The sequence below is a fragment of the Amblyomma americanum genome, chromosome 5 (assembly GCF_052857255.1).
Source record: "Amblyomma americanum isolate KBUSLIRL-KWMA chromosome 5, ASM5285725v1, whole genome shotgun sequence".
NCBI lineage: Eukaryota > Metazoa > Arthropoda > Arachnida > Ixodida > Ixodidae > Amblyomma > Amblyomma americanum.
The window spans coordinates 66,413,944-66,486,032 of NC_135501.1; the positions used below are offsets into that span (position 1 = coordinate 66,413,944).

Below are 72,089 nucleotides of genomic sequence, written 5' to 3' on the forward strand. Positions count from 1 at the left end.
ACACTGCAATAGTGACGTTCACCGGGTCGCACGCATTTCCCCTTGCTTTGTAGGCACATAGATTTCCTTCTGCAAATCTTCTGCTTCACACAGACCGACAAGACATAAAAATGAATATGTAAAGCAACAGATTGAGGAACTGGGGCCGCATTCTGTACCGTGCTCAACGCTCACCTTGCCGCCATATTGCCTCGCTCCAATTGGTCGGCCTCGGGCGATGGTTTTTGCGTCACTGGCGGCTGCTATTTACGTTTATATTTACGTAGAGAAGCCAGCTGTAGTGATGACGACGTTGCGCAACTATTTATGTGGGCTTAAAATTGAGAGCGAAATAGGTAGCACTTAAGCCGCTCACAACCTTCATGAGAGAAAATCGCCGCTGTTTACAGCGCTCAATGCCACCTGAAGAACATGCCTGAACCGTCTCCTCCATTTCAATGGGCCCCGAGATCGCCACCGTGTTGCGCAGACTGGCCGCTAAGCGGCGCGAAAAGATGTATAATGGCGATTTCCACTGGTCGTGCTGGAGCAGCTTTTCTTGCTCCGCGACGACGAATTCGAGTTCCACTGGTCGACCTGGACCGACCGCCCGAATTTCGCTGGTCGTTTGGAGCAACTCCGTTCCATACGGAGCGCACTAGGTTGATCCGCCGACCAGCGGCGGATCTCACCGGAACTTGTAGTTGGTGATGTCGTCACTTTCGAAACACGTGATTTTTGGTTATTTTTAGCGTGTGCAGGAATGTCAGCGGGGAACATTGAGCGCTGTATCGCGCGCGCGAGTTTTGCGCGCGTATGTCGTCTTCGTCACCCGCATCATAGCGGTTACAACTCTCAATTATGGCATCATATGGAACAGCAATAGCCCTTGCGTTGTCTGACGAGAGCTCGTCGGAATCTGGGTCCGCGCACTCGGACAGCAGCAGCGACAAGAAAAGTACCTGTTCGAAGCATTTTTCGAGGAACATTTCGCAGAAGCCCATGCGAAGGCTAATTTCCTCGTTGGAAATTGCCACGTAAGCACTCTGCAGACATGCGATATATATTCATTTATGAACTTACCTAGAGCATAACTGTGCTCCTCAATGCCTACGAGGTTCACCAAAATGCGGTGCACTTCAGGCGTAACATGAACAAAGCGACTGGTAGGTTCTATCGCGAAAGAAGTGCCTGCCTCTTGACGTCTGCTTACGCGTATTTTGGCGCCAGAATGACCAGACCTCAACTTCCAGAACCAGTACTTCCGCTGCGCGCTCTGCATATGTTCCGCTGGTCGACAACGGTCGCTGTGCTCCGAGGCGGTTTGGGGCGCTCTTTTGCGATTCGAGCGCCTTGCTTCGGACCCACCAGTGGAATTCGCCATAAGACTAGGGTGCCTCGATGTCCGCTCGCCTCGATTCCCGCTCGCCTCCGCTTTCAGGGTGAGGACACTGCCCGCGACGGCAACATGTTGGGCCACACTCTCCCTTTGGGCTGCATAGAGCGCAATGCGGCGGCGAGCAGTTCGGAAGACAAAACTGCCACGTGAGAATCCGCAAACATGGTGTTCTAACGAGAAAAGGTGGTACCAGAGATGTTTCAAACAGTGAATCAGAGTTAGTTAAGCTAAAATATGTCATGTTTCGCAGCTCATCTGCTGAGAAATTCGGCGCCTTGCGAACATTTGTTACATTTTCACAGCAGTTGTAACGTTTCCAGCGCTATCTGTACGCCCGGATACTCTACATCGCGATTACTTTTCCAACCGTCAGAATTCCTTATTTAGAGCTGGAGTTTCATAATCGCCAAACACTGCCACTCGGGCAGTTCTAATGAGAATATCAAGCTTTCCTGTCAACGACAGTTTCGAGGATGTTTGGGCATTAACTTGCTCCTCTGTTGCTACTGCGACAAAGCAGTGGCAGTATATAAGAGATAAATATATGAAAGCATAACAACTGTCAGAAGATTTTGACATACACTGCTCACGTCGTGTTTGGGGTGTTGTTGAAACAGACCTCACCGTTTAATATGGTAGCACAAAATTGACTCAAATTATTTTATAATTTGTCTTGCTTTCAAGAAATGTGTGAAATGGTCACCTTTGCTGAATCTCCTCCTGCGTGGTTTTCTTTCGTAGTCTACAATTAACTTGTGTGTGTGTATGATTCACTTTGCACAAGAGCGTGACAGCCATAACCACTGCTTAGTCGCCGTGAAATTTTGACTTCAGTTTTGGGAAGGTTCAAGGCAATGCCAGCTCGTAATGACCAGCCTGTCCACTTAAACAAAACCAAACCAAAAGATATATTTTGTGTTTCGCTAATCCAAGCCTCCGCACTTTTCGCTATCTGAATACGGCGGACATCAAATGCACTGACCATAGGACTCGGTGTTCTGAGTGAAACACAGCACGTAAATATCAGAACAGCAAAGAATAATCAATTTATTTACAGTATACATGATATTGAATGTATACATTCCGCTCTGCGTTCTAAAACAAAAGGCAGCTTGTATTCATTGAAGGCCTGCGCCTGCTACTGTTTTGCTCCCATAGGATCGATCAGGAAGTTCAGGTCTGTTCAGCCATCGTGCGAAAATACGAAGCCCAGGGGACACAAAACGGTCAACAAGTTTCTGAAAAAATTTGAGTGCTGTGTGCACGAAACTTGTGGGAGGGCCGCACTACTTATAATCATTTGCCTTACTGTCTTCATTGGCTTTTTGACATGACTAATATCCCTTGTTTCACAAAAAGAATTAAACGTCCTTTCGCACTGCTCAACAATTTTCAGAACTTCTTGACTTGCGTAAGTTAAATTATTCCCACCTTGTACAAACTCTTTCAGCTGAACGAGTTTGTGCTGTTCTCCGGGCTCTTCCGCGGTCAGCACGCGCATGCTGACCAAGCAATGTTCCACAGTAGACAAAATTGGCCTAACTAAGAATCCTGCTAAATGAGAAAGTATGTCGCCCTCGATAGGAGACACTGTGTGCAGATCGCCATCAATGATCGTAGCTGTCGGGCATGTCTGCTGGCTCGCCCCGGGCGCGAGTGAAACAAGCCGTGGTTTCTGTGGAGGTTCGCGCGGCCCGGGCGACGACGGATGGGAGACACCCAAGAACGGCGTGAAAGGGAGCCGGAAGCCGGCGCCTGACGGACCGCGAAGGCCCGAAGATGAGCGGCAGCCGCAAGGACGCCGCGGTTATGTGCGTGTACGCGCGGCCGATCCGGCGCGCCCAAGAAACGGCCGCGTGCACTGGCCGAAGGTGCGGCAGTTGGCGCCGGGTACGCGGCTGACGGCCGGGGCGAGATGCTGGCCCCTGCGAAATACGCCAGAGAAGGGCGTCGCCCGATAAGATCAAGGTCCGCGCCTGGGAGAGGCGGCGCCTCCGTAATGGCCGTCGGATTACGGGAACCAGTGAAGATTTCTTCTCAAGGAGCCGACCGAGGGGAGCAGCGGGGAAGCAAGGACGAGAGAGAGCAAGCTGGAAAGGCGGACCGGGAAGAGAGGAGAGACGACCGAGAAGATCGGGACAGACGGGTAGTGGATGCCGAGACGAGAGGCCGCATCCTGACGGTAGCAAAGTTGGCTCAAATGTGTAAATAATGTAAATAAATTCTCCTGAATTTTTCATTCCGTGGTGGTCCGGCTTCGTCGGAAGGAGCGTGGAAGAGTTAGCAAGAACCTGTCTGACTGTAGCCACCAACGGCAAGCCTGTCGAGTTCAACAAGGGGGACACAGCCGGTCAGCGTCGACCCTTACTGCAGCTGCGGCATCTCGGCTCTAGCCACTCCAAGGATAAATGGCACTCAATAACTGCAGAACGGAATGGATGCGCGTGCTCACAACTATCAGCCTTATCCGCCACTAGCACCGCCTCGCGGACTCAATACACAACATATACATGTATACCATTTACTGCCAACAACAGAGTCAGAAACAACACCCCTTCCCCCTTATAGTGCCTTAGTCCGGACTCGGCAGTCGGCCGGAGCGAGCGCAGTCTCGCAGGTGGGTTGGGGCTCTCCGAGCTAGTTGCCAACGGCGTAGAGTCGGCGGTTTGGCAGGCGATTTAGTTCGTCTTCTGACACCGGCTGAGGTGTGACGGTTGGCGCTGGTTGTGGCGTGGCTCTATCATCTGAGGATGGTTTAGCTGTTTAGTTCTGCAACGAGCTGACCTCGGACGGCTGGTTGCCCACTTGTCCTGGTGGTGGCCCTTGCTTGGGATAGACTTTCTTGTGGCTGGGGTTCTGCGGGCGCTGGTCCCTCGATTCTGAACGGCGTAATGGCCCGACGACGGAGCGGATCAGCGTGCCGGCACAACACTCGGACATCTGGGAGATTTGGCCTGTTGCTCGGGCTGTTACAGCAGAGAGCCGTGGAGGGTTGACCCTGGCAATAGTTTTTTTTTTATTCGAGAAGTGTGCCATGAGGCATAAGTTGAAAAGGAAAGGGGGAAGGAATGCACGGGATTGAAAGTTAAAAGAAGGAGTGAAGAGCCGTTGCGCTGAGGTAGTCGCAGAGGTTGTTAATGAAACGGTTGTCCATTGTCCACTTCACGAAGTCACTTTCGCGGTTCCACCGCAGGCCCACCTCCCTGAGGAGCCGTTTTCTGATAGCAGCCGTCGCTGGGCACGTCCACAACAAGTGCCGCACATCACATATGTCCGGTGCAGCGCCACAGTGAGGGCACCTGTCAGGTAGTGGCAGATCTTTGGCACGCCACCGATGACGGACAGATGGTGTCAGAGCCGCCCCTGCCCGAATCCGGAGCACGGATACCTCCTCCTGCCGAGTAAGACTACGGGGGAGAGGGTGCGAACACGGAGGAATTAGAGCGCGTGTTCGCTGGCGCAGAACTTCGGAATCGGAAACGTGGGACAGGAACGGATCTGGGGGAAGAGGGGAAGGTGGCGGATCATCTAATGTATGAAGATGAGTCATAGCATCCGCTTGAATGTTATGTGGATCCTGGGCATGGCCGCGAATCCAGTGTATGCGCACAGGACATGGATACTTTGCGCAGAGCACATGAATAGATTGTGAAATCTGGAACGTTCGTCGAACAGCCTTCAGCTGTTTAAGGGCGGCGCGGGAGTCGGTGTAAATGTGAACTGTATTAAATGTTGGAACGAGCGAAAGGGAAGCAATTGCATTGTAAATGGCTTGAAGTTCCAATGCCAGGGGAGTGCACGTATCCGCAGTATACGTTGCGCGAGAGTTGAGATGCGGATGAGATGGTCTATACACAGCAGTAACTCCCCTCTCTGCAGAATGAGATGCATCCGTGTATAATATGCACCCTTCAGGCAGATACGCTGCTGATACCGACGGGGAAACAGTGGGGCGATTGTCAGTGAGCTGGCAATAGGACCACGGTGGAAGTGTCTTTAAACGATGAAGTTTGAGAGACTGTTTTCGAGCTCTATTTGCCACCCGTTGGTCGATGATTTCACTGAGTGTATTAAGTTGGGCGAACTCCTGTAGCACAGGTATGGGTGTTAAACGAGGCAGATATGTTATGACGCGCATAGCCTCACGATTGATAGCTTCAAGGGAGTCCCACTGTCTGCGGGTGAGACGTTGAAATTGAGCCTGATATACTATCCGTGGCTGAAGGATAGAGCGCACAAGCTGGCGAGCCGTATGAGCACGTGCGCCACCAGAGCGAATAGCTATGCGACGAATCAGACCTAGAGTAGCGTGAGCCGATTTACGGGTGGCTGTCAGCCACGGGGTGCCAGTCCCAGATGTATGGAGGAGAAGACCAAGAATACTAACAGTTTCTACCTGAGGAATCAGAGAATTATGTACCGTAAAATTTAAAGGGGGAGCTTTCCGTAAGGCGGCTTTATTTCCAATTCGAATGAAACATGATTTAGTAGGAGAGAGTGTTAGACCCAAAGGTGGGAAGCGAGATGTCAATACATCCAGCGCGTGTTGAAGGACCGACTGATGAATAGACGCATCTGGATGACAGCACCACAAGGTGATATCATCGGCATATGCAAGCACGCGGATAGAAGGGATGGTCTCTAGGGCTCGAACAAGAGGAATTAAAGCCACATAAAATAATGTGGGGGCGAGAACGGAGCCCTGCGGCACTCCTCTATTGGAAGTGAAATTACCAAAGGGCTTTCTTTGACACGCACGCTGAAGGTTCGATTTGCTAAAAAGGCGTGAATGGAGAGGAGGAACCGGTGAGGGAGACCAAGAGTTTGAAGGGAGGCAAGAATGGCATAGTGAAGGATGTTATCATATGCCTTTGTTATGTCTGTAGCGATTACGGTTCGTGCAAGGTGACTTTGTGGAGAGTGGTCAAGCACGTCAGCAGCCAAAGTAGCAAGGCCGTCCTCCGTTCCAATTTGTGGGCGGAAACCAATTTGGGAATCTGGGTAACAATCATGGGATTCCAGCCACCATGATAAGCGTGCGGCTAGAATGTTTTCATAAAGCTTGCAGATGGTAGGGGTAAGGGAAATTGGACGAAGGGCCGAGAGAGATACTGGAGGCTGACCTGACTTGGGGATTGGAACCACAATAGAATGCTTCCAGTCTCCCGGCATGACGCCAGAAAGCCACACTTCGTTAAAAGTATCAAGTAGGGTTTCCAAAGCCCTCCCTTCCAAGTTACGGAATAAGGAGTTAGGTATGCCGTCGTGCCCGGGAGTAGTAGTAGTTTTTAAACGGTCAATGGAGGCCAGCAGCTCTGCCATGGTGAGGTCAGAAGTAATCCCATCGGGGGGCTCTGTTACCGATAAGTCAGGTGGAGACGTAGCGGTGCAGTCATGGTTTGGAAAAATAGACGGGCCGCTTGTTGTGCAAATGTGTCCTCATCCACATTTAGCGCGAGGCGAATGCTCTCTGTGTAATCTGCAAAATGAGAAGGGCGCTCCATGGCATGAAACACTCTCCAAAGATGTCGATTGCCCTGCGTAGAGGACAGGCGGGCACACCATGCAGCCCAGCGTTGCCTGCCTAGCCGCTTTGCATAGCGCCGCGACCGTGCGGTAGCGCGGTGAAGAGTAGGAAGAGCCGAAGGGTCATCGGGGTGACGAGTAGCGTAAAGATCCGCCTGGCGACGAAGAGCCCACAGATTCAACAGATGTATGTCCGGGTTTGGGTCGTCTTCATTTACAGTAGTGGTAATAGTGTGAGTAGCGAGAACAGCAGATAGAGTAGACAATGCTGAAGAGGGGTTGAATGTAGATAAATGATTGTCTGCGCGTACAGAATCCCATGATGTTATTCGTACAGTGCGGCGTATTTTCCGTAGACGCGTAGGCGTGAGGGAGATAAAAATAGGGCTGTGATCGCTACCCCAAGTATCAGAATCAACAGCCCAACGAGGGTTACCGGGGCCTAACCACCAAGTCAAATCAGGTGAATACGGGCCACCTCGTGGGCGGGTAGAAGTATTCGGGTGGTTTAAAAGTTGAAAGGAATGATCTGAAAAGCTCCCTTGGATGTGTGAACCCCTTGAGGAATCCGATGGGTAACCCCACGCAGTGTGTGCGCCGTTGAAGTCACCACCAACTAGAATAGGGATACCCGAGTTGGTAGAACGTAGAAAACGAACCCATCCCAGATTGGGAGATGCGGAGCCAGGACGACTATAAAAAGAAACTAGAATAAGGGGTGTGCGTGCAGGTTTCACGAGAAGGGCGACAACCTCTTGACGTGTGTTGCACCACCGTGAAAGGTCGAGCGGTGTGTGCGGAACTGAACTGTGAATATAAATTGCAGATTTACCTGGGCTGAGGGAGGAGGCGGTGCAACGGCGATCAGGGATAGATGGTGAATGGTATGCGCAGAAACCTGAAAGGCGTGGGAGTGCATTATGCTCTTGCAGTAGGAACGCCCATGCCCTCAGCTTTCCGTCGCGAAGGCGGATGTTCACTTCAGAGGCCTTATTAGCGAAACCTCGACAGTTCCACTGCACCACCACCGATGATGATGCGCTATCCATGACGAGGCCGAAGAGCTTCCACGATGAGGGATGTCACCTGCTTCATCAGCGCTAATATCTTGTCCACCTGATTGTGGGCCAGTGCTTACCGTAGGTGATTCCTCTGATGATTGCTCCCGAGTTATGAGAATTCTTCGAGAGGATTGAGAACGACGCTGTTCCCGGCGCTGGGTGAGTTCGTCTAGTCGGCGGCGAGCCTCCGCGATTGCATTGTCTAAAGCTGTGTCTTCATCTGTGGTAGCCACATGTGATGGATGCACTGGACGTTTGGGCGTACCATTTGATCCGGGAAGGTGAGCCGCTTGTGCATATGTACGCTGGCGAGGAGACGTATGGTGAGCAGCAGGCTCAGATAAAGGAAGTTCAGGGAAGTCGTTGTCGTCACATGCGAGAGCTGCAAAGCGATTACTTGTAGGAACATCCATTTTTGCAGGCGACTTGTGAAATTTCTTCGCTTGCTTCTTCTTTGGACAAGCGGGGGAGCGAATGTCATGGTCCGGCGATTTGCACAGGGCACAATGAGCTGTTGGTTCATTCATGTCGGCCACAGCTGCTGGATTAGGGCAGGTATTTTGCATATGTCCTTCTCTGTGGCAGTGATAGCAAAAAATACGACGAGGTCGGAAGGGCTGTGGTTTGACGATCGCACCGTAGTAGGTAAGGTACTTCGGGAAAGTCAACGGGCCTTGCAGGATGAGCAGGTATGAGCCCCGGCGACCCATAGGCCGTGCTTGCAGTACAACATGAGTTGAGCAGCGAATATTTGCGCGCACCTCCTCGGGAGGGCTCGTGCTGTCGACATGATAAACCATGCAGCGGAGTGTGTCAGGACCAGATGCAAAATATATTTGCACCGGGACATGCTTGCTGTCATCCAGGGGGATCCGCGTAACTGCGCAGAGTTTCTGGGCGTCCATCAAGGATGACAAGTTTACCGTGATGGTGTTCGATGGGCGATGGACGACAAACCCGCAGTAGTTCGAGCCAAGGGCATGGTCAATTGTGGCTTGAACATTCCGGGCAGGGATGGCAGTCATATCAAAGCGCAATGTAGGCTTGATGGTAACGCGGAACGAGTTCGCAGCAGGCGGAAGAGAGCCTTGACTCACGGGAGGCATCTGTGGACGAGGCTCAGACGCTGGTGACGGCCCTTGGTGGGAATACTGAACTGGCGCGACGGGCACAGTTTCTTGAGGGAGTGCCACGGGCACGGAGGCGGTAGAGCAGTCCATGTCACAGGCCAAAGTCGTAGCATCGGAAGACGGCGCAGGCTGGAGGCCCAGAGGCGCTGACGATTGCGTGGACGTGGATGCTGCGTCAGGTGGCAACACAGCGGGCATCCGCGTAGCCGTCGTCGACAACGCAGAATCCATGCAGACGCGTTGCGCGGCCTCGCTCGGCAGCGCCGAGCTAAGCCTAGCTTGCCCCTGAGGGTTCCGGTTGGGTTTTCTCACTTGAGAATGCGCCCGCCGTGCCGGGAATTTCTCCGCAGGGGCGTCGTCAGCATTCGGTCTCACGGAGGGCACTGTCCGACCCACGCCACACACGAGAAGACAGCGAAAACCGAAAACACAGACCTAGAAGCAGACACGTATCCACCCACTAGGTCTTCGTCTTCTTCAAAGACGCTAATCCCCTGGCAATAGTTGCTTGCAAGCACAGGGTCTTCAGGCTTGAGTGACCGCGGCACCGGCAGTGGTCCTGCTTGATAAGACTTGCCCGGGGCCCTGTCTGCATGCTGTCTAGCATGGTTGACAGACGGCGGTCGATCAAGAGTTCAGCTATAGTGATCGTCCCGTGCCTGTGTGCGGAGTTCTCTACTGCTATAACATGAAATCTGCTAGTCTCTATGCCCATTTCTCTGAATGATGCGAGACAGTGCCTCCTTGGGGATTTGCACCGTCCTTCCAGCTTGGCCGTTTGTGGACGGATCAAATGGTGCGGATGTCACCTGGCGATTGTCAGTGAGAAAAACCCTGAACTCGGCAGACGTTGTCTGGGATGTCATGTGTTGCAAACAGCTTCCTTAAGGCGTTGATCACAGTGAATGATGTTATTGACGACACCTGGATGATATAAATCAGTTTGAGTTACGATCAAGAATGTCTGCCCTTGGAATGGCCCAGCGAAATCAATGTGTATCAGAGACCATGGTGTCCGGGTTGTTTTCCATGGATGGGCATGCTCTGGGCATCTCTTGCCGCGTTTCCTGGCAGAGAGAGAGCATTGTGCCCATTCCTCAACAGCCGCATCAATTCCATGTCACCATGCATACATAGCTGAGGGCTGCCTTCATCCGAAAAATGCCTGGATGTTCAGCGTACAAGGCTTCAAGCATCCGGGACCTAGCTTCCGGGGAATTTCCACGCGGTCACCCGGTCACCCCATGGTAAACAGCATATATGGGCGGACAGTTCATGTTGCCTTGACACCAATGGTGTCAACTCAGCACTCAGTGCTGTGCCTGGGTGGCCACCGATTCCACGCTCAGTTACGTATACGGTACATGGTACGGTGCTTGGAAGATTATGTGGCGGTGTCAGCCGCGTGGAGTGGGGGTTCTCGAAATATGTCTAGAAGCATAATGATCGCTTCTGGGGACGGGTAAGCTTTGTGCTGGTGCGTTGGAGGAATTCCACTGAGGCCGTCTGCGTGGCCCAGCTATTTCTCTGGCTGGTGTAGGAGCAAGTACTAGTACCCATTTAGAAAAATGAACCAGCGCTGCATCGGAGGTGATAACATCTATGGCACCTGGCGGTCTGCGGTGAACAACCCAAGAAGCGGCTTGTGGTGCGTATAGATCTGGAAAGAGCGCGCAAATACAAGCGGTGTGGTGGTGGTGTAACACATTTATTAAAACAGCCTTTATGTTAGCCGTTTAACAGGTCCTGGACCAAGGTGACGACGGTGCGTTGCAGGCGAGCCAGATGGGCCAAGGTGGGGCTGGAGGGAAGGATAAGCTGGGGACTGGAAGGCCGAGTGGCACAGTGTAAGCAAGTGTTCTATATCTGCAAATATGTGTAGACAGTTTGAGAGCGGAGGTGCGGAATTGTACAGATACAAATAAAGTTTGGCTAGTGTATGAAGAAAGTCAAATTCGGCGAAGAATGCGAGCTTCACGGATCGATAAGGTTGGGTGTGGCGGTAGTAAATCAGGTAAGTCAATTTTTGCGGCGTATAGTATTCGTGGACAGTTAATATGTAAGCCCTGACTGCATGCACCGTTGGTGGGCTCGTCCATGGGATCCCCGGCGCCCGGTGTGTAGTATTGCAGGCAAGCTGCTGCATTGACGAGAATGCCCATGTGACGGCAGCGATCCACCGAAGTGTCATCGGTCGTGGGCTCAATGCTGTGAGTGCGGTTTCTAAGGCCGACCGGGTAGGGAAGGGGAGAGCTCTTTCGTGAAAAGCACGCAGAGCTACCTGCGAGTTTGCAGACTACGTATGCGGGTTCGGGGGGGGGGAGGGTGAGGGGGGTAAGGATAAGTGTGTGATGGCGTCGGCGATCCCGTGTACTTCCAGGGCGATAGTGGAGGGTGGGGAGGTGTATGTTGCAGTTGTGTGAGTGCTGGTTGTAGAGAGGGAAGGGTGGAGGAAGAAGATGGCGGGTGGGGAGCCCGCGGTTTCCATGAGGCAGGCGTCTGTGTAGGCCACCGCCGCGGCTTCCAAGGGTGGCTTGTGGTTGTATGCGCAGGCTTGGCGGCGGTCTGCATGTGTGTGTTTGTGTGTGGATATGTTGCGTGGAATGGGTGCGAGGCGTATCTAGGTGGTAGATCAGAGACTGCGGTGGGTCTGGGTATGGGTGCGTAAGTGTCGGATTATTCTTTACAGAGTGTCTATAGAAGCCAGAGGAGGAGTCCTAGTGTTGCTTTGTGTAGTGTATTGAGGGCCCGGATTAGTTTGGCTAGTTGTGTGCCCGTGAGGAGGCAGTAAGGGATGTAGTGTAGGAATTTGTTCAGGGCCAGCGTTTGAGGTAGGCGGCTGGTGCGCGTCTCGGTGAGATCGGCATGTTTTAAGACTACGCGGCGAAGTAAGTGTGTGGTTGAGTGGTATGCACGTATGACCTGATTGATGGCAGAGTCGAAAGAGTTGGAGGTCAGTGGCATTCCCAGGGCGCGACAATAGTCGAGGCGGGGGATGCGCTGTCTGCGTGAGGGAGATTGAGGGGTTCATCGTCCCTTGATATTTACTGCGTGTTATGAGTAGAAATTCAGATTTCTCCGGAGCGGGTTGCAGGCCCGCTTGTGAAAGGTGTGTGTAAATGGCGTTAAGTGCCTGTTGTGTGGTTTGGACCTCTTCTGGTGAGCCAGCGGTGACCTACAACGTGAGATCGTCTGCAAAGAAGTAGGAAAGAAGGTCGGTAATGTTGGCTAGGGCTCGGGCGATCGGGACAATGCCTATGTTAAGGTACGACACCACTCTTTAAGGAAAAGTGTTTATTTAAGGGAATAAAATTTATTTTACTGTTTAGAATTGTAAGGCCGGCATACCACGTTAATATCATCAGCTGGTATAAATCATTGAAATATCTTATAATTTTTTAATCGTATTTTTGGAAAATGCTAAATTTGCCTTTCACGCCAACAGTGACAACTTGCAAAGAATCTAATGCAAACCGTTAGGCTTTGGGATTTATGCCAGTCTACCTATTAGCTATGGAGTGAACTAGAGCAAAAAATAGTCTTTGATGAGTTCGCCGGGAATTATCGCAAAATAATTGAAAACGCACTAATGTTGCCTTTCCAAAACATGGATGTTTAGATAATAGGCCACAGCTGAAAAAGTTCTGAATGGACCTCAAAATCCTAGTTCATTTCATTCCTTGGTATGTAATAAATTAGTTTAGTTTATGGGGGTTTAACGTCCCAAAGCGACTCAAGACTATGAGAGAAGCCGTAGTGAAGGGCTCCGGAAATTTGGACCGCCTGGGGTTCTTTAACGTGCACTGTCATCGCACAGTACACGAGCCTCTAGAATGTCGCCTCCATCGACATTCCGCTGCCGGGATCGAACACGCGTCTTCCGGGCCAGAAGCCAAGCGCCATAACCACTCAGCTACCGCGGCGGCGGTATGTAATAAATGAGTGTGCCAAGTTTCAAAAGACAAATGCCCTCAGTCCGGGGCTCCAAAGGCAAAAGTCGCCGCCACAGCCTGATTTTTCAGTCAGCTATAGTTGGTTGGGTGCCTGTACTACATACTGTAGCAAAGTTTTGTAACGTTATAGTGCCTAGACTATACTGGCTAGTGAGCCGACCGGGGCCTCCCTGGCGGCACCGCGGGCGATGAATCCCGACAGCCGCCGCATGGAGCGCTGCAAGTCTGGAGGGTGTAGGGTGCCTCGATGCGCGCGCCGCCGCTTTGGGTGAATTCACCCTTTGAAACACTCCACGCCGCCTAAACCTGTTTTGAACGAAAACATCTTCGACGGAAGTCCGCCTGGTTGGGTTCTTAGATAGTTGACAGAAAACTGACGCCAACCAATATTTTGAACTTTACGCAACGTTTCAGGACCAACTCGGTCCCTTCTTCAGGCGTGACAAAAGTGTGCCAGTAGCAGCGGGTTGCTTCCTTCGCTCTTCCTTTGTTAGCACGTGGCGTAGTCTACTGGAGCGTTCCTGGAGTCCTATTCATCGCCGCCTTTGTGAGCCGGATGTGCCATGACTCCAACTATGACTCCAACAGTGGCCAGTATATTTTAGGCACTTTAGTAATGTTTATTTGTTCATGCTCAATGCCGCCGGCACGCGGCTTTATCGCTTTGTTTGTGACACATGACTGCAGCCAGGCGGAACCTTTCTGTGCTGTTTTGTTGTGGTAACTTTGCGATCGCCGAGCACGCTTGTTGCTATCGCCGCCACCGAATCATTCTGTTCTTTGTGGCCGTAAGTCAGTCCAATAAAGAGTTTTTTTAAAGCCTTTTCGCTGTATAAATAACTGCCGGACTGCCGTCACCTCTGCGTGACATCCACTGGGGGGTGCTGCATCGTCAACATGCCGTGCTTGCGAAAATGGAGTCTGCCTTGCAGTCTTCGTCGCGCGTGTGTTGAAGTCAGGCAGTTCTCGGGCTGTGCCTGCTTATCTCTGCCAGTCTTTGTGGTGGATTTATCATCGGTGCTCGACATTTGCATTCATACAACCAGCACTGAAAGATCCTGGCATGTTTTCCGCGGCGGGTGCGGCTCCTGAATGTTGTCGTGGCGTTCCGTCAGGCTTAACTAAGTAGGCGGTGCCTGCTGTGCAAGCCATACCTGCTACCTCAAATCTGGTGCTCTCCTGCTTCGGCTGCATCAGGACTGGCATCTTCAGATCATCCTCTTGGACAACGCAGCCCTGCTGCTTCCATCTCAAACCTTAATCTGGCACTGCCTTCAGGTCAGGACGAGTTCTCTGACTCTTCAGATTCTTCTACCACCTACGTGGAGACTACTGCGACGTCCGCTGAAGGGTCTGAGCGATTTGTTCATGTGCCTTCAAAGCGTTGTCGAAGCTCAAAGTGGTCACTTTTGAGTGTAGACGCACCGAATGTGGCTGGAACACCTAAACACAACCTTACGGTTGTCATCAAAGCAATTTATTCCGCGCACTGCATTAACCGCTTCAATCTTCTGACAATGAGCCAAGGATTAGAATCTGTGGCTCCAGATAGCGTTCTGCAAGTTCGTCTTAACGAGCGCATAAACCTGGCAGTTGACATCTGTGCAGCGCATACTGAGTGCCTCTTGCAAACAACAACCATAGCTGGAGTTGAAGCTAAAGTCCACGAGCCCCGCCCCAGGAGCTGCGGCGTGGAAGTCATTACCAGTGTCCTCCTGGACCTACCTCAATCGGATATCTATTCTGCACTGCTGCAGAGAGCCCCAATAAAATCTGCGCCATCTCGGAAACTCGGAAAACATCCACATTGAATTTGCGACAGAATCTGCGCCGCAATACGTTATTCTCGGCTATACACGGCACCATGTGTAAGAGTACATTGAAACACCACGGCTTTGCACCAGATGTCAGCGCTTCGGCCATGCGGCTAGCGCTTGCCGACTTGCCTTGCGCTGCTCTCGTTTTGGTAGCAGCCATGACCGAACTGCATGTCCAAGTGACGCCCCCTTTGTCCTAACTGCGGTAAGCACCATGAGGTGACGTTTTCCCGCTGCATTGACCAAAGCGAAAAATCGTCTACAAGTACAACGACTCCAAAAATAGACTATGATGAGTCAGCAAAAAAAATCCTCGGAAGTCGCCGCAGGAAATATTCATCGCCGGGGAAGAAAGCGCCTAAACCACCGGACAAAGAAATCCATACACCCGCGCATTGCCGACGTGCTTGGGTTCCATCCTCTCCCTACGCGCCAAGATGTCCAGCCACCTCCCGTAGCGAACACACTTGAGAACACTGCACGGCAGCCGCAGGCGAAGTATACATCCTGGAACCACTCACGCGAAAGATCTATTCGCCAAAACTCGGAAAGTTCCAGTTCTCTACTGTGCTCGCTTACTGAGGCCGTCCGCGCTTTTCTTACACCACACTCCTGGCCGGTGGCGAAGCCCATCCTTACAATCTTTGATTTCATTTCACTTCTGCGCGCACAATGGCGGTAGCAGTCAATCGGCCAGCTACTCTCCCTAGCGTGCAAAGCATCCGTATTAAGGCCACCATCTTTCAAAGGAATGCCTGCAGTCTCCGCCCACGACATTTGGATTTTCGACATTTTGTTTCAAACCACCGTTTTCCGGTCATTGCCATCTCAGAACCTCGTCTGTGTACTGCGATCCGTATTTCAGGCTATACCACTCAGCAATCGATGACTGGCGCTGACATCAGCAAAGTTCTCTTGCCTGTCCGGAAAGACGTCTCCTCCATTCCACATCCCATACCGGCAGACTCGCGGAATGAATATGCTGCAGCCACTGTCAAGGTCATGAACCTGTCCTTCAGTGATCGCCGCGTACATATACGCGTGCCAGTTTTGATGTTGACTACCTTCCGGATTCCTTTCGCCGTATCCCGCGCCGCACATCGTAACGGGAGATTTCAACGCGCATCATCCTGCTTGGCGATGCATCAGATCAGGAGCCAGAAGACGGCAGCTATTTGACTTCGCACAGTACAACAGTTTAACATTTCTGAACGGCGGGCAGGCAACGCTTTATCAAGGTGCAAGGTCCAGTGCCCCTGACATCTCTATGATTTCTGCGCATCTGTCGTCCTCAACAACCTGTTCTGTCGACATAGAATCTCATGCAGTGGCATAGCCAGAAATATGTTATACGCCGCTGGTAAAAAAAGTAAAAAGAAAGAGAGCCTGCGTCCAAACAATATCTTGCCTGATCTGAAGGCTTTGCTAACCTTGTTGGAGACGCTTGTGCGACCTCTGTTGGGGTCGCCGGTGCAGCACAGGAACCATTTTTTTTAACTGACACTTTTCTTATTCTCGTTTTCACATTTTAATATATCGATGAGGTGTGTAAACAGCATGGGCGAAAAAAAAGGCCGAAAGCGGGGGGGGGGGGCGGAGTATGCATCGCTCAGAGAATTTCGTGGGGGGGGGGGGTTGTTCTGACACCGAAACAACCACCTTGCTACGCCCCTGATCTCATGGCAGCGATCACCTCCTTATGAACATTGAGGTTGATGGTGATTTCGTGAGTTCCCAGAGCAGCGTCAAGTACGCTGCACGAATTGGGATGTTTTCGTTGACACTGTAGAGAAGCTGGAGCTCTCAAACCAAAACTATGAAAACTTCACTGAAGCTGTCGCACGTGCTGAAACGTCGAGCACTAAGCTTACGACTCTTCCTAAAGTGTACTGAGCTGTTGAAGCTATGAGCGACCTCGAGCGATCGCCGCAGAGCAGAGACGTGCACGCAAGACTCATTCTAGAGAAGACATCAGCGTTGGTAGGCGCGAACTGAAACACGTTCAGTGTCATTTGGACAAGCTGGAAAGACGGGGATGGCGATCCTTTTGCGCGAAGCTAGATCTTAGAAGGCCTCTTTCTAAAGTATGGAGCACTGTACGCAGCCTCAGCGGTCAGCCCGTGCATTTACATCCTTTCGAGTGCGTAGCACGCAGATGACATCTGTGTATGGTGCTCCGGACGCAACAGGCGCACTGCACATGCTCGACTACAGAGAGCAATAGACTGCATCGAATTAAATTGTAATTAAGCGTGGTCTCGTCATGTCTCGAGATAAATGCTCCGCAATGGCATTTTCAAGACGTAATCATTCGCGCTATGTGCTAAAAGTTTCTGGTACCCCAATACCTTACGTCACAAGCCATAAATTTTTAGGTGTGACCTTGACTAGTCACTCTCGTGGTCTCATGCAAAGCAGCTGAAAATGAAACTCTGTTCATACGCCTCTATCGTGTGCTCTCGAATACCAGAAGAGGCTGCTCTATATCCTTTCATTAACACGGCTGTATGGAGCGCTCCGTGAAGGCCTTCTGCGCTACAGTCTCCCAGCTTCAGGGTATCTCGCATTGCAAACAGATATCACTCCTCGAAGCCATGCAAACTAAATCTATTTCGGCCTTCCCAACAACACCCCCACAGTGGGCACTCTAGCAGAGAGCAGACGTCTATCTCAGTGCTGAGGAGCTGCTTCGTGCCCAGGTGCGGTTTGTATCTCGTGAACCTAGCCATCCACTCGCAGCGTACTGCATAAATGAAGTTTCCGGACTTCTCCCGTTACGGTAGCAGCGCACTGTCACGACCGTCTCACCACCCTGGAAGTTTGCTGCATGGCAGATCAAGGCAATACCTGGCATTACGAGAAAAACCAACACTTCAATACTTTGCCCCGAGAACATTTATGGATGCTACAGTGCGCACTGCCACATCAACACTGATGGCTCTGTCACGCCCGTTTCATCAGCAGTTGGCGTCTGGATTCCATCAACGCGCCCCACAATTTCGGCAACACTCAGTCACCGCACTTCGACTACTGCTACCGAGCTGGCTGCTCTGCAAGCAGCTTTTACTTATATTCTGCAACAACCCCCAAAAGTGTGGTTTATGTTCACTGACTGTCGCTCTGCACTACGGTTAATGAATTCAATTATTTGGGAGTGACCATAACAAGTTACCTCAGCTGGAATACACATATTAATAATATCTCCTCTTCAGCCTTCCGAAAACTCTGTTTAGTACGCCATGAGCTTAAAGACGCGACTCCTCAAGTTAAATACCTAGCATATACTTCTCTGATACATCCTAAATTATAATATGCTTGTATCATCCGGGACCCCTTCGCTAAAAACAATACTGACATATTAGAAAGAATATACTAGCTGTCATATTAGAAAGAAGGCGCCGAGGCCGTTCGCTTCTTATATTCTCTATACGGTCGTACAGTTTTCGTATCTGCTGTAATGGCATCCAACCATGTTCATACGTTCTATTCGAGACGCAAGTTCTTACGGCTAAAATTTCTGTAACAAATTATTAACGCGCAAACTAGCTCTCGACCCCAACCTTTATTTAACGCCTCTTACTACAAGGCAGACATGACATACTTGTTCGCTTCCTTTGACGCCATACTTCGCATGGACAGACGCGTTCCAATATTCCCTTTTTCCTCGATCTGTAATTGATTGGAACAACTTACTCGGTAACCGTCTTCTATATTTGAGCATAACTGAGCCACATATACTAAACTTATTTTTATTTATATTAAACTTATTTAAATTATTTTTGTGCACGTATTTCACACCTGTAATTGCCTGTGCTTAATTGCCGAACTTCTTTTGCTGTTTTGCACAATTTCATGCCTGTAAATCTGTACTTCGCACTTTTTCTTCAATGTTACATTGTACCCCAGTACCTTTTCTACTGCATAAATTCTATTCGTACGGTATTTCACTTCCTGTGCAACGATATTTGTGCTTTTATATATGCTTGCTGCAAAACTTCTCTTCTTACTTTTCATGTATGCCCCTCCTGCTTGGGCTTCGGCCTGCAGTATTTCGTAAATAAATAAATCGTTGAAGTCATCGAGCATACAGAAGCAGCTCTTTGTCGACTTAGAGGGGCTCCGAAACACCTTCCGAGGAAAGCACATCAACTCTCTCAATCACTGCATCGTGTTGTCATGAGCAACTGAGCCAAATACTATTCTCACAATCAGGCGCCAAAGTTGGCGAGCCCTTTCCGGCGACCTTTTCATGCTTGCACCTTTCTCCGTTGCTTGCACGTGCGTATACAAGTTGAGAGATTCTTTCAGACCACAGGCAGCCACCGTCTCCGCGGTCTTTAAGCCGCGTAGCTCCGGCGGGTCAGGAAGCTTCGCCACCGGAGATGGGGCCGGCAGGGGAGCGCCGTCCTTCCAGCCGCTGCCAGCGTGCTAAATGTGACGAGAGGAGAGGGAAAGACGCGAAGACGCTGAGATTAAAATTTTGACTGCAGAGAGGTCAGCTTCTACAAAGCGCATTAAAAAAAATTCTTACTAGACAATATTCGTGAATCGGCGAGCTTTAACATCCCAGGCGTACCGCAACTTTATTAGAGCCACTTTCAGAGCCCCTTTAACACGTTACACTACGAGGCCTGCCAGCTACGTCGCCGTGTTGTGCTGCAGTGGTTACCCGCTCACTGCGGCCTCAAAGGCAACGATCACGCTGATAGGCGCATGGCGACACCTCCTTTTCCCGTACTGATGGCGCCAGGCTGTGGCTATTGAATCCTGGCGGGCGCAACGCTCACAGTGGTGTGATACGTAGCGTCAATACAGACCCCTCCTTCGTATTGACCCCACTTGTGATTTTCGCATGGCTCGCAATTTAGTTAGGCGGGGCCGTAATTGCTTGCACCTAATTCGCTTGAACTTTGGTTTCGCTAAATTCGTTCCTCATAAAATGGTGCATTAGGCAGCCCTCTGTGCCCGAGATGTGGTGTGTGCGAAGGTCTTAAGCACTTGGTCTGCCACTGCCAAATTTTCAATAATCATCGCAAGGAATTGTAAAGTGCTTTAGTACTCTGTCAGGACGGCCTTTTGTGCCTGGAGCATGTCCTTGTACCCTGGAGTGATGCGGGTTCGGCTGCGTGTGGAACAAAACCATTACTAGTTTTCCTCAGGGACACGGGTCTCCATGATAAACACCATTTCATGGCACTGCGTGTTTACGAGTGCGTGAGTGTTGTGCACACCTGATTTCACCTTTTGTTTTCTTCCCTTTTCCCCTCGCCTAGCCCCCGCAGGGGAAACTCAAGACAACAACCTTTGGAGGTGAGGCTGCTCACCAGCGGAACGACGAAAACCCTCCGCCGACAACGCCGCATGAAGACGCCGCATACGAACATGAGTTCGACCACGACGCGATCCGACTTCGGAATGCGCCGCCACCTAGAAAAGCCCCGACGGCACGCTCCGGCGACGAAGCCGTGACCGGATACCAAGGACGGCATGCAATGCAAGAGCTGGGACATCCGACTTGGAAGTGGCTTTTGACGGTTGTAAAGTTACCGCTCTAGTCGACACAGGAGCCGATTATTCGGTGAATGTAACGTTAACCAGGCCTGGGGTGCGGTCTGATCTCGGTGACCAGAATCGACAACGCACTCTCTCACCAGACCAGGACTTGACCACCCTGGTGTAGTACTTGGCCACAACCTTCTATGAACAAACCAATTAACCCTCGGCCCTCAGTCCCCAGCGGCTGCGGAGCAACTGACCACGGCGGCGGCCAGACATGTGACGCAGAGGAGGGTGCTAAGAAGTTCTGGCTCCGGACAGGCCGCCATTGGAATTTGAACCTGGAAACGTTAACGCTAGAACTTTATCTAGTGAGGCTAGCCTAGCATTGCTGTTCGAGGAACTAGCGGGAATTAAAGGGGATGTGATAGGGCTTAGCGAAGTTAGGAGGACAGGTGAGGCGTATACAGTACTAAAGGACGGACACATACTGTGCTATCGTGGATTAGCGGATAGACGAGAACTAGGTGTGAGATTCCTTACTAATCAGGGTATAGCTGCAACGTAGAGGAGTTCTATAGTATTAACGAGAGGGTAGCAGCTATAATAATTAGGCTGAATAGGAGGTACAAGCAGAAAGTGGTGCAGGCCTACGCACCCACACCCAGCCATGATGACCAGACCGTTGAAAGTTTTATGAGGACGTAGAATCGGCAATGAATAAAGTAAAATCACAGTACGCTTTACTGATGGGCGACTTCAATGCGAAGGTGGGCAAGAAGCAGACAGACGACCACGCGGTAGGTGACATGGGATAGGTTTTAGTAATAGCAGGGGAGAGTTATTAGTCGAATTTGCAGATAGAAATAATTTACGGATCATGAATACCTTCCTCCGCAAACGAGAAAACAGGAAGTGGACCTGGAAGAGCCCCAATGGTGAGACTAAAAATGAAATTGACTTCATACTATGCGCTAAACCTGGCATCGTTCAGGATGTGGCCGTCCTCGGAAAGGTGCGTTGTAGCGACCACAGAATGGTAAGGTCTCGAATTAGCTTAGACTTGAAGAGGGAACGGAAGAGGCTAGTGAAGAGGAAGTCCATTAACGAGTTAGCCGTAAGGGGGAAAGTACAGGAGTTTAGGATAGAGCTGCAAAACAGATATTCGGCTTTAACTGAGGAAGACTTAAGTTAGAAGCCCACGGCTCCGAAAGGTCGTCCCCCGCCCCTCCCCACCGCACCTGTTCCTGGGAGCGGTCATCCCCTTGGGAAATAGAGGAATTTACTGAGAGGTGTGACGCCCACGTGTAGGGTGCCTCGATGCCGGCTACCGGCACTAATCCTTTCGGCTCTGGCGCCGAGTCATCCCGTGCTGACCGACAGGGGGCCGGCGACCTTGTCCCGCTGAAAACATTCCTTTGCTGTCAGCAGACGGCAAATCCGATGCGTAGCAATCGATGGAATGCACATGCAGCGAGCTGGGTACGCGGAGTCACGCGCCCCGCACGTTTCAGGAGGAGCGGGGTCCACTGGGCTCGGACCGGTGAGCCCAGTGCTCCGCCCACTTGTACACACGATGCCATTGCTTTGCTATTGGTTCAAATTGGGCGAGAGCTGGTTTACTAAAGCTCCGCCCCATTATCGAAGGGGTTAAAACCAACACCCCGTGGACAGGTTTTTCAGGCCTGCGCCCAAAATTCTGACGTCACGGCCCGCCGGCCGACGTTCCCGGCCTCCCTTCTTCCCGTCAGGAATGTGGTTGAAATTGAGCCGTCACGGAAGTGGTGACAGTGGCCAGAGTGACCCTCAACCTCGTCTTGATTGCCGTGCTTTCTCTGTGCTATACTGCAGTCAGCGTTTCAACGCTTGCTACATGCTGGCTTCCTATGCCTGTTAAAGGAGGTTGAAGGTGGGATGCCCAATGAGTGCTGGGTGCCGGGTTTTTCTGGCAATTACCTGAAGGGAAAAAAGGTGCAGGTGTTTGCACTTCCAAAAGACGAGAACACGATGAGAAAATGGATACGTGCCATTCCTCGCAAGGATTTAGCGCCGACTTCGTACACTAAGGTGAGCTTATTCTTGCATATCTGTAGCTTTTCTAGTGCCACTTCATCTGCGTTAATCCTGCTTTATTGAAAGCGTTAATTGCTGATGCAATGATGTGGCAGGATAACCGGTAGTGGCAATGTTAGTGAGACTGAGTGTGTACTCCGTATTTGCGCAGATGTGCGCCGATCATTTTGATCCTTCGTGCTTCGAGCGAAAAACAACGTACACCGATCCGAGGACAGCGAGAGTGCTGGAGGTGGACTTGCCAGTGCCTCGTGTACGCCTCGGATCTGTGCCGAATTTGTTCCCTGGATGTCCGTCATACCTATAAAAGGCAGGTCACAGCACATGAGAGGCGCCTGACGTGAAAAGAAGCCGACAGGAAGCTTCAGAACTAGCTCGGGCTCTCGAAGAGTCTGTGACGAAATATGAGGAACTGCACAAGTACCCAAAATGTACCCTTGATGCTCTCAAGTCGCATATGCCAGTCATTGCTTATGTTGGCGGCTATTGTGCTCATGCTGCATTAAAAGTCGTAAAATGCGACAGCTGTCGAGACAGCTTGGTTGTTGGTAAGGTTGAAAGTTCGCCAGATGCCCAATCATTAATAGCGCAGCTTGATCACAGTGGCCTGAAATTCCCATCAGCATTTGTGGTCACCGTGGTGATGCACGCAGAAGCCGTTGTCAGGAAGCTTGTAGCAGAAAGCACCTACACACACTTTCTACAAGTAGGAAATCAAAAGAAGCTTGTAAGGTACCTGACAACGAAATCACTCCCAAGCTTTGAAGAGGTGTCTACTTGCAAAAACGGTCCCACATCCGATTTCCTGGTAGCGTTAGTGACTAACTGTGCCTCAAATATTTTGCTCAGTAATCTGTGTAAGCAGAAAAACGAACTTGTCGCACGAGAGGATAAGTTGAAAAAAAGGAAGGCGAGCACTTTTGTTGAAAAGTAAGTTTTGTCAGTCTTACGCTTTGTGCGCCGAGTGATATGTGTAAATACATGTTATACTTATTTGGCTATGTTTTTGATTCACTGCTTGCAGAACACATGTACGCTTGTCCTTCGCCCCCTCATATATTTTGAGTGTTTATTCTCAGGTGCACTTTGCAATAACGTTAGCATCTAAACAAGTTCGCCGATCATTTTTCAATCACGCGTGAGTGATGCTCAAAATAAACAAGGATACTTCTGTTTGATTTGTGCCTGCTATTTAAGTATATATGGCTCGCTGGAGTCTGAAACCGTACGAAATGTGTACTCTCCTTACCAAAAGTTTATCTTGGAGTACAACCTGTTTCTTTGTGGGTCATCAGCACAATAAATGAACACCAAACGGATGTTCCGCTGGCGCGTCTTCAGCTGCGTTCGTTTAGGTCTCTAAAATTCCTATTTTTATACGTAAAACACACACGTCCGTATATGCCGATGCTTCCGTTTTGATGCTCATGTGTTCGCAACGCGCGCGAATGTATACCAGCCAAACCGGCTGGCCGGCGCGCCGTGACGTCGCTGACGTCATATCACGTGACGCGCAGGCCTGAAAAACCTGTACAGGGGTGTTGGTTAAAACCCGCTGGAAACAACGACTTTGGAGGAGCGCGCCGAGCCATTTAACACCCTTTTTATCAGCCTTTTTTAAACTACCCTTTTTATCAGCCTTTTTTAAACTACCCTTTTTAAACTGCCTTTTGCTCATATGCCTTTTTTTATCAATGCCGTCTTTAATAAATAAGTTTTGTCTTCAGAAGTTGGACTTGCTGCCCCAACCGGCACGTGTCGCCGGACGAGCGGACGAAGACCCGAAGTGCTCTTCGTACCGCTAACCGCCGTATATTCGATCACCGGCCAGCGTGCCATCATCATTCACCGCTCGCGACGAGCAACCGACTAGCCCAAACCGGCCATCCCATCATAAGGAGGGCAAGAATTTTAACTAAGACGATCTTGATGTTCATATAATGAACGATAATCGCACAGCCAATATTACGGAGTGCGCAGTAGAAGTTGGCTGTAGGAGAGTTCAACAGGATACCGGAAAGCTATCTCAGGTGACGAAAGATCTGATTAAGAAGCGCCAAAACATGAGTGCGTCTAACCCTACCTACAGAATAGAACTGACAGAGTTATCAAAGTTATTAAATAAGCGCAAAGTAGCCGACATAAGGAAGTTTATTATGGAGAGAATCGAGCATGCTCTAAAGAACGGAGGTAGCCTAAAAGCGATGAAGAGGAAACTAGGCATGGGTAAAAACCAGCTGTATGCGTTAAGAGATCATCAGGGCAATGTCATTAGCAGTATGGATAAGATAGTTAACGTAGCCCAAGAGTTCTACACAGACCTGTGCAGTAGCCAATGTATTCAGATCGTTAATGAGAAATATAGTAGTGCACAGCAGTGCGTCATCCTGCCAGTAACGAAAGATGAAGAAAGCCTTAGGAGCAATGGAAAGGGGAAAAGCAGCTGGGAAGGATCAGGTAACAGCAGATCTGTTGAAGGATGGAGGGGACATCGTGCTAGAAAAATTAGTCACCCTGTATACGCAATGCCTTATGACCTCGACTGTACCAGAACCTTGGAAGAATGCAAACATTATCTTAATTCATAAGAAGGGAGACGCCAAGGACTTGAAAAATTACAGACCGATCAGCTTACTATCCGTTGCCTACAAAGTATTTACTAAGGTAATCGCTAATAGAATCAGCGCAACCTTAGACTTTATTCAACCAAATGATCAGGCAGGCTTTCGTAAAGGATACTCCACAATAGATCATATTCACACTACCAATAAGGTGATAAAGAAATGCGCAGAATATAACCAACCTCCATATTTAGCCTTCATTAATTACGAGAAAGCATTCGACTCAGTAGAAACCTCAGCAGTCATACAGGCATTGCGTGACCAGGGGGTAGAAGAGCCTTATGTCAAAATACTGGAAGATTTATATATATAGCAACTGCACAGCTACTGTAGTCCTCCATAAAGTCAGCAATAAAATTCCAATAAGGAAGGGCGTCAGGCAAGGAGACACGATCTCGCCAATGCTATTCACCGCCTGTTCACAGGAGGCATTCCGAGCCATGAATTGGGAGCAGTTGGGAACAAGAGTAAATGGAGAATACCTAAAAAATCTGCGATTCGCTGATGACATTGCCTTGTTGAGTCACTCAGGAGGTGAACTGCAAATCATGATCAATGAGTTAGACAGGCAGAGCAGAACGCTTGGCCTAAAAGTTAACATGCAGAAAACCAAGGTAATGTTCAACAGGCTAGCAATGGAACAGTACTTCACAATTGGCAGTGAGAGTATGGAAGTTGTAAAGAAATACGTCTACTTAGGGCAGGTAGTGACGGCTGATCCGGATCATGAGAGGGAGATAACTAGAAGGATAAGAATGGAGTGGAGCGCATATGGCAGGTTCTCTCAGATCATGAGTGGCAGTTTACCAATTTCCCTAAAGAGAAAAGCGTACAACAGCTGTATCTTACTGGTACTCACCTACGGGGCAGAAACGTGGAGGCTAACGAAAAGAGTTCAGCTTAAGTTAATGACAACGCAGCGAGTCATGGAAAGAAAAATGATAGGTGTAACTTTAAGAGAGCGGAAGCGGGCAGAGTGGGTGAGGGAACAAACGCGGGTTAAGGACATCCTAGCCGAAATCAAGAGGAAGAAATGGGCTTGGGCAGGGCATGTAATGCGAAGGCAAGATAACCGCTGGTCCTTAAGAGTAGCGGAGTGCGTTCCAAGAGAAGGCAAGCGTAGCATGGCGCGGCAGAAGGTTAGGTGGGCGGATGAGATTAAGTTTGCAGGCAAAGGGTGGATGAAGCTGGCAAAGGACAGGGTTAATTGGAGAGACATGGGAGAGGCCTTTGCCCTGCAGTGGGTGCAGTAAGGCTGATGATGATGATGATGGAACGTTCGCCTCCCAGCTGAGGAAAGTCACGACCGCTTGGGACGGCCCACAAATCCGCACCGCAGGAGGCCACCTAATTACACCATCGGGGTGAAGCACAGCGCGAGTGACCGTCAACGGACATGCCTATCTTGCGACCTTCGTACTGCTGCAGCAACGTTCCCGCGACGTGATATTGGGCATGGATTTATTTAGTGAGCATGAGGCGATCATATATAGTCATTCGAGCCAAGCGCTCATCACGCTTCCGACGGACGAAGCCATCCGTTCGACGAGAACACTGGTGCGCCACGTTGCTTTGAGTGTCTTGATGAACAAGTGAGCGTCCAAACCCGCTCAAGCGTGATGGTCATCGTAGTTGACACGGAACCCAAGAGCATGGAAACCCTCATCGACGGGAACACGGAGTTGCTTCTAGGCCGAGGAATCGGCATCGCCCGTTTCCTCAATGACCAAGCTGAAGCGCTGCTGACAAACTCTGCCGAAGAATACCGACAGATGATTTGCGCGTGACGTCACAGGTACCACCTTTGGCACACAGGCTAGCTTCCACAGTGTACGCGGGAACCGGTTGGCGATAAGCGGACCTACCAAAACTCCAAAGCTTTCGTTGAGCTTTCTGCACCGATAGATGGCCGTTCCTGTGACGTCGGTGTAAACTATGTGTCTGGGTCCTCTCAGAAGGAGCAAACACTAAATTTTAAGCACCCAATTTTTGTTCGGCACTACTAAAGTGTACTAGAAGAGACAGTGTAGCGCGCGGGAAAGACTGCCCATGGGGAGCTTGTCCCCAATAGTGGCGAACGAAGCGGCGGCGCTGCTCCCGCCCACTCTTGAACGCGTTCGTTTTGAGCTGCATATGTGCTTTTTGTACTGAAACAATAGAGTAAGTTGATAATTTCCTCGTTTCATTTGCCGTGGTTCCTTTGTCGTCGGCCACTGGCAGGCGGCAACGCAACTTCACTCACAAGTTCCCTCATGTCGTTGACATTGCCGACCAGAGGTGGGCAAATGCCCTCATTTTTACTTTTTCTCCCTTAGCCTCACTTTTGAATCCACGACGCTCCCTCACCCTCACTTCGAAAAATTTGCTGGCCCTCCCTTACCCTCACCCGCAGTCATTTTAAAATCCTAGTTATATTTTCTAGTGGGCAACTTCTGGCGATAGTACTGAGTAATAAACATACAAGGCGAGCCCTCAAGGCTCTGTTGAACAAGAGGCTAGATGCTTATACTGTTGTGTGTGTGCGGGTACTAGTGTGTGAGCTGTTTGAGCTAATACGTGAGACAAAACTGAGACACGAGTTGGGCCCTAAAATATCACTATGCCTTTACTTATAGCTAGCACGCACTGCATGCATAGATGTGCCCTGCACTTATAACAATCCATTGTTATCTATATTTATTTTGCGTACACTGGAATCCCCGCTGGGGATTTTAGCAGGGTGGGATACAGATAAGTAAACACAACGTAATATCACAGGCACACGAACGAAGTAGAATAACGCTTAAAAATTTTTGAAAATAAGCATAGACAGCACATTTTTGAACAATACTAAAAAAAATGTCGACATAGATGATTTTCAAACTTGGTCATTGGACAGGAGATTCCATTCAATTATTGTTCCTGGAAAGAAAAAATTCTTAAAAGCGGTTATTACGCGTGACAAATGGCGTTATACTGTGCGGCTATGTCTTTGCCTAGTGGCGTAACAAAATGAAAAAAGAAATTATTCTCGTGAGATCTCTTATAGTGGCCGTTAATAAGGTGAGAGAGGAATTTCAGTCGTGACACACGGTTTCTTTGCGTTAATGCCGGCAAGTCTGCTTTAGTGACGTACGTTCAAATGTATTATACGTCGCACCATTTCTATCTTATTAGTGTAAGTTTTAGTGAAATGATCCCAAATAACTCATGCATAGTTTAGTATCGACAGAATTACAGTTTTGCATGCGAGCAGTCGGACAGAAGGAGTAGGAACTCTCAAAGCTCTCTTCAGAAAGAGCAACTTGCGATTAACATTAGCCATTACGTAGTCAATGCGCTTAGTCCAAGTGAGGTCATTAGTGATAAAGAGTCCGAGATACTTATAATGTATCTCGAGAAAAGCTCGAGGAAAGTTTCGGTAGGATGAATATTCAGGTTTCTTATCTAAAGCGGCGCCTGCTGAAGTGAGCAGTACAGCTTTGTGGTCCGATATTCCATCTACTATATGGCAATTTGTTTTGACGGTAATTGATCCGTTAACAAAAAAGAGGTCGAGCATTGATTGAGAATTGCCCTCAAATATGGTATTTTCTTCTACAATTTGCAATAAGTCAAAGGCAAAAGCAATGTCCAACATAGCTTCACCTTGAGGGTCATGCTTCTTAACTGAAAAATTTGGCTAGTTTACCTCAGGTAAATTAATGTATCCTGACAGTATAATACGATTTTCGGGTTTAACATTCGTGCACATGTATTGTTTCAGTTCGTCTAATACGCGCCTGTACATTGCTCCAATAATATATCTGACGTTTCCATAGTACGCTGTGCAAAAAATGCACTCTATATTGGGTTATTAGGCATTGGTAAAATTCGTAGGGATGGTTCGTAGAAATGCTGACACCTCCACCTCTACTATCACGATCCTTTCGGTAGGAACCGTAGCCAGTGATAATGAGCTCACTTTCAAACACTGTACTGTTAAGCCAAGTTTCTGACAAAACCGGTATTTCAGGGTCACGGAAAAGCAGAGAGCCTCAAACTCAGTTTTCTTGTCTAGTTCAAATTAAGAACAAGAAAAAATGAACTGTTTGCGTGTAACCACTCCCTTTTATGTCTGCAATTGAAAGAGGCGGCGTAATGACGGCACAAAATTACAGCAAGGGCAGCTCTGATTTTATTACTCCAAGCTGCATGAACTAATTCAGCTTGCGCTGGTTCTTCGAGAAGCTTGGTGGTATTTCCAGTAAAAGTCTGCGATCCGAGCGTTTATTACGTCTGACATGCTTAGAAATGAAATATTAAAGCCCTTGTGCTCCACTCAGACGATGTAGTTGAATATTTTAATAACGAAAGGTAAACCAGAATCGAAAGCATTACTATCGGAACCGAGACTGAAACTGAAACAGAGGTATTAAAGCACGCATCCAAAGTCTCGGAGGATGAAATTAGCGGTCTGACCACCCGCTCGGGGCCCTGACGGCAGTGTAGTAGCATACAGGATTTTTAAGCAGGAAATTGGCAAAGAAAATATCTATGATAATTGTAGGGGAAGCTCTTTGTTCTTTGAGGTCAGGACGGGAGTTTTGTGGATAGAGTCAGGTACCACGAGATAGACAGCGTTGCATGCGGAGAGGAGGAGGAAACGGCTGAACAGTTGATACTTTTCTGTAAAGGGCTTCACCCTACAGTGAAAAGCAGCGGGGCTGATTTATCCAAGGCATTGGGGTTTGAGGACAGTGAAGGGAAAGTAGATTTGAAGCGGGTAGAAGTAACCAAGCGAAGGTTATCTGATTGGTGGCTAAAATCAAGACAAGAGCAAAATTTCATAAGTCACGGATAGGTGGCTTGAGCCACCGCCCGATTTAAAGAGCTCTTTTTTTTACCTTATGCCATAGTTTTTGCTAGCAAAGACATGCGCCAAAACACAGACTTTCCTCCACTGCATTATCAACTGCACACTGGTACAGTATGTTGCACTGCAGCAGACAGCATACTAAAACCAAAGTGATTGATTGTGATACTTGACACAGATGAGAAAAAAGAGGCTCCAACACTCACTGGACTGAGCACTCAGAATCTAATCTCACAGTGAAGTGGGAACACCCGCATCACCCAAGACAAAGTGTCATAAAACAATGAAGATAACATAGCACATGACATGAACTGTGCAAACAAGGTCATACTGTGTAATCCTTGTCCAAGAGCACCTTGTTTGTGCAACTCCCACTACTCCAGCAATGAACACTGTCCTGTCAGTAATGTGCAGTTGCAGGGCTGACAGGAACAAATACATGGGCATGCAATGAGCTATGTGTGCAAGTGCCAGTCTACTACGTCTTTTGTTTCTACCTTTGAGTGTCATGTTGGCAGAATATAAGAACTCAGACGCAGCAAAATACAGAAAATCACAAAGGCTGCACTCCAGGCAGTTTGAAGGCTCCGTGCATTGTATGTTTCTTTTTCCTAAGGCACGATTGTGCCATTTTTTTCTGCTTTCCTTTACAGGCACAAATGTTAACCCGCTTTCTCCAGCAGACCGTTCTCCCTTTAATAAAACATGCAGGTAAGCACGCCGCAAACGAGTGCCGACGACGGCATGTTTCTGGTTACAGGAGACCAAAGGTCATGCACCGAAGAGCGCCGCTACAAAGCTTATTGTTGTCGTTCTTACCACCATGACGTTCAAGGCATAGTATCTCTTGCGGCAGAAGTAAGCCGGTCTGTTGACCTCGTCAGATGGTGCGGCTATGCAGACAAGTGTCCCATCGATGGCGCCCACACATCCCGGGAATCTACTGTCCAGCAGCTCGAAGCCTTCGCGTGCGGTCGCCAGTTCAGCCGGAGAGCATGGGAAGGAGATCCACTCGTGTCCCAGGCAGTTCACAATCGCGTCGGTGAGTGCATGGATGCAGCGACTCACACTCGGCTGACTAACCGCTAGGTGTTTGCGATCATGCCCTGAAAACTGCCTGTGGCGTAAAACCGGAGCACACACAGCACCTGCTGCTCCACGGTGAGTACAGTTACCGTGTTGACGCGCTGCCTCTGCAGATCTTCCCGCAACTCGTCACACAGCCACCTCACCAAGTCTTTTGTCAGGCGAAAATGCTGCCTGAACAAGTCATCGGGCATCTCGAAAGCGTCTCGACGCTCACGATAATGCCAATGAGAGGATCACAGGTGATGGATGCAGGTAATGAGCTGCTTGCAGGACGGTTGGAAGTGGCATTCTTGTTTGGACGAGATGCGAAACATTTAGGTACAGTGACTCTGACTGGAGGCACTGCTTTTTTGCATGGCTCTAACATGGCGGTGGCTGCCTTCTTGGACATGCTAACAACAACAGAGACGGCGGCTGAAGTTGTTAAATTGCAACACAAAATATACACCTATGCCACATCATAAATGTTACAATACGAAGATTGGTTCGCACTTGTAAATTGGGCGGGCAAAAGAATAAATATTTGTTCATGCTTCTTTACAGGTGTGTGATGCCCATCTTCGCATCAGGGCACTTGACGCTACATTCCCAGGGTCTGTGCATGATTCCTTCGTCTGGCGGACATCACCGGTGCATCATGCACTGTGCAACCACAATTTTCTGCAATCTGGGGAATATCTACTAGGTATGTGAATTCTGGCACAAGGGCGAAATAGTTGCACTGAACAAATGTAAATCCAGTCAGTAGATGTCAGACAACAGTTGCATGTAGCTGGTTAAGCATACCTACAGTGAACACATTGTTGAGGCAATTTGCTTTCAAATTAATGCAAATCCAGTGTTTCCACATGTCAGCAGTAGTGTCAACGAAGGTGTTGCATTAGTGAAACTGCTATCGGTAAGGAAATCGGAGGTCAGGAAGAGTTGAGGCTTTCCTTCAAGGTATTTATAACATAACATACGTACATAATAACATTAATAACACAGGATGCAGACCTGCTTATTCCTGCACATCGAGTGAGTAAAAAATAAGATATTTGTTCATGTTCCTTCACGGGTTAGCAATGCAATATACAGTAGCATCACAACTATGTCATAACATAAATATCACAACATGCACATTTGCTTTTACTTGTAAACCGTGAAGGTGGAAAAATAAGGGATAATTATTTACGCTGTAGCTCAGAAAATGTGAGGTGAGATATAGCTGAGGCTGTCCTTCAAAGCCGATATGTCTACAGGTACATGTCACTATTTGTATACAGCAAACTTACAGGCTGCCATATTGCCTGTATCATGGCTGATAACAATGATAGCAATAATTATTGTATCATAATTAGAGGCCTTTGTAATGAGGGGAGAAAAGTAATAAATGATGAAATAAATAATGGACTGAAAAATTCATGCACCCAAATTACAGATGTTGCGCATTTTGAAAAATGTCAGTCTTCATTGGCCTGCAGGTGATGGCGCCTACCCGCTGCAGCCATGGTTGGTCACACCTATTCCAGGATGTCACGCTCCTGGCTGTCCTGCTGCCAGGTTCAAGAGTGCACATTCATCGCTGAGGTCTGTTGTCGAGCGCACGATTGGTGTCCTGAAGAGCCGGTTCAGGTGTCTACAACGGTACTGCGCACTGCACTACGAACCGGAGACCGCAGCGAAGATTGTTGCAGCTTGTGCAGTGTTGCACAATGTGTGCATATATTCACGGCTGCCTCAACTTGACCCCCCTGACAACGGTGCCTTTCCTGCTCTATACCAGGCAGGTAGATATAAGCGTGACCAGCTGCTGCAGACATTTTTGTGCCAGCCTCGCCTGTAGACACGTTTATGTCCAGCCAGCAGCTGCCTCGGCAGCACCAGCCGCCTCGGCAGCACCAGCCGTCTCGCCTGCACCAGCCACCTCGCCAGCACTAGCCACCCTGCAGGCAAGGATTGGCATTATTGCATACTTTGTTTCATACGGCAACAAGTATGTTGCACTGTTTATTTTTAAGTTTTTGTTTAAAGTGAAAACTCAGTTCCGGCTATTTATTTAATATATTCGTGCCGCAGCATGTGCTGTGTTTCATCATACTGCGTTGTGTCTGTGAGCGCAGAACGCTGTCTTCGCAGTATTTCTTCCCTGAGGCACGAAGCCTCTGCTCACTTCTCATTGCATTGTCTTCATCAAGATGATGGGCCCCCGCAAGGAATTCAGCTTCAGTGGTGCTGTACAAACGCAGTCTACAGTGTGCTGCTTCAAGCTGAGTGCTTCTTGTGTGAAGTTATGTGTGGCGGTGCAGTGTTGTGAAAAGCTGCTACTGTGCACAGTGCTCTTTACAGTGGCATGTGCAGCATTTGGCGAAGTCCTGTCATAGTCGACATTGTGGCAGTGGTCGTCGTCGCCCTTGCACCTGCCAGCATTGTGTTAAAAGAGGTGGGCGTCGCCCACCATTGGAGCAAACTGTGGCCATGTGTGTGACCTTGTATCACGCCTATCCTACACTCTGTGAAATATGGGCTGTATGTTAATGCTATCTTCAGGAATTGTTTGTATGCTGTGCCGTGTAGTGTCAGTATGTGTGCAGCATGCCAAGAGAACTTAACTTTTTCCATGTCCTCAGTGCCTCCGGTATGGAGCCTGTGTCGTGTGTGTTGTGTTTTGGCTACCATTCATTGGCAACCACTTGAGCATTATGTTACCTCTCTGGGCATCAGCATCGCTGCAGGTCACAAGGTGCGCACAGTACACAAGATGCAAGGTGCCAACGGTATCTCCCTTAGAGTGCAATTTCATCCAGTAGAGAAGTGTTTGCGCAAGACAGGAGAGGAAATGTTCGCTGTGTTTTTATCTACCCAGTCAAAACGCACTACAGGATTCTAAGACAAAAAATTTCTGTAGTCTGTAGTCTTGTCGTATTTTGGGCATGTCTTGTGTAGTCTGTCTTGTCTTCTGTAGTGTGTCTTGTCTTTTGTAGTCCTGTCTTCTGTAGTCTGTCTTGTCTTTTATAGTCTGTCTTTTGTAGTTTGTCCTCTCTTTTGTAGTCTGTCTTGACTTCTGTGGTCTGTCTTGTCTTCTGGAATCTGTCTTGTCTTCTGTAGTTTGCCTTGTCTTCTGTAGTGTGTCTTGTGTAGTGCTCGTACACTGTGTAACAGTCGTTACTGTCACCTGTCAATTAACACAGGATTTGTGTTCTGGAGTAGGCTATGCACAAAAATGCACAGCTTGTTAATGGTCGCCTGTCAACACAATCTTTGTGCATTCCAGAGTAATTCGTGCACAAAACCACTAGAATTGAAATGAAAATGATCAATATTTATTTACTGTTTCGTGCTTTTTTTTCGAGCTTGCTGATGCATGCTGTCCAGCGTTGTCCTGGCCGCAGGTTCCTAGATACATCGCCCATGAGCCAAGAAAAATGGTTTTTGTCTTGGCTGAAAAAAACAAAAAATAGAGATCACCGCTGCTACCTGCGCAAAAAAAAATGTGAAAGCGTTGACGCCTCCTCGACACTGGTCGCCTTTCAAATTTGGCGCCATGGTTGTTTTCTTGTTGACTTGATTGGTTATCAATTAACTCTTATTTTACCCTCACTTCATCCCAGCAACGATTTCGAGTTTTCAAATTTTCCTCCATGAATCGTTCCTGCCCACTCACTGAATACTTGCCCAGTCTAATCACGCATTCATTGCCTCTCGCTTCTCAATAATTACCTAACTGCCTCTAATTTATCATTCTTTTTCCTATCTCCTGGTTAAGTATAGGACACTTATCATTGGTCACGTGATTGCTCATTTCGAGTTTTCAAACTTGGCTTCAAGCTTTGGCTTTGTCCATACTTCCAGTTTTTTAAACTTGGCACTACGCTGTCGCTCCTACTTTCAGCGTTTTCAAAATTTGCGGCACTTTTTCTCTGGCCCAGCCACTTTTTGGACATTTTTGGCTGCAAATAATTATCCGATTATAAAATTTTCTTTTCGAGCACCATCCTCACGTCATCCTCTGCCAATTACACAACCAATTGTATGATGCTATCTCTTCTGAGTTGCCCACAACTGCTGCGGACACGATCCCCGGCAACATAGCCTAGTAAACTCAATTTATTCAAAATGTTGTAATGCTGAACAAGGCTTATGACTGGCTGAGTTGGTACTGACTCACCTTAAAACCAGCCAGAACACACAAGAAGACATGAGCTCAAGAGGCGGGACTAACAAAAATTTAATTGAAGATTTTGATTATTTGATTTTTGAGGGTTTAACGTCCCAAAGCGACTCGGGCTATGAGGGACGCCGTAGTGGATGGCTCCAGAAATTTCGACCACCTGGGGTTCTTTAGTGTGCACTGACAACGCACAGTACACGGGCCTCTAAAATTTCGCCTCCATTGAAATTTGACTGATGCGGCCAGGATCGAACCTGCGTCTTTTGGGACAGCAGCCGAGCGCCATAACCACTGAGCCACTGCGGCGGCATCATCGAAGGAAAGCCGCAAAAGAAGACCCGCGAAGAGATACAAGCACACAATAACCCAAAGCAGTGAAAGGGCAAAGTGCAATCAAAGGTCACTGGCATACTAATGAATCATCTAAAAAAGCAAATTCCTTACGGTAAAGGTTTTCCGATGGCTTAGCCACACGTGTCCTTAGCCTTACCGATGTAGTAAGCCTCAACTATCTACCGACAGATTTCTCCCTTCCATAAACCACTGATGTGTCGTGGAAATTAGGTGTGCAAAGAGACAGGTCATCCTCAGATTTGCATTCACAAGATTTAGCGTGCAGTGCCAGATTAGAATTTGCCTTCCCCCTATAGAGTGAAAGTGCTGTCAGGTGCAAATTCAGATATCTGCCCGTCTGCCCATATTAGTTGCAGCCATAAGGCAGTGGAATGCAATAAACTCCATTGCTCTGCAAGTGGTGAACCTTTTTTTGTGACACTGTCCATTGTGGACAAGTACCCAGTTTTATCAAGCCTTTTTAATGGCGGCGCAAAGGCCTCCTGTCTTGCACTTCGCTGTTAAGACAACAGCAGCATTACGCTTTCCTGCGACTTTCTTGAGACTGTGAAATACTGTGGAGGTAAGGTGTATCAGCATCATCGGAGTATGTGCTCCTTACCCTCGAGCGAGTGAAAACATACTATGACAGGTTGTTGAGATGGGCAAGTGGGAACCCAGCTGCTTGGAAATCTGCTACAAGAATGCGTCCTCAGCAGTGATGGCATGACTTATCTAAAGCTGATGTCATGCACACGATTGCACACCCATCAAGTGTTTCCATCTTTACTGACCTTAACCAGCGACAAATACACCTCTTCACCATCCTTCCCCAACGAGTGGTCCGACTCGTAGCTTAAAAGAGCCTTCCACGATCTTTAGCTGTAGCCCCGACAAACATATTCGTCCATAAAGCACAAGTCTGCATCAAGAAACTGCTAACGGTTCTGCTTAGACAATTCTGATGTAAAAGACAGGCCTTGACCGCATGCCTTAAGGACTCCTAAAACATCTTGTGCCAACTTATCTGAGCCTTCTATGTCCAGAAAAATTACAGTCATGAACATAATGAAATGCTACTATGCCAAGGTCTTCCAAACAGGCCTCTAATGCCTTATCGACTTTAAACAAAAAATGTTGCTGAGCAAAGGTACGACCTGCGTGTAAATACCGCCCTGCCAACTGACAAATGCGGATTTGCAGTAAAAGGACAACAGCCCCAAGAAGCCAGCAACCGAAATCACGAATCATCTGTAAAAGCATGTTCATTGTTCACCCTGATGCAGTTTGCACATGCCTCAGAGGTCTATCATGTGACAATGAATAGTGCAGGCCCTCCATGTCGATGCTCACTGCAGAGCACCTGCCCAGGTTGCTGTCCACAAGAAACTAGAACTCCACAGAACTCCACTTTTGTGAGTTGGCAAGGCGGTATTTACATCAGAAATCAGGCATATGCAGAGGGTCCCAGGTTGCACTGTTCCTCCGCGACATTCTTCTGTCCAGAGTCGATACCGCATCAAAGCCCTGTTTGGAAGGCCTCAGCATAGTAGCATTTCATTATGTTGATAGCTACCTAATTTTTTTGCACAAGGAGGGCTCAGATAAGTTGGCACAAGACGTTTTAGAAATCTTTAGGCATGTGGTCAAAGCCTATCTTTTACGTCTGAATTTCACTAAGCATAACCGTTTGTAGCTTCTTGACTTAGACCTGCGCTTTGTGGACGACCACATATGTTGGCGCCAAAGCCCAAGATCAGGAAGCCTCTTAGCTACGAGTTGAACCACTCGAGGCTGGTGAAGGACAGGTTGGCAGTCACATGCATCACGACCGCTTTATGAAAGTCATGCCATCACAGTGCTTAGAATGCATTCTCGGAGCAGGTTTCCAAGCCAATGGCACCTGGGTTCCCACTTGCCCATCTTGCGCACCTGTCAGAGTGTGTTTTTACTCTCTCGAGGGAACGAAACACCGTTCACATGATGCTGACGTAGTTGAGCAGCACAAAAAGACGGGCTCTATACCTTACCTCCACGCCATTTCGCACCATCCCAAGAAAGTTGCACCAAAGTATGATGTTGCTGTTGTCTTGACAGCTAAAAGTGATGTAGGAGCCCTTTGCACTACCGTTCAAACTAGGCTTGGTACAACTATGGGTAATCGTCCGCTATGCACAGTGGCAGAAAAAAATGTTCACCACTTGCAAAAGTAAAGGTTTTTTTGCATTCCACTGCCTCGTAGCTGAAACTACTATGGGCAGACAAGCAGATATCTGAATGTGCGCCTGGCTGAGAACACTTTCACTGTATGGAGAGGAAGGCGAATTTTCACCTGACACTGCACGTTCAATCTCGTGAATGCAATCGGAGGACGACCTTTCTCTTTGCATGCCTGATTTCTGCGGCACATCAGTGGTTTTGGGAAGTGATAAATCTGTCCTGACATAGTTGAGGCTTACTACATCAGTAAGGCTAAAAACAAGTGCCTGGCTAAACCGTCGGTGAACCTTCACTGTAAGGAATTAGTTTTTTAGATGGTTTACTAGTACATCAGTGCCTTTCGGTTATTTTTTGCCCTCTCACTGCTTTGGGGTCTTGCGTGCTTGAATCTCTTTGCAGGTCTTCTATTGCCACTTTCCTTCAATAAAATTTCAGTTGTTAGACCAGCCTCATCTTGTGCTCATCTCTTCTCCTGTTTTGTGTCTTCCGGCTGGTTTTGAGATGTAATACTGAACGCCGAAAGAAAGCCATTTTAGAGTCAAGTGCACTTATAATGGCCACAGCTATAATGAATGTTCTTTTATTACAAAAAATAGTGCTTACTTCATTAATTTATGCATGAAGTATATGACACTGCATCAAAATAAAAAAAGGACTAAGCCTCTAACCCTCATGGCCAAACTGCAGTTACAGCAAACGAAAGGACACCATAAACATGCCCCACATGCAAAAGCTTGCACTACAGGCCAATGCAGAAATAAGGTCAGATTACTTCCCAAACTGCATGACACTGCCACGCAAAGTAAAGATTGTGACAGGCAATAAAGGAGCAACAAAAAAGCAAACTGTAGGTAGCAGCCAATCTCATGCAGACAAGCTACAAGGTCAGGCCAACATAGATGTGGAAGAAATTTGAAAAAAACAGCCAAAACAAGCACATAATTTTTAAGGTTTTCACAGCCCTTTAAATGGCAAATACTTTTCTGAAAAAAAATAACAGAAGCGGCAATTTTTTTTCGGAAATCAATTTTTTTCATAAACTTCATTATTCTTGAAGCATGGGCGGGCATAGAGTAGTCAGATTAGTGCATGCGTTCCTAAGCAATGCCATGCCAAAAACTGTACTTACAGAAAAAGCTTGCCTTACTGAGTGAATACCACTGGCCATCCACTAATTTCCCAGCCTGCTCCAGGTCCCTGGCAAAAATCACACGCAACTTGGTGGCTTGCACAACTTCCATGCAACTCTTGGTCTTTAGCTGGAAAAAATTGAGGGATCAGTGAGATATAAAATTTTACATGCATTGCTTTGTTTCAATGACCAACTAAGAAAGAAACAGCGGTTTCTGTGAGCGCAACTATTTTTTCACACAAGATTTCTACAGTAAACCACGTTTATCGCGACCTAATTCACACTGACTTGCTGCACGGTCCCAGCACTACTGTGTATAGCTCTATGGTTTCAAATGCTTGTTAGCTCTGAGCCCTTGGGCTTGCACTCGTTAATGCAGAAAACCTCGGAAAGGCCAACCAGAGCTTCGAGCTTTAAGCCATAGGTATTCAGAAGCTCAGTGGTCTGTGGGAGAACTTTTGGCTTGGTGACACAGTAGCAAATGCTGCTCCAGCTACTTTCACTCCATTGCAAAAAACTCGCACAGCAGACCTGTCCTTCATTTTGCATTGCAGAAACAATCACTGAAATTCAAACCACGCATACTAAATGCACACCTACCTTCCAACACAGCTTCATAATAATGGGTATAATTATTGGAATGAAATACCAGTCAGTACATGTAGTTTTCAGTTTATCCAAAAATTATAAGCAACCGACAAACAATAAACATTAAAAGAGAAATAAAATAACCAGAATTGTTTAAAAAATCTGTCAGAAGAATTATATGACATCCACTACACTCCAGCAGTTCTTTGCCTTTGTGCACCTTCAAACCACACTTTCTTACAGGCACATTTGCACAGAAATTGGGTTGAACCTGATCTTTAAGAACCTTTTTGATGCAACAGTAGGGAGAAACCAGGTTTTACCCAAAAACGAAGCGCCCTACACATTGCATCACAAGCCTAGATGGTGCACTTGAGTCACCTCTTATGCTTATGCAAGAAACAGGAACAGAGATCTCTTGACTAAATCAAAAAAAGAGGAAGTGCAATGCATGTGTAATGCAGAGAAGATATAAGCAATACCACACTAAAACACTGGGAGGATTCCAAGAGTAGGTGAATGCATGAATGGGTGGCAATCAGATGGCTAAATGAGATTAGGAAATTTGAGGAAAATGGGTGGTAGCATGTGGCACAGGACACAGTTACCTAAAATGAACTAGAGAACCATTGTTTTGCACTAATTTTAACAGCACATTCACATGACAGACAAAATCACTAACTCCAGGAACAGACTGAGCATCATGCAATTCAATGTCAATCACCATTGCAAATGGCATCAGCACCGCAGACTGCACATGAGGAAAATTAGACATATTTTTGCTCTCAACTTTGAGCAGCAGTCAGCTGCGCTTTTAGGAGCAAAGCTCTAAAGTACGGCAACATTGGCACTTTGTTTTACTGACATGAGGGTGCTTGTGAACGTGCAAGTCCCATGTTTGTTTTGCACCAAATGTGTTAATTGCGAGGTATGTTTAACTTAAGAGGGGCATCTAACATGGGCATCAGCTCTTCATTACTTCCCTTCTATATCCCTCCCTTATATCACGGTTCAAGTGTCCACCAAAATGTGAGACAGTTACTGTTACATTTCCTTGAATTTTCCTTCAACTAATTTGAAATTTTTAAAGTATAAAGCTTTAAGAAGGTAGAGGTACAAACTGTGCAGTATAACCATATGCTATGGCAATAAACCAGCAATAAATGTGTGCTGACAGCAGCTTGCCCAGTGCATTGCAAGGATGCTATATCATACAAGGATTGGTGTCATCGTGCAATGTTACATTACTGACTGACAATTTGGTCTCTGTATCAGAAATACTGGTAAACCATCATTGTAGAGCACAATGTTTTTAAACGGATAAATGAACATATAGGTCCTTTTCGAGGACACATATGCATACCAGGCAACAGGTGTGCAATGTCAAAGCACGTTTATGTTAACAGCAGCTGCGTCAAGAGCTTCATCAGCGACTATATTTTGTACAAGTCTACAGTTCCGGTAATTATAAGCTGAGGCACTGCTGTGAAGTGCATGTAGAGTTTCATGCATTTCTAAACCTAGCTGCAAGCCTATATTGAAAATATTTTTCTAAATAGGCAGCTAAGATATGCATCACTGAAAAAGAATAACTACCATGAACGGATCAGGAGGGATGACACAGCCGAAGGCAGGAAGCACGCATGGCCCAATAGATGCTGGCCGCTGGCAACTGCAAATAAATACATCCAGAGCAACAGCTGTCAGTGGCTGTAGCAATGTCATGAATGACAAGAGAGGAAATCGTCTACTGCTTTAAAAACTAAACTTAGACGTAATATAAGTAAATAAAAAACCAATGATCTAGCCCATGACAAAACAAATGAACAGATTTTATGTAATGCACCCATATACATTCTTTGAGAAGAGTCACAATGACTGTTATAACCACACTGAAAGATGAGCTGGCTGAAATACCGCACACCGATTTGAATATAGGATGTGCAGGTTTTCATTAATTCCTATCATGGTGCCTTGCACCAATGTCTAGGTATTAAATTGAAAGTTGCAACCAGTCTGCCTTGGTTAAATGAGAAGAGGGAATGGAAAAAAGCATGTCTTCACTAGCAGGAAGCTTGATACCTCACAGCACAGCTTGGCATCATAGAAAAATTGCTAGCGCATTTAACAAATCTGCATACAATTAAAAGCTGCACAAATTTGTCGACTGGCAATGCAAGTAAAGGCAAGAGAAACAAAAAAATACCAAAGAACACTCGTGAGTGCGGCGAAGGGAGGTCTGTAGGTAGGATCCCGTGCCTGGGAAGAGTTCCGAGCTCGGAGAATCGCCGGCTCCACAGCTGATGGCACGCAACCAAGAATAAATAACAAAGCGAAAATAAGTAACAAAAAATCCATCGACAATGGCGAACGACTTGAATGCGGGCCGCAAAAATGAGGGATATAGCAAAAAGGTAGAAATCCTAAATAATTGTGCAGTTGCATCTCCGACAGCTCGCAGTGCTCAGAAGGAGAGGAAGCATCAATGTTTACAGCTCAGGAGAAGCAAGATTGATCTAACTTTGACATAACACTGCCTCAAATCCTGTTCCACTGGGGAAGCACAGACAAGTTTACAAATGACAAGGCGATGAATATGAACTAGCCTTTCGCATGCGATCACTGTCTCAAAATTTAGTATGACGCATATTAAGGCACAAGCACTAATCCGATGAGTACTAACCCTGAGCAAAATAGTGCGGTGTCTGATCGCAGCTGGCCTAGCGCGAGCGCTCCGCCGCGCGGCACTTCTCGCTCATCGTCTTCTACGCAGTGCAAATCCATGCTTTTGCACCGAGTGTCGAAGCGCTAGCAAGCGAAAGCGTAACTCTGTTGTGATATCTGGTGCCATTTTTATTTACCACGGCACGCGAGTAATAAATGCACATAAAGACAATGAGAACAACACTTATCATGCAGGATATGGACCTCCTTCACCCCGCGACGTCACGAAAATGCGGTGGCGCTGATGTTAGCAGCGACTTTCGCATGGTAGGCAAAACAGGTTCCGCTTGCCCGTGCCTACCGCAGCTGCCGCAGTTACCGGCGGCTGCTTCAAGCCTGTGCACTGCAGAAGCAGCATATATTGACCAGCTGCGTCACTGCTGGATCCGCGTAGTAGCATAAAAAATATTAAATTAGCCTCGATAGGTTTCTCGCGCATAAATGCCGCATTCGGAAACTGGCTAACAGGCATTGGGCCACGGTAGTAAAGCGCGAAGTCTGGGAGTCGATAGGCACTGCCACTCAATGCACTTAATGCATGCAAGTTACTGCGTTCATTCACCTGAACTTCAGGATAGTAGGCTGATAATTGCTCAAGGAAAAAAAAAGACATGTAGCTGCACACGTACTTATCACCTTGAGCCGGAGTGTACGGGGCGCCGACAGGTGCACTCGCCCCCAAGGAATGCGTTTTTTTTTGTTAATAGCACACCATGTTTAAATGGCGCGTTTTGCGACATTTAATAGTTACTTGAAACTGTTTCTTGATATGACGACGTAATTATTTCATTCGAGTAAAAAGAAGTCTGGTAAGCTGTGTCAATCTTGCGCGGTCGCGTTGGTGTGCTTAGAATAGCGTACCTTAAGTGTGCTAAACGCCATATGCTTTTTCATTGCATCATGCATGTGTCATGTTTCATGAGGTAATACATGATCGCGAAGCTTGTTTGAAAAGAAGCAGCCGCAGGCGTGCTACTAACAGACACGTGGCGAGATTGAGGGGACGCGGCATGAAAAGTGTTTTCGTTATTCATGCATGCGATATGTAACTAAACTTGGTGCAAATATGAAATTCCTACGCTAGTTTCAGTCATTCCTTTTATTTATAGCTATATCTGGCGCAGTTCTGGGTAATTATAATTAACACCGTCGTCAAGTCCCCCCAAGCTAGGTCTCAAATAATTGAGTAGATAGTGCGCAGTTTTTTTTTATGCCAGCGTGTGCATAAAGCCCTGTTCTATATGATGACGCGATTAGTTGTTTTTCTACATGATCAGTACTTATGCAAGGATAGTTACATGAAAACGTTTCTTACAAAAAATAACTAACACAATACTGCACGTCTAGGGAAAAATCGAGAGATTTATTACGCTCCTCAACGTCTCAGGAATAGTTTGCGACAAATGGAATCATTTGATTTTCATGCGAATTACGAAGGTGAGTGATCCAGTCGCAGAAAATGTGAGAGGTCAGAAAACGAACCTTAAAGTTTATTCCCTCGTTTATGGCATCTTCGCTTTCGCTTTGGTCAAAGAAATGCGGCACTGAAATCAAAGAAATTACCTCACAATTTCTGACGACCACACTTCTAAAAAGCGTAATTTATAAATTTGTACTCAATATTTTGCTATAATTTTTCGTCACGAAACTAGACTTCAGGGCTAGGAAAGGAAATAATTCTAGAAATCAAAAATTTTCACCAAATCGACCAGCTTAACAAGAGGACAAGTCGGCCTGGCTGGTGCGTGGTCATGCGGAACAGCGCTAAGCGAGACAGGAGATCGGAAACACGACTCTGTCCCCACTTTTCGCGCAGCGCGACACGTACGTATGTCAGCAGACGATGAGCGCATGTCTGCTCCGGCGAAACAACGCCAGCACTTCCCCTCACTACTGTCCCGAAGTAAAATCATTCCGGCTAGTGCAGAGTGTCAAAACTTATTTTATTCAATGCCTAGCGCGTAAATAAACGGCAGGAACGCTTTCTACATGTTTACTACTAACCATATATACAATACACAATGGCAAACTATTTCTCTTTATAGGCCGCACGTGGACAACGCGAGCTCGTGTACTTCGACAAATTACTAAGTTGGAAGCATCGACCATTGCTGTGATTCGCAGAAACCGGAAACGCGCCTACAAGCCTTGAAAACCCGCGCACAACACCTATCCGCGACGCCACTCCCCGACCGTTTGCCTACCACGAGCTCGCTAGCGACTGCAGCGCCACCTCGTTTGTTTATAAACATGCAGGAGGTCCATTGAATGAGTTCTTCACACGTGTCCGCCGTACAAGTAATCAAGCAATGCCTCAAAGAGGCAAATAATACAAAACACGACGTATCGGTTGCGCTGCAATGGCGCCGACGGCTGCGCTTTCGTGTCGGTGAAAATTTGCAACCGACAAAAAAATTAGTTTTTTAAACCATGAATACTTATATTATCTTCACAACAAAGACATTGCATTTATTTTAAATTATTTTTATATCATTTAAGAATACTAAAGCGCTTTCAGTTACTTTTTCTGGTATGTGGTTTGTAGAAGCGGCGATCTTGTGATCCCCTGAAGTGACCCGGATGCCTAGCAGACGACGGAGCACACGACGGAGCAGACGATGGTGTTGACAGAATGCAATTTCGTTTTATGCCAGATAAAATCACTAAGTTGCGACAAAAACAGCGAAGAAAAGCGCCGTATCTCAAGCTGGCGAATATCGTGGATAAGTTGAACGCAATTGGCACGATGGAGAGTAGCTGTTATGCATTAATTTGCGCGACACTGGCACGCTCACCGGAGATCATGAAACTTAACAGCTTAATCGGTGACCAGTACAAGCGGAGTGCTTTGATATCAACTGCGTTACGAAACTACGTCGATACTTGCGTCTCACTTTAGCTAATATGCAACAGCCGCTAGCACTCGCCGCATCCTGATCGCGTGTAGTTTAGCAAGCAAGAGCCCACTAGCGCATCGAAGCAGGCGTGTTTTTGAGTTCGTATCGTTACGATAAATACGAGTTGCTTCGGCACGTACTGGAATTGAAGTTCTCAGCCTGTGCGTCACGTACGGTGACGATGGCGTCGCGGACGATCTTAACTAAGACTCGCCGCAGCGCAGCCGATAACCCAAGCATATGTGCGTTAAAGGTTGTTCACCAGTAGTGCAAACGTGGGCATAAAGTATCGCTCAGTCGCAGCGCCAGTCGCTCGCTTCTCGATTTTCCAGCCTTCCTAGTGAAGGTCGCAAGCTGTTGAGCCAATCAGTGAGCCAGCGGGAGTGAGCGAGGCGAGCTTTCGGGAACGACGCCGCCCGCGGGCGCGCCGGGCAATGAACTACGCGCTACCCCCTGGCTGCCCTAGTCGTCGCTAAGCCTAGCCGGTTTCGCATCGATGCAGCAGCTGAGTGCACTTCGAAACTGGCTAGCGCTGAGGTGCTGCTCTCGTCATCGTTTTACTGTGAACCTCGTCTCATAGTAAAACAAAGATATGCTCGGTTTCCGCGACACCTTCAGGAGCGGAGCCAGCTGAGGCCAGGAAAGCCGCGATTGAGCAGCAGCAATTAAAGGCGCCGTGGGGAGACATTTGTTTGTATTCCTGTTATCGCTTCTACCAACGACTCGATATTGGCCAACGATACTCCATCCGACGGCTTAGTATGGACTTGAACAAACATTACTGTCGCATTTTTCTGACGCTGGCGGCCGGTATTCAGGCTGGCATGCCGCGCCCGTACGTTATCATGTCGTTCAACTGTATGGCCGTGGTGCACATCAAAACCTCCAGACATCCTCCTTTTCGCTCAGATTGTCTAAGCACACAGTCGCACTGGGACCAGAGCAGTTTAGAGGACCGAGCGCGGGTGCACAGGAACTAGACTGTGTCAAAGCAGGTGAAACTCTTTAAAGCGCGCGGTTGATGTCAGTCCCAAGACTTTTTTCTCATTTCGACCGAGAATCAAATCGGTTCAAACTCGCCGGCCGCCGCATTTCACCTTCGGCTGCATACGCTGCTGTCGATATTTAGCGACATTTTCGTGTCACCGTCATGAAATGTTCAGTGAAGGCAATGAACGACATCGTAAAGTATTTTTTTTGCTTTGCTATTTTATGATAAGCACCACGTCACTGCCGCTAAAAAAAATTCTCCGCCAACACTGCATCAGCGTTGGACTTAAGAGCGTTAGCTACGAGAGCTTCAAGTGTTTAGATCGGGGTCCTAGATCGGGGTGCTCAGCAAACGTGGAGAAGACAAAATACAAACATCTGAGGGCATTTCGTTTCGGAAACATTCGTTCTAAGATACAAGCAGCGTCATCTACATCAAAGATTTTGCACTACTATTGCGATTTACAGCCACCTTCGCTAAATCCGGTATGTTTCCTCCTCATATATCAGTTAACGAATTTTATAAACGTGTGCATTACAACAAGATGAATTGTTTGATCGCATCCGGAACCCTCTGCGACAAACGATTAGGCCTTATGGCTGTCTGGAAGTCCCCGGAATGCACAGTTTGGGGGCGAAAAGGTCGTCGGTGCGAATCCCACACATATTTTGGGCTTCATCTAAATATTTATTTTATCCTCAGGAACATGACAAGTCAAATGACACCACTTCGATCGTTATGCGTCAAACGGGCGGCCCCCAAATTTGATGCAAATGGGGGTCCCCGGGGTTCCACTTCGATAGCCGCTATACTGGCATATGTAAAACGGATCGAAGGTATCTGTGACAACTGAGGCTCTACGCGGCCGCTGTTGCTATGTGATATAGTGTGGTAACTGTCTTGGCTAATTTGACCTTCCCTGCATACAGACGTGTCCTTGACAAACGTAAGTAGTAAGAGCTGACGCTCTTAAAACTGAAACGCGCGGAAAACTGATATCGGGGTTGCTTTGAACATTTATACAGAGAACTGCGTGCATGTACACACATGCTGCCTTTGTGTAGCCGGATGGTTATGGCGAGTAATTTTCCCTGATTGACGACTAACTACATTCTTTTCCGCGACGCATAGAAGTGTCCTTGGTTTTTTCTGCGCATGTAGTAGTAGCGGTACATTATGTTACATGGCTTGAACATGTCACAGAAGCCAAGAGGACACTGACTTTCAGTAGCGCCATTCGATTTGCGCACACCGATTGGTGTGCAGGCGCTGTCGTGGCTGCAGCTACATGCCGCCACCGCAAGCGCGTGCGGATACACAGGCACCGCTGGCTTCGTCGCTTGTGCATACAGCTTTTTGGGCTTTCAAAGCCCCATTATACTCTTGAGCATGCACTACTTTCATCACATTGTCATGTGTGAACAGAAGGGAATTAGGTGAGTGCTCGAGCAGTGCCTCTCCTCTAAGCCAATTCTCGTTCGGTGAGAGAGCCAGGTCGCGGGAAGCGAGTTGAAAACTCGATTCGCCTATGTGAATGAGCACTTCATTTCGCTCGGTGCCCGTCACCAACAGACCAGAGCACCTCGCATCCTCTTCGCGACTCGCCACAGTGAACGCGCTTTGAAGCATCTTTTGTCAATTTGATCCTATCGCTGTCACACGACCGCATGACAGTATTTCTAGAATTCTGCAGTAAAATAATTACCCTCACCAGGAATCTGTCGTATGACGCATCCAAAGATAGGTATCTATCGCGCGGCACAATCCACGACAGGTATCTGTCGCGCGACTCATCCCACGACAGGTATCTGTCGCGCGGCATATCCCACGACAAGCTCTCGTGTCGCGCGACAGGCCGCACGACAGGTACTTTTGTTGCGTGAAAAGAGGCGCGATAGAAGTCTGTCGCGCGACTGAACCCACGACAGGCAACTTTGCTGAGGCACGCAATCTCTGTCGCGCGGCACTACTCCCTCTGTCGCGCGACAGTACCTGCGACAGAAACCTGTCGCGCGACAAATGCTGCGACAGGGACCTTCTTCGCACGACAAAATGCAGGAAAGATGTCTGTCGTGCGGCAGAACCCACTACAAACAACTTTGTCGCGCGAAAGAACCCACGACACGAAGCTTGTCGCACGACACATGGCACGACAAGACACCTTGTCTTGCGACACAAAATTGTGTCGCGCGACAGATGCGCGACAAAAAATTCTGTCGTCCGTTTTGATCGGGTAGTCACAAACTTAGTATAACATTGAGCTCTGACTGATGTGCTTCGCATGAGAATCGTAGTTTTTTACACATCCTTAATGAGCAACCTTACATCTCATTCCGTTTCCGCTTCACTGTCACGGGAAAGACACGTTATATCAGAGATTTAACGAGTTCTAAAGAGTTGCCAGCTTGTGCTGCACAGTCGAATGGCATTACAGGTTCTGTATGACCTCAGAAAGACATGTATACACATTTACTTGTTCATTGAAGGAAATGATGTTAAGGGCATAGGTGTTTTTGATGAACACACGATGAACACAATGTCATGACAAGCAGTCATAGTGGCCCTCATATTCCATGTTGCATTTGCCACCTTTGCACTGCTTCCAAACACTCTCATTGCCATTTTTGAGTGATTGGAGTGTCTTGGCTGCACTTACACAAACCTCACTTGCTGTATTGAGGCGTTGCCTACATTTTACTTGTATGTTAACGTGAAATTTTTTTTTGCTTCTGTTGGTGACATGTGCCACCTGGGTATGGCACTGTAGTGTCACCATTAAGTTCGTGGTTATAACCTAAGGGCACATTTATACATTGCCAACACCTCTGCTACACATTGTACTGTAGATTGAGTTGCCACCTGACTGGCTTTATCAGCATGCATGATATAGCATCTTAATGTGCCACTGCTCCCTCCTTTTCTTTTTCCGCTTCAGACCATTCATTGTTATCTTTCGAGGACTGTCTCCTGTCACATATGCCATCTATTATGTTTTTAACACCTTAAGCTAAGAAATTTGGTTTTTATAGAAAGGAAAGACACAGTAACTATTCCACTTCTGGGAGGTCACCTCAACAGTGCTGTGGGCGAAGGGATGGAGGAGGAAATGAAAGCAGGAAGAGAGCAAAAGGCACAGTAGCAGAGGTCCCTGTATTAATTTTGACTGCCTAGGGCTCCTGATCATGCACTGACATTGCATAGCTCATGGGTTTCTTCGGCGTTTTGCCTCCATCGAAACGCGACCGCTGTGACAGGTATTTAACCTGCATCCTAGAACTGAGGAGCCAAAAATACCTCTCCGTACAGTAGCCTGCACGGCCTACCATGGCTTTTCTCACTACACTGCTCTGACTGCCAAGGTCGTGCTCTGTTCTGTTCCTCTGAACTCACCTTATGGATCGCCACCATTCTCACAGGGCGCCTGGTTGCGGCCCTGCAGTGTGCTGTTAATGTCACGCAGGGCCTGCACCAGCTGCTCGACGGCGTTGACCTGGCGGACCTGCAGGCTTTCAATCTTTTTTTTGCAAAGACAACAAGCGTTCTTTATCACCGTCCTGAGGGAAACACTGAACAAACATAGTCTTTAATACTTTACCCCTGCTAGGTGGGCCCTGATGTGTCCCAGGTCTGTCGTCATCTGCCGGAGCTGCTGGTCCTGTATTGTGGCCAGGCGCCCTTGTTGTTCTATTAGGGCGGCGATCGCGGTGTGCCTTTGCTGTACACTGCCTGGGTGGTCTTGCTGGCGAGGTGGAAGTGCATGCGGCCGCCTGATTGAGCCACCTTGCTGGTGCGGTGCAGCTTGGGTTGGTGGCGGTGCAGCTCGCGCACCTGGCTGGTCCTCGTTCTCTGCATATGTGTAATTTCAGTGTGTTTTCCTGTAGTGAAACCACAAGACACCTCTGCCTTGGAACATGCGTCACATTTCTGTTGCATTGTCTTATGCCTCACTTTACTGCAGGAACATTTTTGTGTCGTACACCTTTTTTCATTTCAGGTACCATACATTGAAATGTGGCGCCATGTATACAACACAATTTGGCCATAAATGCATAAAACTAATGTTATGACTGCAAAAACAGAAATGTTTTACTGAAAAATACAAGTTTGTTCAATGTAAATCAGCATATATATTAGCCAACTGACAGTGTGATAGTTATGATCACATTTCCTCTAACAATGCTTAAAAGCTATGTCTCACCATGCTTGCAACTGTCACCTGCACCATGCTTAGAAAGCTGTTGTCTACTGAAGTACATGACAAACCTTGTACTAAGCAATAGTCATGCTCATCCATGGCTTCTGGCGACTGTGGCGCTGGGCTCGGTGCCTGCGAGTGCATAAGATGAATACTCACAGTTCAGTCATACTTCAGCGGCAACACAAGCATTGGTTTCTGGTTACGCTTTCGACGCTGTGCCATGCTATATTTAATTTTGAATAAAAATGATTTTATATATTTACGATTCCAGCTTCATTCTTTTTGAGACATCTTTTGCTGTGGCATATTTTCAGAAGGATGTTACGAATTTACCATGGTGATATGGGAACAAACGCTATGTCATTTTACGCACGGCCAGCATGCATGCTTACGTCATTCTGTAATGCGCTTACAGAGTTGCCTTGCGATTTCAGCTCCTGCCTGATAGCAGCCACCGCTTGCTGTGGAAAGGTGCTGACATCTTTTTGCAAGCTGGGAAACTTCTTTCATAGTTACTCACCGGTGAAACTGCGGCTGCTGGTGCCGTGCCGAATACGGCCGGGGACCTGCACCCCACGGAGCAGTCTTCGTCAACGATTGCCAAAATGCGGGCATCACTTGGGCTCAGCACTGCCTCTGGGTTCGGCAGCCCCCCGCCTGTAGTTCTGCATGAATAAAAGATATGGCTCTCATACCTAAAGAGGAAACGAGGCGGGAGAGTTATAAGCATTCCGAGAGGCCCGACTATTCCTTGACAAAATCTAGGACAAAAAGCTTACAGCCTAATATGCCAAATGTATAGGTTGCCCTGCTGGATTACACAGAGTAAGGTATTCCAATATGTCCAGTTTTGAACTGTGTGTCTCTTAACGGGCCTCGTGCTGAAAGTCATGTATCGCAGCACTGGTTGTTCAGAAGCCGCCAGAGCGTGTGACGACGTTCGGTGCGTCTGCTTATGTTGCACTGGGTAAGCACAAGTGCACAGCAGTACACTGGCCTTTGCACAGGCTCTCCTAACTGGACGAGCGGGCAAAATTCGCAAGCACCGAAGAGCACACACGTGATAGTGAAAGTGTAACCGTGCCATGCCGCGCACCGAAAGCAGATTAGCTCGCCTGTGCTCGGCACCGACTAGCGAGCCTGCAGTTCGCGCTTGCCTCACCCGCTGCTGCCAGAAGCGCTCCCAGCCTTCCGGCGAGCGCGTTGCCGGCCCCAGCCCGTTCAGCTCGGCCGCGAGCTGCACCCACAGGCGCTGGCGTGTTTCTGCCGGCATCGCCTCGCTGGCCCCGCGGCCCAGACCGGCATGCTGCTCCATAAAACAGCATGGCTTCAAGTTGATCTGCGCTACAACGCGGTGTATAAACACCGCGCTGCTTACTGTTGGCCACGCTCGCGCACGGAGGCTCCATGTTCGTCACTGGCGCTCCGTAGCAGACGACAGCAGACGACTGCCAAAACAAACACTGCTCACGAGAGTTCAGTCGCAGACCCCCCCCCCCCCCTTTTTTTTTCAGTGTATTAGCAAGTGTACAAAAAATAAAAAATTGAGTTGCATTTATTTCATTGCTGATTGCGAAACGCCTCTAGTTTTTGGATGAGCGTCATTTTTTAGCGCATCACGAAGCTGTCGAAATCATCGGCATTTTTTGTCACCAGAACCACTCATATACAACGGTGCGATGCTGGGGCCATGGAGCAAAATTCATTTCCAGCGGCCGAGGCGTTGCTTAATGTTTTTTTCGTTTTTCGACTATGGCACTTTGCAAGGCCCAGTTGCCAAGGGCAAGCATTACTCTGCCAGTGAAAGTGCGCGCCATTCGCTGCATGTGCGTGTTCTCACCGAGGCCGCTGTGGTCTGTGTGTACGCACCGTTTGATCCTTCTTACAGCTGGTGCACAGTGAGTGCTGTTTAAGACGGCCTTGCAGCAGAATGACTATAATGACGCTCCCGGAACGTCGTTCTTTTTCGCACTTGGCGCCAACAGTAGCAGACGACATCGTTTGTGTTTATCCTTTTTCTGTTTTATTCTTCACATTTCGTAACCTCTTTCAGTGCTTACGTAACCTGGCACCGCCTTGATGTTTACGTCACGCCTACGTCACAATTTGAACAAAATGGCGAATTGTCGAGAATAGGCCCCCAGGTCGGAATAACGATTTGGATTGGCTTTCCGTTATTTTCACCTGGTCGAAGTAACTCCGGCCGTGCAGTTACAGCCGCATAACCGTGGCTGCGAGCATAATTCGCGGCGTCCCGGATTTTCCAAACTCCTATGCCAGTTTCCTTGCAGAGTTCGAAACCAGAACCGAAAGTGAACGCACATGCTGGACACGCAAAAGTCACAAAAATAATGAAGTTGAAGCCTTAGGTAGATGCAGGATGCTTTAAGCGTTTTATTTTATTGTATTGTTTATTTTATTGTGTATAGTATGTGCACTACACATGCTCCAGCTTTTGAGCGCGTTTCTAGTGGCGGTTGTCACGTGGCATTTACGTTATGCGCGCGAGGTTCTTGTCTGCCCGCTCATTCCCCCCTCAAAAAAAAAAAAAACCGATCCGAATCGGAAACGCTACCGCACCGAAGGAATCACAGTTTCAACTGCAAAATCTACTGAAAATTTCCCACAGTTCCTGATAGTCCACGCTGTTGAGCAAAACGCTCCAGTGGCAGCACTATCAGTGTTTGTAATACAAAAGTGACTTGTGGCTATCATAGGCGAGGAATATGAAGCAAAAAAACTATCCTCAGCAGATCTTCTTGTACAAGTGAAATCCAAAAAGCAGAGTGATGCATTACTCAAAGAAGAGAAACTTGCCGATCTTGACATTAATTTAACACCCCACAGAAGCCTGAACAGCGTTCAGGGGGTAATTTCTGAGCGCTTGCTAATGACAGAGGATGAAAAAGAGCTCCTCGAGAATTTGCGTGACCAAAACGTGACGTCCCTTCGCCGCATCACAATAAGGCGTAAAGGATAAGAAAAAACAACCCCTTACATCGTTCTAACATTCGGCAGCACTCGTTTGTCCGAGTCTGTCCGAGTTGCATTCATCAGGTGCCCAGTGCGCCCGTACATTCCTAACCCTAGGAGATGTTTCAAATGCCAAAGGTATGGCCATGACAGCAAGACATTCAGAGGCAAGGAGACCTGTGGCAAATGTGCCGAAACCGAACATGAAACAGACAACTGCCAAGCAACTGAAACAAAATGTGCGAATTGCAAAGGTCCACACGCAGCCTACTCGCGAACCTGTGAAGTTTTCAAGAAAGAAAAACAAATCATCAATCTGAAAGTCCTAGAAAATATATCTTACCCTGAGGCAAGGAAAAAGTTTAAGGAAGAGACAGCCAGGTTATATGTTGACGCCGTGCGCCGGGGGGCCGAGCGGCGTCTGGTGACAGTGGGCACACAGTACACCATCGTTGATGTGTGCCTGCCCCGTCCCCCACTCGAACGGGACTCCGGTGTCGGCACTATTGACATTTCAGAGGTGCACCTGACGGCGGCCTCTGGCACAACCAAAGTTGGCGGGAGTGGTGATACACCACTCCAACTTCAGGCCACTGCCCAGGCAGGGCCATCCACATCTTTGACAGGTGCAGCCAAGGCTGCCCTGTCATCTCAAAAGAAAGGCTCGCTGGCCCCTGAGCCGGTAGGCCGCACAGTTTCCCCCCGTAGGGAGAAGCCACAAATCCGTAACCCCGCGGGTTCTCCGCGGAAATCGATCGCCTCGCATGAGGCGATGGATATAAGCAGTAGCCCGCCTCCGCAGCAGCGCCGGCGGAACTCCCTTGAACACAAAAAGGGAGCAAAAACTCCAATAACAGCCCCCACAAAACCGGGAGCATAGGTTTTTTTAATTATATCACCAAAAGTTAATAGATATGGCGTTACTAATTCACTGGAACTTTCGAGGCATACTAAAAAACTACAGTAACGTAACAGATATTCTTGTATTATATTCCCCGGTTGTTTTGTGTCCCCAGGAGACAAACCTGGGATCAAAACATAAAAATATTTTAAGTAAATATAAAGTCTTTCGCCACGACCGAGAGCAACCAAATAGGCTCTCTGAGGTACCGCCATAGTCGTTCAAAGTAACGTGGCCACTCGTGAATTCAAGCTTCAAACTACATTTGAAGCCGTTGCAGTGTCTGTAGTACATTTTAAAACAATTACAGTATGTTCCGTACACCTCCAACCACACCTGACAGTAACACTCCATGACTTAGAAGACCTTTTAAAACAATTACCTGAGCCATATCTCAGTAAGGCATGTTGCTGGGCAAGTTGGTTAAGCATCTTTGAACCTTGGAAAGAATCCACCTTGGCGCAAGTAAAACCACACACACAAAGGAAAGACAAGGCGCCTGTCCGTTGTAGCCTTGTCTTTCCTTTGTGTGTGTGGTTTTACTTGCGCCAGGTTGGATTCTTTCCAAGTTTCAATGAGCCATATCTGTTAGTCGGCGATTTTAATGCTCACTCCAAATTGTGGGGAAGCGAACAAACGGACACTAAAGGCCGTATTTTAGAAGATTTTATTCTGTGCAGTAATATAAGCCTGCTCAAGAGGGACAAACACACATATTGTTCTCCAAGCTCCGGAAAATGGTGCTGCATAGATTTGTCGCTTACATCGCCTTCTGTTTTTACTGCTCTTAAATGGGATGTCTTGGACAACCCGTATGGTAGCGATCATCTACCCGTTCTTTAAAGCCTAACATCATCTCCGCAAATCATTCCTACAAAACCATGACGTTGGAAACTCCATTTGGCCAACTGGGCACTGTTTCAAGAAAATGCCAGCTTAGAAAAATAGATCAAAATAACTTAAGTATAGATGAACTTAATGAAATTATCACAAACTGCATTATCTCCGCTGCGCGCCTGGCTATACCTCAATCTTCTGGAGTGGTGAAACAAAACCACAAAACCTGGTATACAAAAGAATGTAGACTAGCAAAAGGAAACAGAACAAGGCATGGGGAAACTTTTTTTTCGAATCAGGTGCTGAGGCTGACGCAATCAGGGTACCCGCAATCTCTCCTGTCGTCAATAGCAAAAAAAGTCCTGATAGGTATGAAGCATGATAAGGAAGCCGCGGATGACACGCGACAGCGGAACAAAAGGGTTGCCGTTTCGCCGTATCTGCACCATATATCTCATAATCTTAAGAAAATTGCTAAAAAAGCAGGTGTAGACATTGTCTTTTCAGCCCCACTGCGCTTGTCCAGCCTGTGCAACAAAGTGAACAAAAAGAAAAAGAACAGTAGCTGTACAACCCGGCACCGAGACCCTTTTGTGCCTTGTGTGGTGGGCGCCGTGTATTCCATCCCTTTAACTTGCGGTAAGGCTTACATAGGCCAAACAGGAAGATGTTTTAAATGAAAGGTTAATAGAACACAAGAACGACTTAACTGGGGCGCCATTGAGGAACTTGCCCGCACATTGCCGGGTATGTGACAGCAAAAAGAAATGCATTCCTAACGTTAAGAAGGCAACTGTCTTGAAAAAACATAAAAACCAAATAACGCGCGAAATCATTGAAGCAGCCCACATCTCAGGGCTTAAGGAAGGTTGCGTTAGCACCCCTTCTATTTCATTATCTCAAAAAGAAATCATCTTCCTCTCTGGTTTTATCTGATTTTACCCGGTTTTTAGAGGCACACTTCACATGTCGCTTTTTCGTTCTAGCCGAGTTAATTTTTGGCGCCCATCCTTCGTTTCGCTATTTCTCATGTTTTGTTTTTTTTTAGCAAAATCGCGTCCTCAACTCTTTTTTGTCACTCGCGCATACTGAACCCTCTTTTTCCATTTTGTTTACACATGTCATTCATGCTCTATATCTTTGATCTTTATATAGTGTCATTCCTGTTATCTTTTGATGCCCTGTAAATCGTGTGGGTCCCAGTTTGTTCGCGTGGCTTGACCACTCCCTCTGGTGGGATTTTCTTGGTGTGTGTATATAAGTGCGGGTTCAGTTTTCGTTCAAATAAAAGTTGGAAGTTCAGCGCTCTGTACTGTCTTCTCCTTCGTCTTCCTTTTTGTGTTCGCGCTGCTGATACATATGTATTACTGCAGAGTGCTATGCCGTTTTCATAGCTGTAGAACAAATAGTAAGAGAGAACATAAAAAAAGGTATCATTTACACTGACTCTCTTAGTATGCTCAAAGCACTGCACTCTAGAAATGCTGCTGAACCCATAATGTGAAACATCATACGTAATCTAGTTAAAATCGCAACACAAAAACAAAACATTAAACTCTGCTGGGTCCCCAGCCATGTCCGAATAGTTGGTAGTGAAGAAGCAGATGCATTCCCAGCACAAGCACGATTTGGTCAAATAAAACACTTGAACATACCGCGCAGATATTGCTTGAAACTAATACATAGTATATTGGGAAATAACCGGCAGGCTACTTGGGAGGAGCAAGTAAACAACAAACTGCATACTGTAAAGCCCTTTTTGGGAGAATGGAAATCATCTAGACATCAGGAACGTTTTACGGAAGTTATTTTATGTCGTCTACACTTTGGACACACACACTTTACACGTAACTTCCTATGGACAAAGCAAGACAAACCTCTCTGCGAAACCTGTGGCAACGAACTCGCAGTAAACCACATTTGAATTTCGTGTACAAAACTGGAACAAGTGAGGAAAAAATATTTTTACAACGTTCTACGATGAATACATCTCATTTCACCCCAAGTTGCTTATAGGTGATCAAGCACTCGTTTATTTTTATGTATTTTTAAGCTTCTTAGAGAAGCCAATGTATTAAACAAACTCTACTTATAAAAAGTGTAACATTGAACAAAAGCCTAACCTTGTGTTTAGCGCATCTTAGCCTCAGTTGCTTTTGCACCATTAAATTCAATATAACTAACTAACATTAAGTATCCTCCAAAAGACATGGACAGGGAACTGGTCATCACCTACGGGCCTAAATAAGGCTGCGTCAGAGTATCTGATCAAGCTCCGCTAGCAAATGGCCGAAGTAGCAGATAGTGTAGATCACCAAATAATCAAGCAGCTACAGAAAGCGTATGCGGATAAATACAATATAAGGACACGGGCCGAAATGTTCTGTGAGAGTGAGGAAGTTCTCGTTTTGGGTACGAACCAGCAGAACAAGGTGCTACCTAAATGGATGGGTCCAGCAACAATTAAAAAGCATAGATGACCGGATAGCTGTGTGTCCAAGTTCAGAGATGGTTCTAAGCGGTACGTTCACGCCAATGGACTAAGAAAGTATTACCCCAGGCTAAACAACGTAGGCGTAAATTTGGAGTCTGATGGAGAGTTTGGGGATATAAAAGCTGTCTTAGAATTGCATAATGGAAGTGGCACCTTTGAGTTGACAGTACACGAGTCCACGCATCTGACCCAGGAACAAGTCGAGGAGCTCGGTCAAGTGATAGGCCGATACCAGACGGGTGTTCTTCGAACGGCCGGGCAAGTGCATGGTCGGAGAACACAAGACAAACATGGTACCAGGCGCCAAACCAACAAGGGCTTACCCGTACCGAGTACAGGTCGCACTTCGGCATGAGGTAGACTGTCAGATCGAAGTACTTCTTCAAGGAGAGGCTGTGGAGAGCGGCTATGCACATCCTATAGTCTGTTTTCCAAAAAATACGCAAGTGTGATGCTCTGCATTAATTACCGACAACAGAACGCCGTATCAGAAGTAGATAGTTTCCCAATGAGCAACGTCATAGACCTGATTTGCGAGATAGCTAAGGCGAAGGTCATCTCTGTCCTTGACATGACCCGAGGCTACTGGCAAGCAGCTGTGGAACACAAATCACAATAATACACCGCATTTGAGACGCCCAGGGACCTATTTGCGTGGCGGGTGATTGCTTATGGATTGCGCAATTCGGCAATCCATACTCCTGCGCGTACATCGACGACGTGGCCGGGTACTCCGAAATTTGGCAGGAACACATAGACCAGTTGGGTAGCGTCCTGGCGGCTATCATGAGCGTTGGACTCGCAGTTAATCCGACAACATGCAAGTTTGCACAGCAAAGCGTCCGGTATTTGGGGCACGTGGTCGGGTCAGGCCTTTATTCACCGGACCCGGAACGAGTTCAGTCAAAGGAACACGTTAAGCTACCGATTACGAAGAAGGAGCTGCGTAGCGCGCTTGGACTTCTTAACTATTACCGCGACTACGTCCCCTCGTATTCGGAAATAGTCCGTCCCTTAACGGATCTCACCAGCCGGCGGGTCCCAAATATAATTCCGTGGATAAAGGAAGCGGAACGGGCGTTTAACGCCCTTAAAGCTGCCTTGAGCCAGTTGCCTATGCTCACAGTCGCTGACCTCAATAAAAAGTTTGTGTTCACAACAGACGCGTCGGAAAGAGCGGTCGGGGCATGTCTGGCACAAGAGGTGAACGGGCAAGAATAACCAATTGCCTTTTTGAGCAAGAAACTGACGCCGCAGCAGGCTAAGTGGTCCGCCATAGAAAGAGACGCTTACGCAGTCATATATGGGCATTGGGGCGTCTGGATACGTGGCGCTCTGGCACGAAGAATAAGGGGAACACTGACCATACTTCTGTGTGAGTGTAGACACATGGAACAAGTAATCCCTTTGAACATGCTCTTTTCGCTGCTGTAAGTAGGATGTGGAGTGCCCCCGTCCTTTGTTTGTGTGTACTGCGCCAAGTGACGGCCGGGGTCCCTTGTGCTTTTGCGTGTTTCGTATTTTGTTGAAGGCCGGGTCGTTCGTGCTTTCGTGGGCTTCTGTATTTTGTGTATACGGCTATTGTCCCCCAAACATTCTTGGCGGAGGGGGGTGTTAAGTTAGAAGCCCACGGCGCCGGTGGGTCATTTCCAACCTTTTTCCGGGAGCGGTCGTCTCCGTGCGAAGTAGAGGAGAGTTTACTGACAGGCGCCATGCCCGCGCTAATCCTTTCGGTCGCTTTTAAACAGCTTTTTTTAAAACTGCCTTATCCTAACCTGCCTTGTACTTCGACCCCGTCCTTAATAAATATGATTTGTTTTCAAGAAGTTGGAGTTGCTGCCCCAACCGACGTGTCGCCAGATGAGCGGACGAAGACCCGAAGGCTCTTCACTCGGCCGGTTCACACGATTCACGCGAATGGCCGATTCACACGACGGACTATTCGCTCGCGGCACGCGCATCACGTGTTCGTGCGTCACCAAATCGAGAGGCGGGCTGTCGGCCCGCGGACTGGACGACCGAGGAAGTTCAAGTTCCTCTCCCCTCGCCGGAATTAGCGGCGGCCCGCGAAGATGCGCGCGCTAGCTCTGGCAACCACCGCTCTTGCCAATATTTTGGTTGGAGCATTTCGCTGAGAGACGTTGAGCTGGCGCGCTGTTTTGAGAAGCTGCACTGCGTTCGCTACCATGACATCGTGGCCGGATTAAACTACAATTTATTTTATTTCTCTCGTTGAAGAGTTCCCCACTTTGCGGGATTCAAGTCGGGGTGATTATTTAAACAAACAGAAAAAAGCAGGTGGTGTGGGTGCAAATACGGGACCAAATGGAGCAGGTGTGGCCTGCCTGCAAGCCTTTCACTGTTGGTACGTAAGCTTTTATTTTACTGTGTCTTCGACACAAAACAGCTGGATTGTTCGCAGAAATGTGCCATTCATTTATCCTCTGGTTTGTTTTGTTTGCTTTATTAGCCGCTTCATTTTAATCACCTGCATGGCTACCTCTCGTCGCTGGCTTCCATATTTACGTTTTCTCTCGTTGCTTTCTCATACCAGCTTCCTGTATTGTTTTTTTAATCGCTGGCTTGATTTTGAGGTGTGCTGCGCAAGCTAAAAAAGTTCAAGCGAAACGCACAGTGGCACAGTATGAAATGGGAAGTATCTCTACACACTGAGATGTCGAAGCTGTGGTGATTTCCCAAGTTTATTTTGTGCAATTCCAGTTTGTAGATTTATAATGATTTCCTCTTGTTTTATTATTACAGAAGCCCTGAAGACTCACTTTGCGAACAAGCGCCGAACATACCGCAAAGAAAAGGGAAAAATGTCCCAGACAAAGAGCGGGCAGGGCTCCGAAGAGATGTACGTGGGGAGGTGGCGTTTTTTAGTGTATTGCGGTTTTTGGACGCCGTGCTCTCTCCATCCCACCGTTCCTTCATTGACGAGTATGGACTGCCGCAAAAAAAAAACGGTAAATATACGTCATTCCTCTCTTGCCCAGAGGGCTTGTTGAAAGCCAACGCATGTGCACATCGCGTTGCCCGCCGCAGTTGCGATCCGCTTCCGCATAAATGGACTGCGTGTGAGTCATACACGCTGACAGCCTGTGGAAACCAGTGGAGTGGAGAAGAAAAAAAAAACAGGGAGAAGCAGCATGCATGCGCAGTATGACTGTAAGAATACGCTATTTAATGCATGAACATACTCCTCTCATTCGTATTTGAAGGATTTTACATCAATGTGACAAGCGATGTCCAACAAGAAGCAAGGTTTTGCATTACAACAGAAATATTAAACCGTATCTAGGAGCGCTGTGCGCAATCCTCCTCGTTCGCCATGTTTTCCAACAAAAAACCCAGACACGTGCGCTACACGTGTTTTTAAAGCCCTTCGGAGAAAGACGGCGAAATGCAGGCAAAAATATGCAAAATTCAACTCAACGAAACGAAAAGAGTCAATTTTTCCCTTCTGAGTCAGCTCAGAAATGTCGCCAGTTCACTTCAGGATGGTCTCGAGAGCGCTGTCGAAAGAGTACAATGGTAGCGTATAGAAAAGGGGATTGCAGGGGCGCGGAACAGCCGTCGTGTTATTTTTCGCAAATTCGCTGTGTGCCCCATCGCCGGGCGTGGTCGATTGGAAGCACGAAGTGAAAAAAAAAAACTCGGCGAGAAATTTATCAGCGAACTGGATGGAAAGGTGCAAAATTAGCTTGAAAGCAACAGTGGCATCACAGCGTATTTTAGACTATTTGCCGCTTCTGTTTTGACATTTTAAAGCGTTTATATGTAATATACTTGTATGTCGAACATGACAAATGACAAGGATTGCATTTTTGCTGTCTGGTTGCATAGCCATGCAAATCTACATTCACATTACAGCTTGCAGAGTGCACCGACGTATCAGAAGCTTGTGACATCTTGGATGAGGAGAGCCCTGATGTTGAAGCAGACACTGCCGGCAACGTGCACTCCGTTCGGCCCAGCGAAGAACCCTTGGCCAAAAGGTCGAAGAAAAGAAAAAGTTCGGAAATGTAGGAGGAGCGACAGAACGTGCTCAAAACCATTGCGGGCGCAATGCAGCCAGCACAGGAGAGCGATGCCGCTGCGCACTTTGGAAAAAAATGTCGCAGCGATGCTTAGGCATTTAGGTGGCGTAAAACTTATCCGCTGCCAGAAAGAACTGCTGGACGTGCTGGAAAAGCATTTGGCCACGGAATAAACACACTTCGACTTCGTGAACTTGTTTTATTAAGTCTGCGTGTGCAACGCGAATGGTATGGGCACGTAGTACATGTTCTCTACGCACAGCTGTACAATAGTTCTGTATTTCACTTTTTATTGCGTTGCTTTGTACCAACATGCGCAGACTCTCGCTGCCATGGCACAGCACTTTTGCCTGTGAAGTACGCGCACATTTTGTCACAGCAGCACCGTAGGCACTTTGACGTCCACGGGAAGGCGGGAGCCCGAAAAATATGGACCCCCCAGGCCCTTCACAGCCTCCCTCGACAGCATCTTGTCCATCTTTGCACAGAAAATTGTGCATCACACACGTCGCATTAACCATGGCAGGAACTCTCTCCGGTTTCGCTTTGATGACGGTTGGCAGGCAACGAAAACGATTCGCCAAGATCCCGAATGCATTTTCGACAACGCCGGGCTCTTGACAGCCTGCAAAAAACAAGAGTATTTATACGAACCATGAATGAGTGCGCTCGGCGCGTGAAACAACACTTCTCTTGTGCACTCATTCTTTTCTCCAATTCTGTACTAGCAAAACTGACACCAACAGTACTTAACATGCTTGACAAACCTAACGTTCGGGGCATCCCTAAAATCAAGCCTAAGCTATATAATTAATGCCGCACACTTAGCTATTCCTCAGTCTTCAGGAGTGGTGCGGCAAAAACACAGTTTGGTGGACAAAATAATGCAAGGAAGCAGAAAAAAATAGAGCTTGAGGCGAAATTCGCAGGTACCCTACACATGAGAATCTCGTACGTTTTAAAAAGGCAAGAGCAAAAGCTCGGTACGTCCGTCGCAGTGCCGAGAAAGCCTCATGGCAGAGTTACATTTCATCTATAAGCTGTCAAATAACATCAAAGAAAATGTGGGAACTGGTTCGAAAATTAAATGACAACTTCTCGCCGTTCACGATTCCTCTTTTGACAACACCTGGCATAAAAACATGCATAGCGGAACAGGCAGACATTTTGTGGGAACATTTCGCTGCAGTTTCTGGATCATATCACAATACGCAGTCCTTCCTGAAATACAAAAGTATTGTCGAAAAACAGACTTCTAACAAGTGGAGGTGCAAACCAACAATACAACAATTTAATCACTCCCCAAGAAATAAATGCTGTACTGTCTGCCAGCAAAAAAACTGCTCCAGGACCTGACCAGACACACTATGAAATGCTTGCCCATCTTTCCCAGCCTGCCATAGGGGCACTCTTGAAATTCTTTAACAAAACACTCACAGAAGGAAAAATACCTAAACAGTGGAAGAAAGCCATCATAGTGCCATTTCTGAAATCTGGAAAACCGCCAACTTCCCCAAGTAGCTACAGGCCGATCGCCCTCACAAGCTGTCTCCCGAAATCTTTCGATAGTGCCCTTAATATAAGATTAACATTCGTTCTTGAATCCCGCGAACTTCTTGATGTCCATGAATGCGGTTATAAAAAGGGATGCTCAACAACAGGCCATTTAGTTCGCCTCGAAAGCACACTAAGTGAAACTTTTATACACAAACAGCACTGTCGCTGTTTTTTTTTTCGATATGGAGAAACGTATGATACAACCTGGAGGTTTGGGGTCCTCCGCGACCTGGGCGACCTAGGTATCCGCGGTAGGATGTTGAACTGCCTCACTCACTTCCTTTCCGACCGCTCATTTAAAGTGCGCCTGGGATGAACCCTGTCCAGGAGCTTCGTTCATGGGAACGGGGTTCCTCAGGGGTGTATTTTAAGCAGGACATTGTTTATTATAAAAATTAATTCCATAAGCAAAATAATCCCAAAGTCCATCCTGTATTCAGTGTACGTTGACGATCTTCAAACAGCTTGCACATCCTCAAACGTAGCAACATGCGAAAGACAAATACAGTTGACAAAGAAAAAACTAGCGACATGGGCAGATCAGAACGGTTTTCAGTTCTCCACACAGAAGACAGTAGCCATCCTTTTCTCGCTGAAACGAGGCATACAAGCGGACCCATTTATACACCTGAACGGAACACAGATACCCGTCAAAAATGAGCACAAATTTCTAGGGATAACTTTTGACAAAAAACTCAATTTCCTGCCTCATATAAACCCACTGAAAAAGAAAGCCCCCGGATCCCTAAATATACTCAAAGTACAGTCATGTAAACGTTGGGGTGCTAACAGGACATGTCTTTTACAACTTTATCGCTGCGTGGTAAGCTCTACCTTAGACTACGGATGTATAGTTTACGGGTCAGCGAGACCTTCTTACCCGAAACGACTAGATCCAATACATAATTTAGGTTTGCGTCTGTCCTCTGGTGCTTACAGAACGTCGCCCATAAATAGTCTATATGTAGAAATCAACGAACCGTCACTTACAGATAGCAGAGCCATGCTCACGTGCTCATACATTTTAAAAATCCGTTCAATACCCATACACCTATGTTGCCCATTAGTCACAAAGTGCCCATCTAGAACACTGACAAGAAACCGCTCGCTGTCAGGCCACTCCTGCGTTTTAAAGAAATGTGTCAAAAACTCGGCATACTGGATGCATTGGCTGACATTGCTCGGAGCCGAGATCCACTGCCTCCATGGTACAATTTTCCCGCATTCTGTAATCTCACTCTTACTCAGTTCCACAAAAACAAACCCCGCAACAACATATAGTACAAGAATTCCTTGCACTCGAAGAAAAATACAGTAGTTTTACAGAGTTTTATACAGATGGTTCAAAAATGGACAATTACGTAGTGAGAGCAGTGGTCCGAGGGAAGTCCGAGAAAACAGTACGACTTCCACAGTGTTCGTCCATCTTCACTGGAGAATGTTACGCAGTCTGTGTGGCTGTAGAAAAAATAGAAAACGAGAACCTTACCAACAGTATTATTTACGTAGACTCCCTCAGTATACTTACAGCTTTGCACTCTAGAAATACAGTCAATCCGATTCTTTGTGACATCATACACAAGATATTAACAGTCACAGCTCAAACACAAAACATAAAATTCTGCTGGGTTCCCAGTCACGCCGGAATAAGAGGCAACGAGAGGGCTGATTTCTGCGCTGCTAAAGCTCGTGGGAAGGAAATAAAAAAGTAACTGCACCTTTTAATGATTGCATAAACTTAGTACAGCGTAAATTAAGAGAAAAATGGCAGTCGGAATGGAACGGCAAAGTGAATTATAAACTACACTTGGGAAAGACAGTTTTAGGTGAATATAAATCATGTGTGCACCAGGAACGTTTTAAGGAAGTGATTTTATGCCGTCTCCGGATAGGTCACACGCACCTTGCGCACAACTTCCTTATAACAAAACAAGACAAACATATTTGCGAATGCGGAGATGATCTTACGGTTAACGACATTTTGTTTTTATGTGTGCAACTGGAAGCACTAAGAAAAAAGTATTTTACTGAATTTTATAATGAATGCATTCCTTTCTATCCAGCACTGCTCCCAAATGATAGTGCCATTGTTAAAATACATTCCGTTTTTAGCTTTTTAAAAGAAGTAGGGGTTCTTGAAAAACTGTAAATCTTGAACCACTGCTTTGCTTTAGTACATAATACACCTCAGCCACTTTCTCATTCCTGAGAAGAAGGCTGAGGCTTTTTATTTCATTGGTTGGGAGCCTTAGGATCCTTGCCCTGCCAACGATAGCCCCTGAGACTACCTGACTTGCTCTGGGGCTTTTACCATTAGCTATTTCCAGATTTCTTCTCTGTTCAATATTTTGAAGCCATCTACACCATCGACGAATTTTCATATTCCTAAACATTCTACAGACAACCAATTCTATACCTTGAGCTTGGCGCATGATGGCCTTAGCTGCCTATGTGCCATAAAACCGAACACAACACACAACCAGGCCACTGCTCTTGCGATTCGAAGAGATGTGCCAGAACCTCGGCGTATTAGGCATGTTGCCAAGCATTGCTCGAAGGCGAGATCCACTGCCACTATGGTATAATTTCCCTGAAATCTGTGATTTCACTCTCACACAGTTTCGCAAAAAAATTCCGTAAGAAGCTGTAATTCAAGTATTTCTTGCACTCGATGAAAAATACAGTAGTTTCGCAGAATGTTATACAGATGGGTCAAAAACAGAGGCGTATGTTGGAAGCGCAGTGGTAGAAGCGATTTGGAATATAATAGTAAGGCTTCCACAGTGTGCATCCATCTTCACTGCTGAATGCTACGCCATCTGTGTAGCCATAGAAAAAATAGTAAAGGAGAACCTCTCCAACAGTATTATTTACTGAGAGTCGCTAAGTGTGCTTACAGCCATTCATTCCGGAAATGCAATAACTCCGCAGCTTGTCGACCTTATATACAACAGCCATAGCAGAAGGACACAACATTGGACTCTACTGGGTACCTAGTCACGTTGGCATAAAAGGCAACGAAAGACCAGATTTGTGCGCTGCTCAAGCTTGTGGCAAGAAAATTAAAAATGTAAATATACCCTATAAAGATTGCATAAAACTTCTACACTTAAATGCAAGTAAACAATGGCAGTCCCGCTTGGAACGACAAAATAAATAACAAACTACACCTAAGAAAACCAGTCATCTGTGCGCCAAAAACGTTCCAAGGAAGTCATTATCTGCCGTCTCCGGATAGGTCACACACACAGTACACACAACTTTCTGCTTACGAAAAAAGACAATCCAGTTTGTACATGTGGAGATGAACTTACAGTCAATCACATTTTATTTTCATGCTCGCAACTTGAAAAGCAAAGGAAAGCGTGCTTTTCTCCATTTTATAACCAATATATCCCTTTTCACCCAGCACTGCTCTTAGCTGAAAATGCTATTGTCGACATGTCCTGCGTTTTTAGATTTTTAACAGAAGTTGGTGTTCTTAAAAAGATGTAAAACATAACCCAGTGCTTCGCAGATGCACCTCAGCCACTTGCTCATTCCCGAGAAAAGGGCTGAGGTTTTGTATTGGCTGGTTGGGAACCTCCAGTTCTTGCACAGTCAAGGACGGCTGATGAAGTTACCCGACCTCCTTTGAAACTTTTAATATTAGCTATTTATCAGTATTGTTTTGCTCTCAATACTAGGTAGAAGAAAATAACTTTTTCAGTTTTCCACACCGCCAAATTTTATATCTTTGTAAAAATCTCCAGAAAACAATTATTTATACCTTGAGCTTGACGCATGATAGCCTTAGTTGCTTATGCGCCATTAAACACAACACAACATACAACTTCCCACAGTAGCTATATGCCAATAGCCCTTACAAGCTGTCTCGCAAATATTTTGAAAGTGTCATGAATATAAGGCTAACCTTTGTCCTTGAATCCCGCGAACTTCTTGGCATTCATCAATGCGGTTTTAAAAACATGCTCTACAACTGACCATCTAGTTCGTCTCGAAAACGCAATCAGATAAGCTTTTATACACAAACAGCACTGTTTTTCTGTCATCGTCGACATGGAGGAAGCATGTGATGCAACCTCGAGGATTGGAATCCTCCAGGACCTTGGTTACCTAGGCATACGCGGTAGGATGTTGATCTGCCCGAATGACCTCCTTTCCAACTGTTATTTTCATGTACGTCTAGGCTCAACCCTCTCAAGGAACTTTATGGAGTAAAATGGAGTACCTCAGACGTGTAAACTAAGCAGGACGTTATTTATTGTAAAATTTAATTCAGTAACTAAAATAATCTCGAAGTATATTATGTATGCGGAATGTATTGACAATCTTCAAACAGCGTGCACATCCTCAAATATAGCAATATACGAGAGACATATAAAACTGACAGTGAACAAACTAACGATGCGGGCAGATTAAAACGGTTTCAAGTTTTCTACGCAAAAGTCAGTAGTGTTCTGGTCTAGCTGAAAAGTGGACTGCACACTGATGCCACCCTTTATTTGAATGAAGTCACAATACGAGTAAAAGTTGAGCGCAAACTAATGAGAATAACTTTTGATTAGAAACTCACATTCTTGCCACGCATCCTCAAAAAGAACCTCAAAAAGAAAACAACCTTAAACAGAAAGCTTCTCGATTCCTGAATATGCTAAAAATACTCTCACAAAATCCTGGGGCTCCGTTAAGACATGTCTGTTACAAATTTTTGGCTCTGTAATGCGGTCTACCGTAGATTATGGATATATGACTTAAGGGTCAGCGAGACAGTCCTACCTTAAACGACTGGATCCAGTACACAATTTATGTTTACAGCTTCCGACTCATGCATTCAGCACGTCACCCATGAACAGTCTATATGTAGAAACCAACGAACAATAAATTGGACGAAGAACCATGCGCACATGATTGCACATTCTATAAATCCGTTCGCTGCAGAAGCATCTTTGTTACCCCATCGCTACGAAGTGTCCATGCAGAACACTAACAAACCACAAGCTACCCGAACAGTGCTCTTGCGATTTGAGAGATGTGCCAAAACCTCGCATTTCCAAGCATTGTTCTAAGACGAAATCCATTATCTCCATAGTACAACTTCCCTAAAATATGTGATTTCACTCTTACATAGTTTCGCAAAATCAAATTCCACAACAAGGTATACTACAAGAATTTTTTATACTCGCGGAAAACTACAGTACTTTGACAGCTTTTTATACATATGGTTCAAAAACAAATGATGACGTTGGAAGTGCAGTGCTGCAAGAAATTGGAATAAAATAGTAAAACTTCCATAGTGTGCATCCATCTTCACTGCTGGATGTTACGCCATCTGTTTAGCCGTAGAAAAATTAGTAAACGAGAACCTTACAACAGCATTATGTACACAGATTCGCTAAGTGTACTTACAGCCCTTCGTTCTAAAAATGAATTTACTCCGCTGCTTGGTGACATCATACACAACATAACAGCCGCCATAGCTAAAGGACAAAACATGCAACTCTGTTTTGTACCAAATCGTGTCGGATTTAAAGGCAACGAGAGAGCAAACTTGTGCGCTGCCCAAGCTGGTGGCAAGCCAATAAAGAATGCAAATGTACCTTTTAAGGATTGCATGAACCTTGTACACTGCAAATTAACAAAAAAATAGCAGTTGACTTGTATCAGCGAAATTAACAAGAAACTACACTTGGTTCAGCGAGCTCTACGTGAATGGTAGTCACGTTTACATGAGGAGCTTTTCATGAAGTTATTTCATGTCGTCTCCGTATAGGCCGCACACACCTTACACAAAACTTTCTGTTAACAAATGAAGATAAACCTGTTTGTGCAAAATGTCGAGATGAGCTAACAGTTAATCACATTTTATTATAATGCATGAAAGTTGAAAAACAACGGAAAATGCATTTTACTGAGTTTTATAATGAACACGTTCCCCTAGACACAAGGTTACTCTTGGGAGAAAACGCATTCGTCGACCTATCCTGTGTGTTTAGCTTTTTAATAGAAACAAGTTGCCTGAATAAAATTCAATTTATACCCACTGCTTCGCTTCATGTTTTGATACACCACAGCCACATTCTCATTCCCGAGAAGAATTAGTTAGTTAGTTATATTGATTTTAATGGCCCAAAAGCAACTGAGGCTATGATGCGCCAAACACACGGTTAGAGCTTTTCTTAAAGGCTACGCTTTTTATATCTAAAGTTTGTTTAAAACATTGGCTTCTCTGAGAAACTTAAAAATGCTTGAAAAATCAACCAATGCTCGATCTCCTAAATGTAACATGGGGTGTAGTGGGATGTATTCATTGTAGAATGTTGTGAAATATTTTTTCCTCAGTTGTTCCAGTTTTGTGCATACAATTAAAATGTGGTTTACCGTGAGTTCATCGCCACAAATTTCGCAGGGAGGTTTGTCTTTTTTTGTCAGTAAGAAGTTGTAAGATGTGTGTGTCCAATGCGTAGTCGACACAAAATAACTTCTGTAAAACGCTCCTGATGTTTACATGATCTCCATTCTCCCAAAACAGGTTTTATAGAATGTAGTTTGTTATTTGTCTGTTCGTCCCATGCAACCTGCCACTTATTCCTGAATTTACTATGCAGTAATTTAGAAAAATCTCTCTGTGGTATGCTAACTTGTTTTATATGACCAATTCGAGCTTGTGCTGCGCAAGCATCTGCTCTCTCATTACCTAAAATTCTAACATGGCTAGGGACCCAGCAGAATATAATGTTATGTTTTTGCTTTGTGATTTTAATTATGTTATGTATGATTTTTCCTATGATGGGTTCAGCAGCATTTGTAGAGTGCAGCGCTTTCAGCATACTCAGTGAATCGGTGTAAATGATGCTATTTTTTATATTTTCTTTTACTATTTGTTCTACGGCTGCGAGGATGGCATAACACTCCGCAGTAAATACCGATGCATACTGTGGTAATCGTATCATTTTTTCGTTTTTTCCTAGAATTACTGCACTTCCGACATGACTTTGTTTTTGAGCCATCAGTGTAAAATTCAGTGTAGGTGTCATATTTTTCTTGTAAGGCAAAGAACTCTTGCAGTATGTGCTCGTGTGGCATTTGCTCTTTGTTTACGTGTGTTAGTGTTAAGTCACACACCGTAGGAAGGGTGTACCATGGTGGCAGATATTCATGTCTTTGTGCAATATTCGGTAGGGCGTCCAGCACTGCTAACTCTTCACATTTATGTTCAAAGCGCATTATTAGTGGCCTGATTAAATGTGGTTTATTATTGAATAATCTTCTCGATGGGCATTTGGCAACAATGGGATAGCAGAGATGTTTAAGAAGAGAACGGGTATTAAGGATGTATTTGCATGTATGTGTGACTCTTCTATCCTCTAGTGTGGGCTCATTAGCTTCAACTTAAACACTATTTACCGGGGATGTTCTATATGCTCCAGTTGATAGGCGCAAACCAAGATTATGAACAGGGTCCAGTCGCTTCAAGTAGGATGCTCTTGCCGAACCATATACCACACACCCGTAGTCCAGCTTGGAGCGCACCAAAGAGCGATATATATGCAATAGGCATGATCTATCGGACCCCCACCGTTTTTGCGAGAGTACCTTTAATACACTGAGGGCTTGGGATGCTTTCTTTTTAAGGTTGTTAATGTGTTTTAGAAATGTAAGTTTCTTGTCAAAAGTGACGCCTAAAAATTTATGTTCCTGTTTGACTGGCAGTGTGGTTTGATTCAAGCACAGATTGGGATCGACCTGTAGGCCTCGTCGTAATGAGAACAGAACAGCTATGTTTTTTGAGGTGAGAACCTGAATCCATTTTTCTCTGCCCAAGCAGCCAGTTTATTTAGTGTGATTTGTATTTGTCTCTCGCAGGACAGTATGCTGGAAGAAGTGTATGCTATCTGTAGGTCATCTACATAAACTGAATACATTACGGACTTGGGTATTACTTTGGCCAAAGAATTCATTTTTACTATGAAGAGTGTCGTACTTAAAATGCATCCCTCGGGTACGCCATTCTCTTGGGCAAATGTCATCGACAGAGTTGCCCCTAGACGGACTCTGAATGTGCGGTTGGTCAGGAAGTCGTTCAAGCAGTTCAGCATCCTGCCGCGGATCCCTAGCTCTGCTAGGTCATTGAGGATGCGGAACTTCCACGCGGTATCATAGGGCTTCTCCAAATCGAAGAAGACCCCGATACAGTGCTGTTTGTGGATGAACGCCTCCCGGATGGTGTTTTCTAGGCGGACAAGGTGATCAGCGGTCGAGCATGCTTTCTTAAATCCACATTGATGTAAATCTAAGAGTCGACGAGATTCAAGTGTGAAGGTCAGTCTAATGTTTATTATGCTTTCGAAAGATTTAGCAATGCAGCTGGTGAGGGCTATCGGTCTGTAATTGTTAGGACTTGTTGGTTGTTTTCCGGGTTTCAGAAAAGGTACTATTATTGCTTTTTTCCACTCCTCAGGTATATTCCCAGTTGTCCATATTTTGTTAAAGAATTTCAACAATGCCTGCACGGCAGCCTCAGAGAGATGAGCAAGCATAGTGTAATGCACATTATCTGGGCCTTGTGCTGTCTTTTTACCAGAAGATAATGCCCTAATCAATTCCTGGATTGTGATGGGTTGATTGTAGTCCTCGTGCACACCTGCTGCAAATGGAACTTTTTGTTTTTCTGCTATCGCATTGTGCTTCTGGAACGTGTTTGTTTAATTGGATGAACTGGAAACTTCAGCAAAATGCTCACCCAGTATGTTGGCCTGTTTTTCTAATGATGTTTGTGTCCCAGGTGTAGACAATAGAGGAACTGTGAAAGGGGTATGGTCACTACTGAATCTACGAACTTTTTCCCACATCTTTTTTGAGGTTATTGAGCTGTGTATTGATGACACATATTTCTGCCAAGAGGATTTCTCGGCATTTCTTCGAATTAATCGCGCTCTGGCCTTGGCCCTCTTAAAGGCAATCAAGTTCTCCGCTGTTGGATACCGACGCAGAGAGCCCCAAGCTTTATTTTGTTGTTTTTTTGCTAATGTGCATTCTTGTGTCCACCATACTTTGTTTTTTGTGTACGAGT

General features: G+C 46.8%; 1 long non-coding RNA gene across 1 annotated transcript; it reads right to left on the reverse strand.

Moving 5' to 3' along the window:
- Nucleotides 1-34,258: 34,258 nt before the first annotated feature.
- On the reverse strand, nt 34,259-41,696 carry LOC144134758 (uncharacterized). The gene is made up of 4 exons (XR_013315244.1): nt 41,608-41,696; nt 40,998-41,073; nt 38,811-38,940; nt 34,259-34,398 (listed from the first exon to the last, which is right to left on the reverse strand). It is a non-coding gene; the product is annotated as an uncharacterized LOC144134758 (long non-coding RNA).
- Between the last annotated feature and the right edge of the window lie 30,393 nt (nt 41,697-72,089).